Raw genomic sequence first — 72,089 nt, forward strand, 5'->3', positions numbered from 1 at the left:
AATAATTTGGAGGTAAGTGAATGACGATTCACTAATTCTTCACCTTGAAAACATAACCTTAAGTTTTATTGATAATTCCTAGATTTTGAGATTCATTGAACTTTTCAATGGCATGTTTAAATATCGATATGCCACTCTAGTTTGTGAATGGGATGCTGAGGATCACAAAGCGGGTGTGAATAACCATGCAAATCTACACGGTGCCTTCATTGTTACAATCACCCATTCGATGTGCCGTAAACCACACACGCTCCATCGAACTATGATAAACAATGAATCACCCTTTGTCACTTTTTCTAAGAAAAAATTAGTGTGCCGGTAAACCACACACGCTCCACTAACTTCTTAGCAAGGGTGAAAAGTGCAATTTCATGGGATTGCATCAATTCACTTTTCCTAAAGTAGCTAAGATTGGTAATTTTATAAAATAGTTTAGTTACTTTATAGATTCATTATACTTATTAATGAGGAGAGAGAGAGGTGTCTTATCCTACCCATTCGGCTAACGACCCTCCACCAGTCAAGCAAGCGGTGGGTGTGAGTGTACACCCATTAAGCGTCATTTTATAGGCAGCAACCTTATAGCCACTTTATAGACCAACTTCGTGAATGAGGCCTACTAACATAAGACTAACATTTTAATTTTACTTATACATTTATTAAGCTCTTAATAATATAATAGTATAGGGTTGAATTTTAAACTTGTAAAATTCTAGGGGTTGAAATTTAAATTCTTCTAAAGGAAACTATTAATCACCAAATTCAAATTTCAAAACTATCGGGATAAATATTTAACTTTTCAAAACAATATGGATCAAATAACAAATAATTCAAATTAAACAATTAATTTCATAATTATCTATATTTGACCTAATTCAATTTTAGTCATTAGATAATTACCAAATAATCTTAAATAGTCCATATTTATCATATAAATAATTAATATTCAGAAGATTTAAAATTATCTATTATTATGTCAAGGATAATCATTAAATTAGGTTAAAATTCGGATTTATACTTAATAAAACGATTTAGGTATCAATCCAAGACAAAAACAGCAACAAAATCCCGAATTATCCTCTGTCTGACGCTGGGACTCGTCGAGTCAAGCTTTGGACTCGCCGAGTTGAAGCTACTCGCCGAGTCCACAATGGGACTCGCTGAGTTCATCAGGAAGAAGGCCAAAAATCGAAATTTTCAAGTAAGAAGCAATAAACCAATGCATCAGTTTAATAGAAATCAATCAAAGCTCTGATACCACTGATGGGTTTGAGCCATAAGAACTTTCCTATGTGCACATGCAAACCCTAATTGCTGGATCTAGGTTTCTCTAATTGAACATGCAATATATCCAAGACTTTCATGGCTAGATCTAATGTAAATTAACAATCAAAACATATGAAAAACAGATCTAGAATTGTACCTTGAGTTACTTGCTTGAAACCTTCTTCTTCTTTGGATTTTAGAGTCACAATTATCACTCCTCTAATGGATTACAAACACCAACTAGCAAGAAGATGATTTGAGAGAGGTAAGGAAGAGGGAAATTGGCTCTAGGGTTACTCCAATAACAAAGGTGTCGATTTCCACAACCCCAAGGGTCTATTTATACTGTGAGCTGCTAGGGTTTCACCCTAAAACACTAATTGGATGACTTACCCTCAAAGCAATCCAATATCCCTCCTAGATAAGCCTTGGATGAGTTCTAGGTGATCCACATCCCTAAAATCGTCTAACCCATATCCATAAGGATTCTTAGCTCAAAATACAACTATCACACATTTGACAGTTTATACCCCTTTCTTCAATTAATCTCTTTAAGTCACCAAATTAATTCCTAGTTAACTTATGACTTATATTAATCAAATTAATATTATTATTCCTTTAACATATTATTCTCATAATACATTAATAATAATATCTCTTATCTCTATATAAATCACCCTGTTAAGTTGCTATGGTGAACGTAACCCAAAAGGACCATGCACAATCGGGTCAAGTACTTACCAAATATAGTTACAGCCTTAGACACTAATCCAACATTTTTGACCAGAATTGGATTAAGATCATTTTCATAAATTGTTTTGTATCATAACATCTGTTTTTTCTGATATGGTAGTGACTAGCCTCATCTAATCAAAAGATAAATTGTCAAATTCTAAGATAATTACTATTTTATATGATAAACTAATTATTTATATTATTTGATTTGAAATTATCTTGCATATTAATTGAATTAGGTCAAATTGGTAAAAGCTAAAATTATATGATTATTTTATTAGTTAAAATTTGAACTAAATGGCTTTGAAGAGTTACAAAACTTGGCATAACGTTTTGGAATTCAATTGGTCTTGAAGAATTACAATACTTGCCATCACGTTTTGGAATCCAAAAGATTTTGAAGAGTTTCAAAACTTGCCCACTTTGGATTTTAAAATTTAATTAAAAGCTTTAATTTTGAAATATTAAATTCTAAAACCCTAGTAATTTGTCACACCCCCGAACAGTCATACGAATGACGAAAACGTTCGTATGACGGTTCGGGGGTATGACAGATTGGTATCAGAGCTATTTTTTAAAGTGAATTAGTATACCGAACCTTAAAAGGTGTACAACTATAAACACTAAGGGGCTGAAGTGCTCTAAACTAAAAGTATACTTTTAAAATATAAGTATTTTACAAAAAGTATACAAGTATACCTACATACTAGTATCATAAGTAGAACAAAACAAAATTATTTGGATGTTGGACACTGCGGTTATACCTGGGAAGTTATGTAATCATATCTAGGGTCAATATAGCCTAATCAACAATATTTATTAGAGACATGACCAACATGTTCTTGGGAGTGACGGTGGTGTTGCAGCAAGCCTAAAATTTACCAAATATATACAACAAGGTATTAATAGAACAAAACAGACAACTTAAAATACTATAGGAATATTTTAGCCAGAGCCAACTACATTGTAGAAGATTTGTTCCAAGTGTTGCTACTCATTCTTTCTTAGCGATAGTTTACTTGTATCAGTAACTTTTCCTTGTTTATCGTTTAGTAGAACACTTTATCTATCAGATGGAGATATATCTTGTTTCATATCTATTGATTCAAAAGTCTTAGGGGCTTACCAACATCTTCTTCCTGATATAGAACAAGATGCCTCCAAAGAAAAGACCCAACAGTAAGAACAACAATCCTCTAACAGATCCAGCTCCACCACCTCCTTAGTTCGATCCTGCTATTAACTAGGCAGCAGTCATGGTTGTTGTGGCTGCCACAATGTCACAGATAAATTCTGGCGGCTCTAGAGGGTCGGGAAATGGTGCTCAACCCCACAACCTCGATGGAAACCAGGGACACCAGAAGGAGTGTTCTTATAAAGAACTTATGAACGCAAAATCTAAATCCTTCGACGGTAATGGAGGTGTTATTTCCCTAACTTGGGTGGATTGATAAGATCAAATTGATCTTCGAGATCTACGTGTGTTTCGAAGAAAAAAAATGTGAAGTTCGCAGCTTGCAACTTCACCGACAAAGCACTGACCTGGTGGAATAGTTGGGTCAAATCCCTAACCCTTCCAGTGGCAAACGCCATGGGTTGGGAAAGTTTGAAGGAACTTATGCTCGCAGAGTACTGTCCAAGCAACGAAATGCAGAAATTGGAGCACGAGCTTTGGAACCTGAAGATGAAAGGTTCTGACATTGCTGCATACACAGCTAGATTATGTGATCTGCCTCTCCTCTGTCGGGGAATGGTCACCCTAGAAAGTAAGAAAATTGAGAGGTACATACGGGGATTGACACACTCAACACAAGGGAATGTTTTGGCTGCTAGGCCAACCACTTTTGACAGCGCTAAGTGCCTGGCGCAGAGTCTCATAGATCACAGAGTTGATCTTGATGAAGTGACAGCCGCGCTTGAACCAGCAAAGGTGAGTGGTGGGAAAAGAAAGTTCGAGAAGCAGCGAAAGGGTCAGCCTTCGCAAGAGCCTTCAAAGAAATAGGAAACGGTGGCAGTCCACGCCACTACTACTCCTGCTGATGTTTCGACAACTCAAGCACCTACCAGCGGATATACTGGTACCCTACCTCGGTGCAACAAGTGCAATTATTATCATAATCCTGGCCCATGACGTGAAATGCTCTGTAACAACTGTGGCAAGAAGGGACATACCCACTCGTTTTTGCAAAACACCATTCCAACCAACCAATCAGGCCTCTGGAGCAGGCATGGGTCAAGCCTGTTATAGTTGTGGAGAAGTCGGACACTATAAGAGAAACTGCCCCAAGGCAGCAATAAATGGCAGCACGGGGAGAGTGCTAGCGATGGGTGAGGAGGAGGCAGTCGTAGAGCCCATAATCGTTACGGGTACGATCCTCCTCGACAACTCTTATGCATGCATTCTTTTCGATTTTCGTGCGGAGACAAGTTTTGTTAGTCATGCATTCATGCATCTCCTCAAACATAAACCTCAACCCTTAATCGAAACATTTACTGTTGAGATGGCTTATGGAGAAAAAGAGAACACTGACAATATATTCATCGGCTGTACCCTTACCCTAAACAATCATTCCTTTCCAATCAATCTTATGTTGGTTTCCATAAAGAGCTTCGATGTCATCATCGGCATGGATTGGTTGATCCCTAATCATGCTGATATCCTTTGTTACGAAAAAGCTATCCATCTCAATCTTCCTTCTAGTGAAACCCTCATGATTTTTGGCGTTAAACTCAGCTCGAACCTCCGTATCATTTCGCGTATTAAAGCCCAAAATTTTTTGTGAAAGGAGTGTCATGCATTCCTAGCCCATGTGGTTAATGAGAAACAGGAATTTATAGACCTCGAAAGCATCCCCGAAGTCTGCAACTTTCCTGATGTCTTTCCCGAAGAGCTTTCGGGAATTCCTCCAGAGCGCCAAGTCGAGTTTCGCATCGACATAATCCCCGGAGATACACCCGTAGCTAAATCCGTATACTGCCTAACGCCAGTAGAAATGCAAGATTTATCTAGCCAGCTTAATGAGCTCCTCAACAAAGGATTCATCAGACCGAGTTCCTCACCCTAGGGAGCCCCGATTTTATTTGTGAAAAAGAATGATGGATCTCTTCGGATGTGTATCGACTATCGCGAACTGAAAAAACTCACTGTAAAAAACTGTTACCCTATTCCTCGAATCGACGACCTTTTCGACCAACTTCAAGGAGCCAACTCCTTCTCCAAAATAGACCTAAGATTAGGGTACCATCAGCTGCGATTCCACGAGAGTGATGTTCCTAAGACAGCATTTTGGACTCGATATGGTCACTACGCGTTCGTAGTAATGCCCTTTGGCCTAACCAACACACTGGTGGTATTGATGGACCTAAGGAATCGGGTGTACCGTTCTTTCCTGGACAAATTCGTAATTGTGTTCATCGATGATATACTTGTCTATTCTAGAAGCGAGGAAGATCACAAACATCACTTCAGATTGGTGTTGTAAACTCTAAGGTCAGAGAAGCTATAAACAAAATTCTCCAAGTGCGAATTCTGGGTTCGAAAAGCAACCTTCCTAGGTCACATGGTAAGTGAGGAGGGCATACACATGGACCCTTCTAAAATCAAAGCGATAGAGAACTGGTCACCACAGAAGATGCCCACAGAAATCCGTCAATTCTTGGGTCTCGCTGGCTATTATCGCAGGTTTATCCAAAATTTCTCCAGAATTGCCAAACCCTTAACCACTCTGACTCAGAAAGGTGTACCCTTTTATTGGAGTGAAAAGCAAGACACTGTGTTCCAAACATTGAAGTAGGCCCTATGCAGCACACATATCCTATCTCTGCCCGAAGGGATAGAGGACTTCATTGTTTACTGTGATGCATCCAGTCAGGGCCTAGGTTGTGTGCTCATGCAGCGGCGAATGGTTATTGCATATGCCTCAAGACAGCTGAAAGCACACAAAGTCAATTATACAACTCACGATATGGAGTTGGGAGCAGTGGTCTTCGCATTGAAAATATGGAGACATTATCTCTACGGAACCAAGTGCACTATCTTCACTAACCATAAAATTATTCAACATATTTTCGAACAGAAGGAGCTGAACATGAGACAACGGCGATGCGTAGAGTTACTCAACGATTACGAGAGCAAAATATGCTACCCACCTGGTAAGGCCAATGTGGTGGCAGATGCCCTTAGCCGGAAGGAGTACTCATGTCATAGGGTGAAGGCACTGACGATGACCATCCATTCCCACCTATCCGCACAGATCAAAGAGGCTCAGCTGGAAGCCCTAAAACCAGAGAACGTGGCGGATGAAGCCTTGAAAGGAATGGAGAAATACGCTACCATCCCGGTAAGCCCAATGTGGTGGCAGATGCCCTTAACCAGATCTGGACCCCAATGTTCGGTGGTTATATAGAGGTTGTCATGAACGAAGCTCACAGAACTAAATACTCCGTTCACTCAGGTTCGGACAAGATGTTACTTGATCTTAAGAAGCTGTATTTGTGGCCAAACATGAAAGCGGAGATCGCTACCTTCGTTGGCAAGTGCTTGACTTGCACCAAGGTGAAGGTTGAATACCAGAAGCCCTCAGGTCTGCTCCAGCAGATGAAAAGACCTAAGTGGAAGTGGGAGAGGATTTCCATAGATTTCATCACTAAATTACCCAAAATCTCCGAGTGGGTACGATACCATCTGGGTAATAGTCGACCGATTGACAAAATCCGCTCACCTCCTATCGATAAAGGTAACTTTCAAAATGGAAATATCTACTCGGATCTATATCCAAGATATAGTCCGTGTGTACGGTGTGCCTATTTCCATTATCTTCAATCGAGATATCAGGTTCACTTCGAGGTTTTGGCAATCACTGCAGAAAGCTCTTGGAACTAAGCTAGACATGAGTACAACTTACCATCCTCAGAAAGATGGAGAGAGTGAGTGAACCATTTAGAATTTGGAAGACATTTTGAGGGCATGCGTCATAGACTTTGGTAAGTCATGAGACACCCATTTTCCCTTGGTTGAGTTCTCTTACAACAACAGTTATCATACCAGCATCAAGGCTGCACCTTTTGAAGCCCTTGATGGCCGCAAGTGCAGATCCCCTTTCTGCTGGGCTAAGGTGGGTGACACGCAGTTAACCAAGGGGCAAGTCCCTGACAGCATTCTCACAGGCCCAGAGATTATCCGTGATACCACATAAAATATCATACAAATCATAGAATGACAAAAAGCTTCAAGAGACAGACAAAAGAGCTACGCCGATAAACAATGAAAACCCTTTGAGTTCCATGTTGGAGACCGTGTTCTATTGCAGGTCTCACCCTGGAAAGGCGTGATACGCTTTGGAAAGCGTTAAATCCGAGATACATAGGACCGTTCAAGATCCTTGCTAGGATTGGTCCTGCAGCGTACAAACTTCATTTACCTCAAGAACTTAGCAACATCCATCCCGTCTTCAACGTCACGAATCATAAAAAGTGTTTATCCAATGAGACCCTTATGATCCCTCTCGAAGAGATTGAAATCAATGAGAACCTAAACTTCATAGAAGAACCAGTCGAAATCATGGACCGAGAGATCAAACGAACAAAACAAAGTCGCATCCTGATAGTGAAGGTTCGATGGAATGCCAAGCGGGGACCTGAATTCACTTGGGTGCACGAAGATCAGATGAAATAGAAATATTTGTATCTCTTTCCAAGTCCATTATTTGTATTCTATGTTCGAATTTCGGGTTGAAATTCCCTCTAACGGGGGGATGATGTGACAACTCGAAATTCCTCCCGTTATTTTTAATCAATCTTCGTTAATAAAATTTGAACTTTATTGATTTTCCCGTTAAACTTATTGGGTTAGAAAATAAACTAATGTTATAGTTATAATTATATAAGAGTCGGAAAACCAAAAATCGCACGAAAAACCCGCATTTTTCTCAAAAAACAACATGTCTACGGCCAGGACGAGTATACGCCGTAAACTCGTGTACAGCAGTAAACCTGTTTGCGGTCGGTGCCAGGTGGACCCCACCACCGACCATGCCCTCAAGCCTATAAATATAGGACCACCACCCTCATTTGAACCTTCTTGGATGAAAATACTCTCTTTCTCTCTCTAACTCTCTTGACCGTAAACACCTAAAGCCCCTCATTTTATCTGAAAAACACCAGAAATCGTCATTTGGGGTCGTTTGGAAGCATCTGGGACACGTTTTTTCGAAATCAAGCACCCTTGTTCTTGAGTTTACGGTCGTAATCCCTTCAAAACTTCAAAGGCCGTAAACCCTTCAAAAGACAGTTAATGGCCGTAAACCCAGTTCTCGGCTGTAAACCCTGTTCACGGCCACGGACCCAGTTCACGGCCGTAAATCCCCAATTTACAGCTATAAACAGCTCTTAAGTGGTGAAAAGCATGTTCCCTCGATTTAACCAAGTCCCGGTAACATTCGTTAACCGAAAACAAGAGTTATCTAACACTTTATCTAACGAAATCGCTAATTTAGATACAAACATGTATTAATTGATATTAGGATTCCGTTAAGTGCCACGTGCATCGACTCGAGGATCTTCCACTTCAATCCTTTGCACCCAAAAAATTGTGAGTTCATACCTCTACGCTTTTACGATTTTTAAACTTATTCGCGGGGGGGGGGGGGGGGGGGGGGGGGAATACAAGCCAAACACAAAAGTTTTCAACAAGTCAAACTTATGCAATTATACAAATCAACGGTTTTTCATAAAGTATTTAGATACTTAATCCCCTTTGTATTACGCGGAACATAAGGGACATTTTCTAAACTTAATTGCATAGTTTTCCGAACATTTCATGAACATAACATTACCGTCAAACTATAATGGGTATAGTTTGGTGATTTCATTACCAGTTTTACACATACAAACTACATACACGGTTTAATATCATTCTTCAATAGTTTTATTTTAATTAATAAGACTACCTACATACTATACTGGAGGGTATTCCAAGAATACAACATTTTGTTTTATTTTAAGTAATAAAACTACTTTACATACCGGTGGTAGCCAGGGTTTTCAAACTGATCATACTTTACATACAGTTACAAACAAACATGATAGAAAATATTGGATTTTCTGAAAAAGCAATCAAACATTCAGTGACTAGTTTTCAAAGCGAAACATGCTTTACATATAAGTGAAATAAAACATTTATACAAATTCAGTGACTAGTTTTCAAAACAAAAACATGCTTATGAACTTACAAGCTTTATGCTGATATGATTTCAAAACCGCTAGTATTCTCAGGACAATAGTAGACAGGTACACTAGCCAGCTTTTGGGGAAGACGGAGCATTTTGGAGTCTCGTATTTTACTTTTGTCATATACTAATGTATACAAATTATGTTTTGCAAATAGATGTAAATATTCATATGCAATGTAATGGTTGTGTTTACTTTGGTTACTATAATTCAATTGTTGTGATACTACATATGACGTCATCCACCTCCGAACGTTTCCGCCGTTTGTATGACGGTTCGGGGGTGTGACATAATTTGAAAAGGTTCAAAAATGCACTTCTTGGTTTTGTAACTTAAAATTTAATTAAGTAGCCTTAATTTTGAAATCTTAGATTTAGAACCTTGATATTTTGAATAGTTAAAATTACAACCTTATGGTTTTATTAAATTAATTAAGTGGTTAATTAAAAGACAAAATTAATAAATCCATAATGATATGGTTTAAGTTTAATTAAATTAAAAGTCGAATTTATTAATAGATTAAACCACTTACTATTTTGAATGTGTAAAATACACCCTTATACTAAATAAAATTAAAAGTCTAATATATTATATATGTATAAGTTAGAAGTTAGTCTTACCGTTAGTAGATCTCATTCACGAAAATGGTCTATAATGGGTGTTTAAGGAAGCAGCCTATACAATTACCACCATTGGGTATACACTCTTACCCACCGCACCCTTGACTAGTGGAGGGTCATTAGCCGAATGGGTAAGATAGGACACAAACATCCATTATAAGTATAATAAAATACCAAGTAACTAAGTGTTTTATAAATTCCTAATCTTAGCTACTTAGGAGAAAAGGTTAATTTGGTGCTAGTCCATGAAATTGCACATTGTACCTTGTTGGTCGTTAGTGGAGCATGTGTGGTTAATCGGTACACTAATATGGGATTGATGAAGGATGGAAATGGGTAGCTCGTAGTTTGTTATAGATCAATGGAGCGTGTATGGTAAACCGACACATTGATTAGGTGATAAATGACTTTAAGAGTACCAAGTTAATTTGCATGGTTATTCACACCCTGTTTGTGATCATCGGTATCTCAGTCACAAACTTAAAGGGCATAATCGAGATTAAACATGCCATTGAAAAGTTTAATGAATCTCAAAAGATCTAGGAGTTTCATATAAAAACCTAATTCATTTAAAAATCATTTTCATGGTGGAATAGGTAAATCGTCATTTACCTACCGACAAATAGTTTGTAATTGGAATACGCATCCCTCTTCCGAATTGTAAATTATTGTGTTGGGTCCTAGCCTTGATATTTCATTTGGGTGTTATATTAAGGACTAAATCAACTAACTTGAATTTCTCCCTTTTAGATGTATGGTTCTGACAACTATGGTCTTCCTTATCCTTTTGGAAAAGGCTTTCCATTCGAAAATGATATTCCACATGACGATCAAGGTGAAAGATCAATCTCGTCTTCGTGCTTTGGTGGAACTTCTCTTCCTCCACCTTCTCCAATTACTATCCCTGGCCTACGTGTTCTTCGACTTGAAAAGTTCAAGGTCACTCAAGCCCTATTGGCAAACAAACACCAAGATGGAAGGTCCGTATGTGCTCACATCTTAGAGTTGAAGTTGCATATTGACAGGCTGAGAATGTTTGGTGTCGTTTTCCTAAGGAAGTTAGCCAGTGACTTGGTTCTTCAGTCACTCCCTGAGTCATATAGTCAGTTTGTTATAGACTACTATATGACAAAACACGACGTGACACTTAATGATCTAACATATTTACTAATTGCTATTGAATTAACAATGATTTGGTGCACTGGTGAAGTGAATTTGACTGAAAGATCAATCTCCCAAACTTCCTTGGATATTAACAATGGCAACATTGGAAGTCCATAAAAGTATTATGTTCCTAATAGAAAAGGATTTGCCTAGGTCAAACCATTTAACCAAATGGTAAAGAGAAAGGTTGAATATGAGATAGTCTCATGTACCATTCCGAAAGATTCTGTTTGTTTCTATTGCCAAGAGAAGGGGCATTGGATGCGAAGCTACTATTTCTACCTAGAAGATCGTAAGGATGGTAAAATCAAACTGTATGACTCTACTTCAGGTAAATCCACTATCTAACTATATTAACTTCCTAATTATAGATTCGTAATACATGATATGATAAGATTGCATTTTGATATTTTGTAGAATCAAAGAAAAGAAAGGAAGATTAAAGGAAGAGTAAGCTATGTCTCGTTGCGAAGATATGAATTTCGATCGCATGGTTCGATGATCAGATTTTTGAGATGCTGCTTAGATTAGTTAGAAATATTTAGCAGCATAGTTTTCATTAGAATTTGCATTGTAAGGACAATTTTTCTGCATTTTATAAATAAAGGAAAATTTGATTTTATCTTATTTTATAATTCCTTGTAATGAAATTTGTGAAAAATTATTGTTTGTATGTTTCCATTAATAGCGATAGTTTGATTCATAGTTATATCGATTATGGTAGTGTCGTAATTTTTCTAACTAAGGAAAGATTCTCATCGCTCAAGTTTCAATTGGATAGAAACTTGAAATCACGTGACTTGTATTGTGTAATGAATAAGAATCTTCATCTTTGGGAAATTACGAATAATTCCTTATTTGCATATGAATGTAAGTCAAGTGAAAGATGAGAGGATCTAGTACACATTATTGTGCACTGGTCAGATCCACCACAAATAATGATAAAGGGTATTCGTCATGATTTACTAATGGCTCAGTAAATATGGTTATACTTACATGACTACGTGTAATTCTAATACCTTGAAAAGTTTCAATGTATAGCAGAACGAATATGAAGAATCAATTAGGTAAAAATATAGAAGTTTCTCCAGACTAAAAGGAAAGGGGAATACTTGAGTATCATGTTTTATGATCATCTTAATGATTATGAAACCATATCATGATTGATCCTCTAAGGACACCATAGTACATTTGTGTGGCTAAGAAGAGGAATCATGAAGTGTTGAAATGGTTAAATCAATTAAGGTGAGTCACACTTCGATCCAAAATCGAGTCTTAGAGTCATACTCCAAGATTGTGACTTGAGTGACATATGTTAAGCAGGTTTATAACACCTCATACAATGTGGAGTAGAAATGTTTCTTGTTCTTGCACATTTGTAATTGGTAGTTGTAATGTCTTAGATAAGACAAAGACAACTGAGACCAATTATATGAAGTGTCATTCTCTACAAGAATATACACTACTCTTGAATATTTGAATATTTGTTTGTCAAGAAATGTTTCTTGAATATTTGTTTATAATTGGTAGTTGTAATGTTTTGGATAAGACAAAGACCAACTGAAATATTCGATTGTGTAGTGAAGTACATACAATATAGCCACTAAAATTGTTCTTAACTTCGTATTAAAACATAATACTTTATTATAATGCAAATAAACAATTTTAAAGATAGATTAGGTGACCACGAGTAGAACAAGAAAAGGAGACCTTCATCTTGGAGCCAATTCAAAGTCATATAATTGAGCTAGATCTTGAAATGCGTAAGAGCAGAAATTTTAGTAAGTCCTTTCTGATGGTAGTGGCTCGAAAATTCTTTTTGTGTTGTTTCTCTATACTTGGCTGGATTATCTTCCGAAAGTAACTCCTTGATTGGTCCCAACACCTTTCCTGTATCAGTCAGGTAACTTATAAAGAACGATGCCATCGATATCCTTGGACCAACCTTGTTTGCCATCACTTTGTGTCGTGAACTTACAAAGTTGTCATTTGTAACTAGCTATAAAATTTCAAGGAATGCTATATATTAGTACACTGGACACTTAACGATTTAAGGACAATAAACTATATTGGAGAGGGAGAGAGAGAGAGAGAGAGAGAGAGAGAGAGAGAGAGATGCCTGTAAAAGATCTCCAGCATTCACTACAAAGGCTCCCGGTATAGTTGGAACATCGGTCCATTCGTTCTGATAAAAGACCTTAAGGCCACCGATATGATCTTGTTGAAGAATGGTGATGAAACCAGCATCGGCGTGTTCAAGGGTGCCAATCGTTAGCTCAGATTGTGGGCAAGGAGGATAGTAATGGTTGCCAATAGAAAGCCCTTCTGCACATCCCAGATCTAAAAGGTAATTTGAGTCCAACCCTAGAGCCTCCGACATCAATTCGAGAACAGCACGTCCGAGTTTCATTACATGGTTTGAATACTCCAACAAAATATCTCTGCAAGTGTACATATATCCCAATCAAACAAAAAATACATATCATGCCAAAATCCATGTGTGGATATGAATTTGAAATATGCTCAAAATGGATCCTTAAAAAATTTCAAGACTGATGGACTGTTTGGCTACATATGGTTTGGCCGTTTAAATAAAGCTTATACACTATTTGTTTACGGTTAATCATTACTTTTTATATACTTGTAGAGGTATTAAACATTGAAAATGTAGAAGAAACAAACGACAAGTTGAATATATGTCAATTATTATCGACTAAAATTTATAAAAAAAGAAATTACAAATACAAGATGTGAAGCGATCATATTCTTAAATGCTTGGACCGCTATCTCGGACTTTGTTAATTAATGCCATCGTTGTCAACAATAATGATTAATAGTTTAGTTGACAAAAATTAAGAATAAACCAAAGGTCACCTAGGGTTTTATTTATTAGGAATATAGTTGAAAAAATAATTATAATCAAAATTAGCCGTCCAGGCAATGGTAACCAATAATTTATCAAAGTACAAATATTGCTACATAACCCAAAATTTAACTCTTTTTTTTACGTTTTAAATTATTTTCATAAAAGTTAGTATAATGTTTTTTGCAATTAATGACTACTTTCAAAGGATTTTGAAGAAATAACATACCCAAAAAATGTGGTTGAGATCAGAAAAACTCGACTTTACAGGTCTTTTATAAAAGCGTTACTTTGATCCATTGAATGATGAAACTTTTTTATTGAAATAAAATATATTAAAAGTCAAAACCTGCATTGAGGAGGCAACTCGTTTGGCTGAGGAGGATTAGGATACATGGTGCACAAGAAAGTGTCTCGCCAGTTTGTCACCGGAGCAGAATACAAGTCGAAATTGCTGTTGTACACCACCCTCGTTTTCCCACTGCTGTCTCTTGTATACCACTGCTTCTTCACCTCATTATCCTGTTCAAAAAACCCTAAAACTCCTTTTTTCATCTCCTCCATTACGCTAATCGGAACTCCATGATTCACCATTTGAAAGAAACCCCAACTCCCCAATGCCTCCTTGATTTCCTTCACCACCTCCTTTCGCCGGATCTGATCTTCCTTGATTCCTTCAAGGTTGATGACCGGAAGACTGTGCTCCGGTGGCGACTTTTGGTCGGAGTTTGGGTTTTCAGGTGAAGGTAGACGGAAGATCCGAGGCACCTCAGTTATGCCAGCATCGACAAGTCCTTTGACACCGGATTTGGTTTCATCAAATGCGATAAGCTCAGCTTTCCTGTCGTAGTCAAGTGTGCATACAGACAGATTATCATCGATAGCGACCGCCTTTTCTTTCAAGGTATCAACAGCATCGGTCTTTTCTGTCAAGTTATCGACAACGTCGGTCTTTCCTGTCAATTTATTGGCAACCATTTTTCCTGTGTTCTTTTGAAGGCTACACTGCGTCAATAAATACCAGAAGATGTGAACCGATTAATGATAGAGATACCATGCAGAGTATATATGTAACAATTAAGAACAAATATTTCAACGTTAAGTGTGAATGCAAATGTGAAAATGAAATTAGTAATTAAGTGCTAAGAGATCATTCAAGTTGTGGGAATGAGATATCTTACACGAAGGGTCAGGTGTGGGAGGTGAAATACGAAGGTGAAGGCAGCGATTGAGACTAGAGGAAGTGACGAAGTGAGATTTTTGAAGAGTGAGATTGATATTGAGGAGAGGTAAGCATTTTTTATAGTTGCGGGTGATTTTTCCCAAGTGCAAAAACAAGAAATCTCAATGATTTTTTTCTCTCAACATGGCTTAAGCGTTGATAGTTTTTTTGATATAAAACAAGTTAGGTGGTGCATAAGAATGCGGAGCCAGCCATGGTTTATCTTGGATGCATTTAACTCAATTAACTTAAATGGATTGTCACGTATATAATTCATTCATTATATAATTTTGTATATTACATTCTACACTCCATTAAATTCAATATAATTTGATGGATTGTCAAATCATTTATGTAAGTGTGAAAGGAGAGAAAATGTAGAGTTCAACAGGGATTCAACTCTCCATTCCATTGAGTGCCATGTTATTCGACCACAATAAGAATTTTAAGTTTAATGAGATTATACTCCTCATTAAACTACCATTGAAGATAGCCTTATAGTATCTAAAAACAAATTCTTTTAATTTGTTTTATTTTATTTATTATTATTATTCTTTTTGAACAGCATAATTTCATTAATTAACCAACAAAAACAAGACTAGCTTGAAACATGCATCGCTTCAATTTCTTCAAGAAAATCATAAAAATAGTTATGTCTTGATATGATTTTTTTATATAAATAATATATATCTGGTAACAAACCGAGTTTTCTTTAGAACAAAGAAGATAAATTTAACTAAAACACAACCTCTAGCAATCGGCAAAAACAGGTAGGTGCACAAAAGTGCAAGAAGAAACAAGAACTACATATATAACTGAAAAACAACCTCAACTAGTCCTAGAATAAATGATCGATAAACAATAGGAGCATGGATGAAAACGACTCAAGTAGCGCTATAAAAGGAACAAAGAAGCTTGGTGTATGACTAACCTAACCACCAAAATTAGACAAAACTGTAAGATTGACGCTTGTGGTATTCAAAAAACCGTAGATAAAGTTTAAAAAGTTTCCAACTCACATGGGAAGAAGGTCTAAAATTAAGAATATTCTATGGTTTTGATCCCTTGACATTTTTACCATTTTTAATTTCCTTTCATCATTTTTTTTTGTTAATGGTGTGTTAATTTAAAAATAAAAGAAAAAGAAAAAAGGGCCCACCCCACCTCAATGATCTCTCTCTCTCTCTCTCTCTCTCTCTCTCTCTCTCTCTCTCTCTCTCTCTCTCTCTCTCTCTCTCTCTCTCTCTCTCTCTCCTCCCCAAATTGCAAAAAAAATAAATAAATAAAAAAACAAAAAAAAAGCTATAATCGATCAAATTCAAAAAAAAAACATTTGATCTGAAAATGAGTTTTATTCATCACATTGCCCAAAACCACGTTCTTCCCCATAAAAGTGTATGCCATCAGATATTGTTGATGAATAGCTTGTAGTTACCTCATCCTCCACATCTTCCCATGTACTAACATTCCAAACTGAAGAATGTAAGATCACATGTTCCATTTCAGATATTTTGATGAACAAATGTAATGGTTTCAAGGTTTCAAGGTCAGAACAATATGAGGGATTTCAAGGCACGACTTTTGGGTTTTTAAGGTTTGTTTTCAGGGGTTTCAAGGTCTAATTTAAGAGAAAATTGTAAGCCTAGAATCGAGATGATGCACATATATATAATGAACACAAATATCTTTTAATCGAATTGGGTTTCGAAGAAGACAATGATGATTCGCACTAATGAACATATGAAGAATAATACACACACACACACACACACACACACACATATATATATATATATATATATATATATATATATATATAATGAAGAACATCGATGAACATATCGATTTTTGATATCTGATTTGAAATGATAAACTGAAAATGGAGACCGTGTGTTGGTTTCCTCCGATGATTATAAGAATTCAAATTTGTAATGTTTCAAAACTTCATTGAAATAATCTGGATGATTAATCGAGACCGATAATGTTGTAATGTCATGGGAAGTAGATGCTCTCTTTGATGAATATGAAGAATACAAAGATATGTGATGGTTTTTGGGTTGAGAGAGATCATCAGTAATGTGTATGTGTGTGTGAGATATATATATATATATATATATATATATATATATATATATATATATATATAAAGAGTTTGTGGTGGGGTGGGGTAGGGTAGGGGTAGGGTTTAAATTGTTTTTAATATTAATAAAATAAGAAAGAAATGTAAAAAGGAAAATAAAAGAGCATAATAGTATTTTTAAGTGTTTCAGGGACTAAAACTATGAAAATTATTAATTTATACCTTTCATGCAAGTTAAAAACTTTTTACACCATATCCATAGTTTTCTACAAACCATAGGGACCAATTTTGTAGTTTAGTCACCAAAATTATAACAAGAGTACAAATCTATAAACTTGATTTATGACTCATTTAGGCTTCGATCTTTATGGCTAAATCCTTGATTTAATGAAACTTTATCAAAGTAGTGGACAACAGGAGACCTAAAAAAATTGCATGGAACTGTTACCAAATAGCCTATACTTTAAATGTATTGCAAACACACTACAAGAAAAGGAGGCATTAGCAGGGACAAAAATCGCCACTAAAGGTGGATTTGTCATCGGTAAAATCAATAGTGGCGACACGTCGCCACTAAAAAGTAGCCGGTACTGCCCTGTTACTATTGCTCAAAATGTCACCCCTAAAGATATTTATCGCTGGTAATACCCTTCGTCATCGCTAATAACCTTGTAGTCGGTAATACCCTTTGTCGCCGATAATAGTGTCACCAGTAATAATATTTTCAAATTTAAAAAAAAAAATCAACACCTTTCAGGTGCAAAAAAACCGATACATGACGACATTAAATGCAGAAAAAATTACATAATAACATCCAAATAGGTACCAAATAGTGTTATAATTTCATCAAATACCAAAATAAACAACAAAATTATTATAATTCCTACAAGTACCAAAGTGTCACAAGTCTAACATACAAAAAACAAAATAATTATCTAACGAACCATCATCTGTGTTCCCTTTGTTTCCTCCTGATTGAAAAACCACATAAAGTTCCTCCCTAAACGTCAAGTCGTTAACATTACACAAAGGTTTTCCAACTAGATAATAAATAACAACATATATAAACTTATAAGTTAAACTATCAAACATAAAGAAAAACTACCAACGCACATTGCTATTTCTTACACTTACATATAAGAAATTCCAAAAGTATATTTTTATTTCTTGTACTCGGGACATAAACACAATTACCAAATCAGCATGCATTTATTGATGCCAAAGTACATTGGAATATTTAAACTAAGGACAAAAAACCAAAGTACATTGATATTTCTTGTACTAAAAGCATAAACACAATTACCAAATCAATATGCATTTATTGATCATTATATAGATATATGAGACTTTCAAATTAAATAGCCTTGTTACACTCGAATCATGGTAAGTTTCCCCTTTCTACCCTTACCTTTATAATCTTCGCAACTTTGGCCCTTACATGGGGCATACCTGGATGATACTCTAGGCATCAGGGGCATTCACTACAAGAAAAAGGGGTATCAGAGACAGATATTCAGTCTTTGATGGTTAATAATCAGTCTCTAATGAGTATCGGGGACTGATTTTGCTAGTCCTAAGCTAGTCCTAGAAACCTAGTTCTAGATAGTGTTTTGTTTTTAATATCTAGGACTGAAAATCATTCCTTAATATGTAAAGTATCAAAGACAGATAATCAGTCTGTGATAGTATCAAATTCAGTCTTAAATGTGTTTTCTTTAAGTCCACGATTTCATATAAGATTAGTACCTGATAATAACTCTTGGGGACTAAAAATCAGTCTTAAATACTATATCATTCAGTCTTCAATACGCTTTATTAAAATCCTTACTCAAGTCATATCAGTCCCGGATAGTATCTATTTAAGACTAAATATCAGTCTTAAGTATTATCATCTTCTGTCTCTAACCTGGTTTTTATTGACTAAATATCAGTCTCATATACACTTTCATTCAGTCCCTAACCCAATTTTTTAGTTACTGAATGTCAATTTCAGATACATTTTCATTCAGCACCTAACCAGATTTTTCAGTAACTGAATGTCAGTCTTAGATAGAATTTCATTTAGTCCTAACCTGGATTTTTAATGAATGAATATCAGTCTCAGATACAATACCATTTGCTCCCTAACCCGATTTTCCAGTGACTGAATATTAATCTCAAATATAATGCCATTCAGTCCCCAACCTGCTATAGTTTCTAACCAAAGTTTAGAATTAAGCTAACATTTATAGTGACTAATATAAACAATGCGCTTGTTAATACACCAAATGAACTAGTACTAGATAAATAAACTATAATTTAGACATCATATCCAAATTTAAAACAACAAACAACAATGTCTAAGAAACTAGTAAATAACTAAACCATACGTGAAAGAAGTTCCAAATTTTAATGAACGGTCATGAATGTGACGCTTGCTATGATAGATTTGTTATGTCATTGTATGCATGGGATTCATCTTCATTGGGTGGATATAATATGTTTTGAGAATCCGGGAACTTCGAGATAATAAATTGGAACATTTTTTCACATTTTTCCTCACTTTGTTTGACTTTCTCTTCGTTTATTCGAACCTCCTCCTCAAGTGCAACAATCTTACTTTTCATATCTTCTTCGTCTTTTGAGGCTGATTGAGATGTTTCTGCGCTTGGTAAGAGATTTATATAGTTTTTCCTCATAACAGGTCCACTTGAAGCCTCCCATCCAGATAATAATGTTTTATGTTTGGGACAAATAGTTTTAATGACTTTTTTCTCTATGCCGTATTCCATTTCTTGAGTAATGCTTGTTCCCGCCAAAACTGATTTGGCGCATTCTTCCTCCTTGAGTTGGAGAATATTTTCCTAATACAACATAAAAACATATTATAATAGCTTATAACACTAATATGAATATATTACAACTAAAAATCAATATTATTCAAGAAATCATTCTTACGTATTGAATGTGTGACACATCATTTATCTGTTCCTTTATAGGATGAAAATCCAACTTATGATATAAAGCGATTGGGTTGGGGGGGGGGGGGGGGGGGGCATCTCAGTCTCTTTATTTGTCTGCAATAATAAAGATTAATATAAGTAAATGTAACGCCGTTAAAAACATATAAGTAAATGTAAAAATTAATTTTTCATGAATATATTAATTCAAATATGAATTAATTCGATAGTTTACCATTGCAAATTTGTGATTTGCTATGGATCGTGAGCCTCCTCTACTTGGAATAACAAGTTTTCCCCGATTATGTTTCATTTGTTCAGCATATTGCTACAAAATTTGAATCGTACGTGGTTAATAATATATAAATAAGAGTGAATTACATAAAAGGTGTGTGTGTGCAAGATTGAGAGAATTTTGTTGCAGGTGTATGTTTTTGTGTAGTTGATAGCGCATGTTTTATAATACTACAATACATAGAATAAGAATTCTAAGATGAAATTATAAGGTTTATAGAATTTAATAATTAACTTCGCTTAATCCGATTCCCAATAATTGCACAAATAACCCCAATCTTCTTCGCTACGACAATCTGGCTTCATTTTAGATCTTGCTAATTGTGGATCTGTCATTCCTCCATTTTTCTTCCAATAATCTTTGAAAATATTTCGTGTGCGTTTTCATTGCCTCTGCATTTGTTCATCTACATAGTCCATCTGAACTTTATCTTCGTGCGGTAATTCAAAATTTTCCTACATTTAATACATAAATTAAAGTTGAACATTTTTAATAAAATTTTAGTAATAATTAATTATATTTATGAAGTTTAAATTTTGACAAAAAATGAATAGATTGAGGAAAATGATATATAACTTACACGTAATCTGTTAATCATTTCTTCTTTATTTTCTTCTGCTACTTTCTCCCATGTATGGAATATTATTTGACAAAAGCTCTGCATCACAATTCCAATCTCCGTTGCAAAAGATATTGTTGAATCCCCAATGAATTTATTTGTATAGGTATCTCTTGTCAATGTAATTCGAGCATCAGGTTGATTTTCCAAAATATGTGAAGCCTTTTTATTAATATTAGGGCCTCGCCTCCACCTTTGTGGTTGATCTACACGACAAAAATTATACATCATCTTATGCATAATTTGTAATATCATAAATAAAAGAATAAATTATCTACTATTTACTTGGAACCACTTCTTCTATGGCTAATGAAGCCCGTTGAGTATTTTCTCTAGAACCACTCCCTCCTGTTGTTGTAGTCACATAAGCGTGTAAATGGACAAGCATAAGTGTAGTTAAAAAACATGGATGGTCTACTAAACATGTATTACAAATACACAAAACATTGTTTGAGTGGTCAAACTAAGGGTGCACTAAAATATAAATGTTGTATAAAAAATAAAATAAAAGGATTTCGGGGAGTTAATTCGCTTAATTCAGAGATTGTCACAAGAAAGAAATAAACACATAAATCACAGCAGGCCAGATACATAAAAACAAGATACAAAGGCAGAATAGGTGAAGAACAAAATAGGGAAAAAAATTTCTAGGAAAATTTTCTTGTACTCCAAGCTTTTTTGAGAAAAACATGAATAAAACTTAATTAAAACATCATAGATACATATCCTATTCATACTAAACCAAAAAAATCCTAATCTAACACAAAAACTAAAAATAGGATGTTTTTTCCTAAAATACCCCTGGGTCAAACCTATCCTATATTTTGATTATTCCAATAGATGCAAAAGAAGACATAGCAATGGCTTTTATAAAATAAAAAAGAAAATGATATTGTAATCTTCTTCACAAAATTGTGTTAAGCATGGGTGTATATGCATGGTTTGATGATATTTACCTGTAGTGCCTGATTTGGGAAAAGAATTTGTATTTTGGCAAACTACTGGTTCAGTTGTGTTAGAGATAGTTCCTTCAGCAACATGCAACATTGATGTTGATTGAGGGTTTTTTCTCAGACCACTTCCTCCTGCAGAAATTAGAAAGTAATTTGCCGAACCCGAATAACCAGAAAATAGAATTACCCAACCGAATAACACCCATACATTGTGTAAGTTGTTTATAAGGTTCTAAAAGGTAGATTGTCAAAAATTTCAGATTTAAAGTTAAAAAAAAAATCAGGTCAAAAAAACAGAAATCCGAAATCCATTACATTTAAAATTTTCTTTAACTCATTTTTTAGTAAACAGTAAAAACATATAATGTTTACCTGTTGCATCAACGGATGCCATAACACATTTATGTCAACAAAGCATACACAATTTTGGATCGAGTTCACCTTCACTTCCTTCACCTGATGATGTGACTGAAATTTGTCGAGGTTCTTTCCTTACACGCTTAGTACCTCCGAGATTAACAATCGTCATCATCACTAGAATTATCCACATTTTATCTGCAAAGGACATGATTTATATACAAGTTAGTCATGAGTACAATTACTTATAATCATCGTCTAAAAGTTTTAAATATTAACAAATTAAAAACACACGAATGAAGTAGAAATATAGTACAATTATCCATAATCATAGTAAATAAATTTTAAAAATGTAAAAAATTACAAAACATAGCAACAAAGTAGAAAAAGAGTACAATTATTCATATTCATCGTCTGACTCATCAAATAGGGCTACATTTGTTTCATTGCTATCATCTAAACCTTCTAAATCTTCAGGTAATTCCTCATTAATTTCTTTGGGGATAGTATCATAATCAATAAAATCATCTAAATCGTCTTCAAAAGCTTGAACATCAACAATTTCCACAAACTCTTCTTCACCATCTTCTATATGAAACTCGAAATTTTCACAATCTGATGCTTGAAAGGGGGTTGTGTCCGACGATGTTCCTACATGTTCAAACATATTTTGTACATCCTCATTATCTGGAAGATCCCATATAATCCTATGTGTTCTTTTTTCTATGATTTTCCGGCCCGAGTAACGCGTGGGATCGTTTATATAGAAAACTTGTTTTGCTTGATTCGCCAACACAAAAGGATCTTCGTCATAAGCTGTTTTGGTTGTATCTATAGATATGAAATGAGTTTCAAACATCATGTGCTTCCTTTTATGGTCGGTATCAAACCAAATGCATTTAAATAAAATAACTCGGTATCCTTTTATGAGTGAAAATTCAAGGACTTCATCAACATATCCATAATAATCTTCATCAACACCATTGTGAATTCCTACAGTTGTGACTCCGCATTTTTGAGTCCTCCTATGATCATCTTGTGACTTAACCAGAAATTTAACTCCATTCACTATGTATCCACTATGTGATATAACTCGATTATTTGGATCACGAGATAGTGCATATAACTCTTCGTTGATTGCCAATGAATTTTACTCATACATTGTTCCTATCTGTTCACCATTTCAAAAAAAGTATGGGTAGGTTCATTGTTCTGACATGAGAAAATGCTATAAATTATGTTATAGTAACATTACCCGTGATGAAAACCAAGATGGAAATGTAGATTGTTGTAATTCACCCAAATATGGGGATCCTTAATGTTGTTTTTTCAAGAAATTCAAGTGCTCACTGTCAAGTGTGACTAAGATTTAAATACCTTGAGATACAAAAAAGTCAATTCACTATGAAAGAGAAAATGTACTTACTTTAGGTACGATTCAACTTGTGAACAACTAGTTAAGATAAACCAATGTGCTTTCTTTATTGAAATGTTTGAAAGCCTAACAGTTTCTCGCTTCCCAATTCCTCGACCATTTAATCTAAAAATATCTAATTTATAGTCTCGAACATCACTGGTAGTTTCATCGTCATATCTACCTTGCTTATCTAATCTCGAATCAACATCACGTAAATAGTGTGAACAAAATATCAAGGCTTCTTCAACAACATAACCTTTTGCAATAGAACCTTCAGGTCTTGCTTTGTTTCTAACACATTTCTTTAAATGGTCGAGATACCTTTCAATGGGATACATCCACCTTGGTTGTACAGGTCCTCCTAAAATAGCCTCTTCAGGTAGATGAACGCACAAGTGCATCATAACTGTAAAAAAATGAGGAAGGCAATATGCGTTCAAGCTTGAAAAGAATCTGAACTATCTCTTCTTGCAAAGTTTCCAAGTCCCTAACAAGTAATGTGGCTGATGTTAGAATCTTGAAAAATTGAGACAAATTTGTCAATGTATCATGTATACGCCCACGAATAACAATAGGGAGTATACGTAACATGAAAACATGATAATCATGTGATTTAAGTCCATATATCTTACTTTGCTCGAGAATAACATTTTTACCCAAGTTTGCGGCATATCCATCAGGAAAACGCACAGACTTAACTAGAGAGCAAAATTGTTTCCTCTCTAATGGAGTTAAGACATATAGAGCATGGGGTTTAATCCAATGATCATTTTTCTTCACCAAGTGAAGATTCTTGCGTATTTCATATCTTGAAGATCTCGGTGAGCTAGGTCAGTGTCTTTTGTCCTATTTTCTATGTTTAATAAAGTTCCCAAGAAGTTCTCACCCACATTTTTTATAACATGCACGACATCAATGTTATGACGCATTAACAACTTACACCAGTATGGTAGTTCAAAGAATATGATTTTTTTTTGTACCAATTTAACTCATGTTCGTTCCTTCTACGTTTTTGGCCAATGTGAGACTGTTTTTTTCCATGTAGAAAGTGAGGGACATTTTCTAATTGGCACAAGCAATCTTCTCCACTGATATGTTTGGGTGCAATCATAGACTCTTTTTTTCCTATTAAAATCTCATGCATTCCTCCAAGGATGATCAGAGGGAAGAAATCGCCTATGACCTATGTATTCTATTTTCTTTGGTATACGAATACTAGATGCATCTTCCATTGATTTGTTCATTATAGGCTTTTACTTCTATATATCTTATCACAACATATTATTTTGAAAAATTAACAATTTATACAAGTTTTAGGGCAACTGTATCTGATGGAACTATTGTTATAGTGTTAGGTGATGCATAAAATGGCTATATTGTAAATGTTATGAGGAAGGAAAATGAGGAGGTTGTGAGGTTGCCACCTAGAATCTCCATTAAATTGAAATCTCATCAGGTATAGATGCTTCTTTTTTTATTGATAATAACAATATGTAACTATTAATAGCAACATATTTAGATATTTTACTAATAATAGTGATATGTAACAAATAAAGTACAACACACATATTGTAAATATCAATTACATGGCTAATTTGGACATTTTAAATATGAAGAACTAAAGTAACCCTATACAAAATATCAATTTCTATACTATATACTATATGTAATCTATACATATCTATGTATAACATATATTCTTCAAGTTCAATATGTAATAAATTTATTTCATCTGTGCCTTACGGGCTCTCACATGCCACATTGGTTAATGTCTTTTCTTTGATAACATCTGCTCAGTGGACAGAATCTCATGACACAAAGTTCAATTTTCTTTTACCTAGTACACTAGCTCGCAAACCAATGACATACAGGATTTTGACATGATGTTATAGGATGAAGTTGGTTGTTTTGGTCTAGGTTATATAGTTAAGGAAAACCTCTTAATAACAATGTATAATGAAATCCTCTTATATCAATGTATTACAATATTTGGACATAATGTTATTGGATGAAATTGATTGTTTTGGAATATATTTGTTTTTATTATGTGTAAATGAGTATCGTAAATGCACATCATAAATATATATTGTAAATGCTCACTGAAGTTTATGACACGCAAATACGTGTCATCTTCATTTATGACATGGGCTTTAATGATACGTAATGTGTGTCACACCCCCGAACCAGACATGGGAAACGTCAGGGGGCTCGTGTGACTAACAATTGAAATATCATCACAATGAATATACATGAAACATAACACATTGATCACCAACATTACATATTACAACCACCATTGTTCACATCAAGTACATTGTTAAAGATTACATAAATTCCAAGTATTAATAGTACATTACATGCTGTTACACAAAATATATCCATACACACTTGAAAATCTTTCTGCTTAACAATTACCTGAAAATACAAGTTATTTTGAAAACGGTGAACATATATGATGTTGGTGAGTTCATAAGTATGTTTGATTGAAAATCTTTGTATCTTTTGTAAAACCCAGAAAATCGATATTTTCTGTGAAATGTATGAAAATGATGTGAAAATCAAGTATAAATGCATGTGTGAATTTCATAGCAGTAACATATATGATTACAGTTAAAATTTCTTTGTACTATAAGTAAGTTATAATTGAATAATGGTATTCTCCCAGAAAATCCGATATTTTCTGATTTATAATAATGTCGAGGTTCTTATATCATTAGTTAAGTTGTTTTGTATTGACACAATCGAAGGATTGATCTCCAAAATGTTGAATTGGTATTGGATCTCGATATGAACCGTTATAACCATGCATGATAATGACTAGGTTGCCTGTCTTGACGTTTTTTAAATGCCGATATTTGCTTAAGGTTTTGTTGCCCTAGACTGGCCTAGTCTAGCTGTAGCGAACAACTAAGGTGTGGGGGGTCACCCCGTATAGATCTATACACAAACTCCCGCTCTCCCTCTAGGAAACTCTGGTTATAACTATAGGCTACGATTGTACACTCAGAGGTGCCAATCGACAAGTGTCACTATCTTCTCAACCTTTCATATTTGTTATGTTTTTCACCATGATTAATGTTTACGTGAATGTTGTATGTTTTCAAATCCAAAGGTATGTATATAAGTATACGAAGTTAAATAATTATGTAAAGGTATAGCTACTAACATGTGAATTTCTGTCCAAGCCTAATTAGCATGTAAATGGACCACAAATGTCTAATAGCATGTAAGAGGGTAATTTAGGCCCAATAGGCATGTAAGTGGAACACTAATGCCCAACAAACATGTGATGCATAGCTCAGGCCCAAATTAACATGTAAATGGGTCGCAAGGCCCAATAAACATATCATAGAAAATATTGGGCTCAATATACACTTGAATGGGCACTTAAGGCCCATTGATCATGTAATGTGAATATTAGGCCCAATAAAATTTGTTATCGATGTATTTTGTTCATTCATTATTATTTTGTTGTTTGCTTTAGCTCGATGTTTACCGAATTGAATATTAAAAAGTCATATTTTTGCAAAAACGACGTTCTTGGCCGATAAGCCTCAAATTTTCAATTAAGGTCCAACTTTTGTAAAAATAACACTTTAGTCGATAATTTATAAAAATTTGGAATTTCGTCCCAAATGTTTAGAAATTTACGGATCTATTCCAAAAATTTATATTTTGACATTTATGGCCCAATTTGGCAGAAAATTTCATTTTCAGCCCCTTATTTGTAAAAATGACACTTTTGGCCCAATTTTTATAAAACTTACATTTTTGGTCAAATTTACCAACAAATGTTATTTTCACCCCTAAATTTGGTTTATTTACATTTATGACTCAAACTTTAGTCAAATAACATTTTTAACCCCAAAACTTTAATTTTTTCGCAAATTTGGGCCCAAAATCGCGAGGCCCAAATATTAAGCCCATTAAGCTAAAATCTTCATTTTTGGCGCTTTAGAAAGCTTGTTTATCCTAGAAATCCATTTTTATACCAGTGGGACCTGTTTGATCCTTTAAAAACTGTAATTGTCACTTTTTGCCCTTATCTTTTGTTTTCTTGACAATTTGGACCCTTAACAAGGTTTTTGCTTTAAATTTTTATATCTTAAGCATATAAACACTTTCAACTTGATAATATGATGTTTAAGATGTCTTAGTTCATGGATCTTTACTCAATGTTACTTAAGATGTCGGTCTTTGTTATGATCTAACACATTTAAAAAAAAAATAAACTAAGAAGTCACACAAGGCATGCATATAACACATAGATCTACACATATTACTTGTATTTTCCCCCAAAAATCATGTAAAAACTGAAAACAAGGGGGTATGAACTCACCTTTGCTTGATGTTTCGGTTTTTAAAGAAGAGATGAAGAGATTTTTGGTCCTAGCAAGCTTTCTTGAGTAGATCTCGAACTTAGGAGGTTTCTAGGAGTATGGTAACCAAAAACTTGCTTTGATGGAGTGATCTAACATGAGAATGAAGTTATATCACTTGGATATGTAAAGAATTACCAAGAAAATGATGATTTTTGGTGGAAATCTTCTTGCTCAACCCTAGATCTTCGAAAATTTGAAAGGAAAGGAAGGAGTGTTCTTGTGAGTGTTTGAGAGAGTTTGATATGTGTATGTGTGCTTACCTTCGCCCGAGAGGAAGAAAAAAAGAGAGGGAAGAGAGTTTAAGATGTGATAGGTGCATAGATGTATGGGATTGGGTATTTGTTTAAAGGGTAATTTGCATGGATTACCTCCATGCATTAGTGAGGTGGCATGGCTTGGATAATTAGCCATTTCTCTTTTTTTTTACTTGGACCGAAAATGGGCTAAAGAGAAGGGAGGTAGATTAGCCTGGCCCATTTCTAGCATTGGTCCGAAATTATGAGGCCTAATAATTACTTTTCGGCCCATCGGGCCTTTAGGGTAGTTCACGACCCAAAATGGCATAAAAGAATGAATTTATGGCTTATTAGGGTTAATTAGATTAATTATGGCCTAATAAGGCCCATTAGGGTTAGAATGAATCATTCTAGGCCCGAATGGTCCAAAATGTTATAGATTTGTGAATTGGGTCCATTTAGAATCCAAATAGGGTTCCCAAGCCCAAAATAGTTGAATTGAATGCTTATTGGTCCATTAGGCCCAATAAGGAAATCCTAGTCCAATATGGACTAAACCGAGATTCTTAGGTTTTTTAGACTCTTTGTTGAACATGAGAGGTGAATTTAAATGAGCATTGGGTGATATTTACTTAGGTATGTGTTTTACAATAGTTGAATGATTACACGAGAATATAATTTCTAGCTAAAATGCCAGTTGCTATAATGTGTCCTAAACACGCGTCGTAAGGTTACGACACACAAATGCATGTCATCTCCCTTTATGACAGGGCCTTCCTTGACAAGGAATGCATGTTGTAAATGCGCTTCGTAACTTCACATCGAAAATGCATGTCGTAAATAGACGACGCGCAAAAATGTGTCGTCTTTCGTTATGATAGGGCCTTCCTTTACACGCATTTGCATGTCGTCTGAACGTTTTATGACACACATTGCGTGTCGTAAAAGAGTGGTTTTATAGTAGTGCTTAAGTGCAATCGAGAGATTTAAATATGAACTTAATATAGATTTGAAGTTCACAATAAACAATTGAATATAGATTCATTTTTAGTAGACAATTCTAGAATTTCGGAAGAATTTAGTAATTATTAATTATAGTTTCGTTGGGACCTTTATATTTACATAGGATTTTAAAAAAATTATTATTTTATCGATTGTGGTCTAAGTTTGTATTGGTCCCAAGTTGGAACCGAACGAATTATTAATATTTTCGAGGTTATTAATTTATTGAGTATTAAATTATAGAGTTTCTACAGTACAATTTATGTAACTCTACAATAAACATATTGTAGGAAATGGAGCCATAACTCCATTTTTGCAAACAAAAAAGAAAACCATCCCATTTTCGCAAAGGGAATTGGAAACAGCCATATTCTTAGAAAATAAAAAAACTTGTTGGAACATTAGTCCATTGGTTCTGATAAATGACCTTAAGGCCACCAATACGATATTTTTGAAGAATCGTAATGAAACCACCATCGGTGTATTCAAGGGTGCCAATCGTTAGCTCAAATTGTGGGCAAGGAGAGTAGTAATGGCTTGCAATTTAAAACCCTTCCCCTCATCCCATATTTAAATGATGATTTGGGTCGAGCCCTAAAGCCTAGACATCAATTCTAGTGCATCACATCCGAGTTTCCTTACTTGGTTCAAGTACTCCAACAAAATATCTTTGGAAGCATATAAAAAATCATCCTTTATATTATTTGTTATATATTTAGAAGTGGAATATTTATTGATTATTATTGTCTAACCAGATCTGAAGAATCATGTTCTTAAAATCTTGGTCCGATATCTAAGATTTCGTTTAGGACCGTCCTTATAATAATAATAATAATAATAATAATAATAATAATAATAATAATAATGTTTGATAATAGTTTAGTTGACTAAAACTAAAAATAAACAATGCTACCTAGAGATTTATATATAGTAAAACCTCTATAAATTAATAATATTGGGACTGATATATTTTATTAATTTAGCAAGATATTATTATATCGATAAATTAATAAATTAATAAATTATTAAATTAAAGAGTTCAATATTTATTCCCCATAAAAGATTAATATTTTAGATGTCATCAACTTGCTCGTCCCGATTTGGAGAAATGTGAAGCAAGAGTCCATTGCAAATTGTTTTCGACACTATAAAATATGTTCGGCTAATCCAACCAACTCAAATTATTTAAACGATGTAAATTTTGGAGAAGGCATTCGTGAGCTTGAGAACGAGAATGCATTATCGGCACAAAATGGACGTGAATGAGTTGTCGGATTATCCAGGTGAAAATAATGAATGTCAAGAGGTTCTACACATTGAAGACATTATCGCGGATGTCGTTCAAAATTCGGTTGATGATGATTCAGTATCTTTAGAACCGATCATTCGGAAAGAAGTACTGCAAGCGGCAACAACTCCTCACAACTTTTTATTGCAATATGAGAATATAGTGCTTCAACTCATAAGTGCAATCAAGAGATTTAAAGATGAGCTCAATATAGATTTGATGTTCACAAAAAAAAATGACTATAGATTCATTTTTTACTAGATAATTGTAGAATTTTGGAATATTTTAATAATTATTAATTTATAGTTTCATTGAGACTCATATATTTACATTGAGATTTCAAAAAAAAACTATTATTTTATTATTTTATCGATTATGGTCTAATTTTGTACTTGACCCAAGTTAAAACCGAACAAATTATTAATTTTATCGAGGTTATTAATTTATGGAGTATTAACTTATAGAGGTTCTACTTACAATTTATGTAACTCTACAGTAAACATATTGAAGAAAATGGAGCCACAACCTCATTTTTGCAAACAAAAAGAAAACCACCTCATTTTTGCAAAGGAAATTGGAAACAATCATATTCTTAAAAAAATAAAAAAACTCATTAGAACATCGGCCCATTGGTACTGATAAACGACCTTAAGACAACCAATATGATCTTTTCGGAGAATCATAATGAAACCACCATCAGTGTGTTTAAGGGTGCTAATCGTTAGCTCAGATTGTGGGCAAGGAGAATAGTAATGACCGGAAATATAAAGCTCTTCCCCACATCCCACATTTAAAAGATGATTTGTGTCGAGCCCTAAAGCCTAGACATCAATTCTAGTACATCACATCTGAGTTTCTTAACTTGGTTCGAGTACCCAACAAAATATCTTTGGAAGTGTATAAAAAATCATCCTTTATATTATCTATTATATATTTAGAAGTGGAATATTTATTGATTGTTATTGTTTGAAATTAAAATAATAAATAAATAAAGAGAAATTAAATTGCTTCCTATTTTTTATGGTTACAAATGTTCCTACCCAATAAAATTATGATAAGTGTTATCATTCCATATTTTTTTAACTAACTCATTAAGGTTATATTAGGAATATATAAAATATAATTAAATTGAATGGTGATTTGTTATAATTTTAGTGAGTAGGAATAATTGTAGGCATAAAATATATGAGATAATTTAATTTCTCATAAATAAATAAACTAGAAAGACCTGAAGAATCATGTTCCTAAAATCTTGGTTTGATATCTAGGATTTCGTTTAAAATCATTCTGATAATAATAATAATGTTTAATATTAGTTTAGTAGACTAAAACTAAAAACAAACTCAGGTAATCTATAGTTTTATTTATTAGAAAGATGGTTGAAAAATAATTATTATCAAAAGATGGCGAGCAAAATATTAATCAAAGTACAAATGTTGTTAAATAACCATAAATATACGTTTTTTTTTTCGTTACATTTTTAAAGCTGTCTTATTTATAAAATTTATATAATTAATTTTTCTGCAATTATGACTATTCTTAGAGGATTTTGAAGAATTAACACCCAAAAAAAATATCGACGAATCCAAGAAAACTCGACTTTAAAGTTTAAACGTCTTTTTATAAAAACGTTATTTTAAGGTGTTTATATATATATATATATATATATATATATATATATATATATATATATATATATATATATATATATATATATATATATATATATATATATATATATATATGAGAAAAAAAAAGGTTAAGAATGGGGGAATCATTCTCAGCCAATCATTTAATTAGCATCTTAACTTAAAATATACGGTAGCAAACTTGTAAATATGATATGATATCCTTCAATCATAGATATGTAACTGTGAATAATTTGATAACAATTCAAATTCATTACTACTCGATCGTTCATCATCCAAATTTCTTATCCAACATTCAACGATTATCCAGATTTCTTCAATTAAATCATCGGTCAACATCATCTAGTGTTAATCAATCATCCATCTTCGGCAAAAACACATTCATCAACATCATTCAACAGTAGACCAAAAAAAAATCGTTTTTGGTTCTTTCAATCCAACCTTCAAATATGCTTGAATACGATAATATCTTCAACATCTATGATTAATTTTACTCCTAGTGTCATTAGATCAATATCATCGATAATCAATAGCAGTTTCAATTCATATCATTCATTCAACATCGATCATTAAACAAAACTTCGAAATTAAGGTTAGAAAAACATCAAATCATTTTTTTTTTGAAAAATTTCATATAATTCTCTATCAATCTACTATTTTATAAGTTTATAATAGTCAAAGTATCATGTTTTTAGCATTTTTAAGAAAGTTTACTTGTATGCACTCCAACTGTTTGATGAAATGCATAAAGTAAATTACCTCGTTATATTCACATATGAATATGTTTTCGCACCTTAATCAGTATATGAGTATTAAAAAACAAAACAAATATACAATTTTATATGTTATTCATATGTGAAGAACATATAAAAATTATATATATTTGTGATTATATCTTGTAATATGCATATGTTAATATCCTGTGTAATATTCATATGTGAATAAACTGTGTAATATTCACATATGAATATATATCATTTAATATTCATACGTGAATATATCATCTAACACTTACAAGTGAAAATATTATGTAATATTCACAAGTGAATGCATCGTTTAATATTTAAATATGAATATCCTATATCATACATTCACAAGTGTATATATTTTATATTATTCATATGTGAATATACTGTGTAATATTCATGAATGAATATATATCATGCAATATTTAGATGTGACTAGAATGTGTAATATTCACAAGTAAATATACCATATAATATTCACATGTGAATCTACCATATAATATTCATATGTGAATATAATATGTAATATTCATTTGTGAATATACCATGTAATATCACATGTAAATATACAATATAAACAACATATATCATATAATATTCACATATGATTATACATTCATATGTGAATATACCATGTGATAATTAGAATGTGATAAATCGCTATTATTATGAACTAAAACTATATTTTTAACATTTTTTATGTGTATTCAGATGTTTTTCAGGCATCGTTATAACTCAATAAAAGAATAATATTTCAATCAATGGTTGGTTCATATCTCGATGATTGACGATTGGTTGACGTAATTGAGAATATATCATTGACGAAGACAATATATTTTTATATTCACGTGTAAATGTTATACAATTTAATATATTCTTCATTTTGATCATATTAAATTCAAATGCAAATGATATTCATTAACCAATACAATGTTGTTTGTCTTAGTATAATGTTGATTTTACATGTAATATAATATTGTTACATTATACAAAAAAAACTATGTACAAACCAATTCTTATAGTGTATTATTTATTTTTATATATAAAGGTTGTATTTACAAAATAAATAAATCAACATGTATATTTTATTCAAATAAATAAAAATAACATATTACAATAACGATGTTTTTACTAGTGAGCTTAAAGTTAGTAACATCATTAGTAAATATGCCGTAATGATTTCTAAACTTTAATAATATTCATGTATGAATAATGATGATGTCATCACTAGTAGGAATGAAAAGTTAGTGACATCGTCAAAACAATTTGCCGCAATGAAGTTTAGCCTCAGAATTGAACGAAATTCGCATATTTGATGTAAAATGGTGCGATTTACAAAACCCACAGCATCACCGTGACGTACGGTGTTTTTCGGCCATTCGGGACTGTTTAGGGCATCAAAATGATGTTTTTCTATTTTTATAATTTTCTGAAGAAAAAAAAAGTTATCATTTATTCACAAATGAATATAACATTAATAAGAATATATATGCTTATATAATTATTTTATTAACCTAAAAAGATTAGTTGTATGTGAATGAATATATATTCTTATGAAATATTTTTTTGTCTTTAATTTTATATATTTTATAGTCCTCGGTTTTGTTGATAGTTTTATTTATTTGTGAATAATACATATATATTCACATTTAATTATTACATATATATATATATATATATATATATATATATATATATATATATATATTCATTTGTGAATGTTACATATGTTTACATGCGGATATAATTCTTATATGTTATTCAGATATGAATTACAAACTTGCTTAGGACCTCAAAATGATGTATTACCTGTATTCATTCGTGAATATTACATATATTCACATATCAATATATTTTTTTATATATTATTCACATATCAATTACATACTTACTCTGTGTTTTTAAAAGATATACATTAATTCTCGTATAAAGGCATATTCACTTGTGAATATTACGTGATATCTTTAGTTTATGCATTTCATCGAACAGTTGGCGTGCAAATAAATTAACTTAAATAACTATGATAAAAAATTCACATTTGAAGCTAATAATTACAAAACAAATCAAATCTTATCAAAATCGATTAGTAATCAATAGGTTTATATCAAAAATTGTGAAAAAAATGTACGAAAAACGAAGTTTTTCAAACTTGAAAAACGATTTTTTAAAAAAATCTTCAAATATATGGTTATGTTGATGAACTTTCAATTGCTACTTGTTGTTTGATATTGACGAAGGTTCCTTTGATGAAGTTTCGATGATTGGTGATCACTAAATGATGTGACATCGATAAATGTGGATTATTTTAACGATTTTGCTTGATGTCAACGAAACTGGATAAGATTGAATCACGAGTTACACTTAATAGTACAAATAAATGTTTTAATGATGAATCACAACATTTTGATGAATAAATGAAGATTTTGGATGAAGAGTTGATGTTTTTATGAAGTGTCGATGTCTTTTTTATGAAGAACATTGATTTTGATAGCGAACAAGTAGTAGAACGTATGATGTTGATGAAGAACATATGATGATGATGAAGAACACAAAGGAATAATCGAGATGAATGAATAACAGATGGTGTTGATGGAGAACAGATAAACGATCCAGAAGAAATGATATCTGTGATTGAAGGTTAATATATCATATTAATAAATTTGTCACCGTCTATTTTGTGCTAATATGCTCATTAAATGATTGGCTAAGAATGATTCCCCCATTCTCTACCTTTTTTTTATTTTTTCTCAATTGAACTTACCTATATATATATATATATATATATATATATATATATATATATATATATATATATATATATATATATATATTCAGGTTAATTTGAGACCATGTTAATTTTGTGAAAGACCAAATCTAAGAATAATTTTAAAATGCAAAATAAAAGGAAAAATCCAAAACTTCTTTTTTCTAATTATTATTTTTGGAATTTGAATTACCTAAAAATAAAAAATAACAAAAAAACAAAAAAAAATTACATTTTTTTTTGAAAAATACGTGAAATATTTTAATAGAGTATTACACTGTAAATATTCTAAGGTGATTTTTAGAATGTTAGAATATTATACAAGAGTTCTCAGATATGTAGAATATTATATTTTTTCTATTAGAATATGTAAAAAAATGTATTTTTTTAATGTTTTTTTGGTTTTTTTTTGGAAAATATAAATTTTGAAACTAATATTTAAAAATTTTTTGTTCAAAAATTTTCAATTATTTTGTATTTTAAAAATGTTTTTTGTTTTATCTATCAAATGAATGACTAGAATTGCGTCTTACGGTCTCATAAAATTATGCCGTCTCACATGAACATATATATATATATATATATATATATATATATATATATATATATATATATATATATATATATATATATATATATATATATATATATATATATATATATTTGTGCAATTCTGAGGCGACAATTATTACTGTTTTAATGAATGGTTTTTTATTCAAAAAATATTATTTGACCGTTTCAATGGCTACAAATTTATAAAATTTATATAATTAATTTTTTTCATTTATGACTATTCTCAGAGGATTTTGAAGAAATAACACCCAAAAAATATCAACGGATCGAAGAAAACTCGACTTTAAAGTTTAAACCTCTTTTTATAAAAACGTTAGTTTAAGGTGTTATATATATATATATATATATATATATATATATATATATATATATATATATATATATATATATATATATATATATATATATATATATATATATATATATTCAGGTTAATTTGAGACCATGTTAATTTTGTGAGATTGTGAGATCAAATCTAAAAATAATTTTAAAATGCAAAATAAAAGAAAAAAATTCAAAAATTCTTTTTTTAATTATTATTTTTGGAACTTGAATTACCTAAAAAAATAAAAAATAAAAAAAATTACTGTTTTTTTTTTTTTTTTTTAAATACGTGAAATATTTTAATAGAATATCACACTTTAAATATTCTAATGTGATTTCTAGAATCTTAGAATATTATACTAGATTTCTAAGATATATATGTAACGCCTATGTTTCTTGGCTTGCTATTTTTTAACAATGTAATAGTCTAGGTTAACCTTTGTAACCCAATTCAAAATAATAAGAACGTATTATTTGAGTATTATGTGTTTCGTGGTTAATTACGTAATTATGTGATATGATTAATTAAGAATAAAATGAGCGTTAAAATTTAAATGTAAAATAAACTCGATATCTTTTGATAATGTTGTAGTAATTGAAACTAGGTTTCCGAATATATATAGAACGCCCAAATCTGACTTCGTATGAGGAAGTTATGATTTTCTGAAGTTTCGACTTGGCAGTATGCAGCCCGAATACTCGATTTGAGATCGAGCAGTTTTTAGCCGAAACAATCTAAACGAGAATCGAAGATCTCATTGTTAGTAGCGAAACGATGAAAAGTTAGGCGAGAACGAACGTAGGACGAAGAGGTTATGAATTTATAACGAAGTTTTTCTGTCCCGGCCTCCTAAAAATAAATAATAAAAATAAAGTCAAAATTAGCCGACGGAGTCTAAACGAAGGTTGTAGAGCGTAGTCTCACCTACGCGTGGATATAAAGAACGTTGAAAACGGAATTCGTATGAAGAAGATATGAATTTTCAAAGTTTATTAAATAATTAATATTTAAATTTATCTATTATATCCGATATTATCTGAAGGGGAGTCACCGGACTCAACCGAAGTACGCCCAGCGTACAGCGAAGCGTGACGTAGCCCAGCACTCGAGTACCTCCGATGACGCAAGCGCTGACAATCCAAGGCGTACGCCCCGCATAGTCCCCTACGCCCAGCGTACGCGCGAGGGTCCAACCTCCTATAAAAGGGGATACGATGGCAGCCTTAATCCTTTACAAACTCTTCCTTTTTCTCTCATCTTTTACCTCGTTTAGCGTTGTGTTTATACCCCAAAGCCCCGGTAATATTCCCGAGCCCCGAAGCAAGTCCTGAAGCCCCGAAGATCCCGAGAAGTGCGATTCCCGAGCCGAAGCTCTGCCTTTGAGGAACCCGGTTTTGTGAAGATCTTCCAGATCTACGGAGAAATACTACTTCTACAGGTCGTAGTGCTGCCCGATCATCTTCTGATCAAGTGAGTGTGTAGTTACCTTCTTCTAACGCATAATTATGAAGTATTTTATACGAAATACATGTTATGTGTATATTTGGTTGTTATAAGCGTGAATGTATATTCACTTTCTTCTATCTAATAGATCCAATTTACTCTCTATGAAATATGTGTTATGTGTGTGTGCGTCATCTGTTATGCGGAATATGTATTGATTGAACATGCTATATAGGTTTTAAACTATGTATAAAAATATATATTTTTTTATCTACTAATATGTTGGGTAGAACATGGGTAGATAGTTGATGTGTGATAAACAGATGAGAGGCCTCAATGTTGTTGTTGTTGACCTAGTTATTCAACGGAGTATGGATAACGACCACAGACTCCTTCTAGACAGTCTTGTGGAATGCTAGCAGGTTCATAACCTGTAGGTGTTGTGAATGATGTTTTCACAGGTTTACTCTATCCCCCTCATGATTGCCTTTAGGATATCTATTGTTGAGGAATCCCCTTAGCAGTAATGTCCGTACCGATGAAAATCCTAGATTAGGTCCCTTGAGATAGATGTTGTTTTAGGGACGTAAAGTGAGGTTAACGGGAATGGGTAATCGAGTTATTGTTGGTTGGTGAAATTAAATATAATTTATTTATTGTGGGTTGAAAACCCTATATCCTCACCAGGCTCCCAAGCCTGACCCAGTTAGTCTTATTTGTATTAAAGGAAGTGGCGCAAGGGCATAAGATGGATGAATCATCGAGTTGTTTTGTTTACAAGTCTGTATATGTATATATTTGTTGAATGACTTGTAATGTTATCGTTTATGCTTTATGGTCTGTATCGGAACATGACATCCCGAGTTTTGATTATATAATGAAAATTCATCTCTTGATGAAATGCTTTGATAAATATTATTTTATCATATTTTGTTTTTGGGAACAAATTCCGCAACTCTTTTAAATCAAAAGGATTTACTCTGAAATTATTTTAAAAGCATAAATGAAACCGGTCTTTTCTGGCCTTGATTTTGGGGATGTCACAGTTGGTATCAGAGCATTAGTTTAAGCAAAATAGGAATTTGTAGGATTTCTAGACTTAAACTTAGAATGCTAAGTGGAAATTTGGGTTGAGTGTCTGTTGGATTTTAGCCACAAGCACTAGTAAATTTTAGGAAGTTGCCTAAAATGCTTTTACGTGCTAAATGTTATATGTTGCCATATATGATATTATTTGTTCGGATCTACGGTTTTTTGCCAACCGGATATGAAGGTTTATGTGTTTAGGATTCTAAGCATATGTCTATGATATTAGAACTAGCATGTAATCATTTCGGGGTGATAAGGATGATTTGAATATCTATCGTGAATGAAGATCTAAATTTCACCTTATTCGGTGTATAGATCAAAATGGTGAGAACAAGAAGCAGTGTTGGAAATGCAAACGAGAACAAGAATCAACCGCCTGTAATTCAACAAGTAGCTGTTGAAGCTGCTGCACCAGAACAGGAATCAATCGCATGGAAATAGGGACGAACCTATAATACCTAACGTGGAACCCAAACCGATTCCCGAACGATCGGAGGAAGGGAATAATAGTCACATTGTAAGTTAAATTGGGACTCAAGAAGAACGAAGGAACAATCCGGAAAGGAGAAACAACAACGATGGGCGAATGTGCAAGAATTTCTTGGGCGCCAAACCACCAAGTCTTTCTAGGAGCCCAAAGCCTGTTGAGATAATGGATTGGATCTCTGAAATGGAGATGGTATTTGAAAGTTGCGACTGTAGCAACAAACAGAAGACCGTCTTTGCAGTTAGGCAACTGAAGACTGGAGTCTTAAGCTGGTGGAAGTTGTTGGCAGATACTATGCCACGAGAAGAAGCCTTGAAAATATCGTGGGAGGAGTTCTTGGAACAACTAAGGGTGCAATATTGTTCAGAGATAGATCTGATTGATCTGAACAATGAGTTCCAAAACTTGAAGAAGGGAAGGACGAGCATAGATGACTATGCTACTGCGTTCACTGAGAAAATGAAGTTATTTCCGTACCTAGTGCCAACGGAACTCTCCAAGATTGAGAGGTTTGCTAATGGACTGCCTGCTGACTTTGGTCCGACAGTCAAGATGGTAACTACTCTGAAAATAGTTTTTCAGGTAGCTAAGAACGTGGAGGCCCAACAGAAGGAAAAGGGTATGGAAAGGATAGATGTTGGTAAAAAGAGGAAGTTCGATGGATCTTCAGGATCCAGCAAGAAAAGTAAATTCTCGATATCGGGTTCAAGAGGAAGTGGAGGAAAAGTAGAGGCGAATTGGTGCGACATGTGCAAGAAGAAGCATCATGGGAAATATGATGGGGAAGTGGTCACATGCTTCAAATGTGGAAAGCCAGGGCATTATGCCAACGATTGCACCCTCACCAAGAAAGTTTGTTATGGTTGCGGTGAGGAGGGGCGCATCTTAAGGGATTGTCCGAAAAAGAAGGAAGTAGCTAGACCCAACATTCCACCAAAGCCGAAGGTGAGAGCATTCCAGATGACACTAGAAGCTGCTAAAGATGAAGCTGATGTCGCTTCAGGTACCTTTTTCGTTAACAAATTGCCTGCCCAAATTTTATTTGATTATGGAGCCAACTACTCCTTTATTTCGCATGAATTTGGTAGAAAACTAGCTTTGCCAGTTGATAGACTAGATAATGCCTTATTAGTCGAAGTTGCTAGTGGCAAGTTTGTACCTGTTAGCCATCATATGAAAAACATCTTAATTGACTTGAATGGGAATAAATTCCACAAGGATTATTGCCTATTGAACTAAACGGTTTCGACATCGTGCTTGGAATGGATTGGCTTAGCGCCAATGACGCCGAGATATTGTGCAAGAAGAAGATAGTCAAAGTAAACCCACCTGGGAAAGAGTCGTTTATGGTGTATGGAGATAAACGCAGAGTAAATTCTAGAATCATTTCATTGATGAAAGCCAGAAAGTGTTTGGCTAAAGGATGTACATGGTATCTAGCATTCGTGATCGATGCTAAGAAGGAGAAAAAGGCGATGCAAAGCATTCATGTCGTATGTGATTATCCGGAAGTATTTCCCGAAGATCTTCCTGGACTACCGCCTGATAGACAAGTGGAGTTTAGAATAGACTTGTTACTAGGGACGACGCCAATAGCAAAAGCACCTTATCGATTAGCACCGACGGAAATGAAGGAGCTGATGATGCAACTTCAGGAGTTATTGGACAAAGGTTTCATTAGACGTAGTTCATCACCCTAGGGAGCTCTGGTGTTATTCGTAAAGAAGAAAGATGGAAGTATGAGAATGTGCATCGATTATAGAGAGTCGAATAAGGCAACGATAAAGAATAAATATCCGTTTCCGAGGATTGATGACCTGTTCGATCAACTACAAGGTTCAAGTTATTTTTCAAAGATCGAGCTAAGGTCAGGATATCATCAGATAAAGGTAAAAGAGCAGGATATCGAGAAGACTGCATTCAGAATGTGATATGGACACTACAAGTTCTTGGTTATGTCGTTTGGACTAACCAATGCTCCAGCAGCATTCATGGATTTAATGAACAGGGTTTGTAATCAGTACCTAGATAAATCTGTGATAGTTTTCATAGATGACATTCTGATTTATTCGAAAAGCCAAGAGGAGCATGGCAGACACTTGCGAGAAGTGTTAGAAGTCTTGAAAAAGGAGAAGCTGTATGCAAAGTTCTCCAAATGTGATTTTTGGATTCGCGAAGTCCAATTTTTGGGACACGTGGTCAACCAAGAAGGGATAACGGTTGATCCAGCGAAGATCGAAGCTGTGATGAAGTGGGAACAACCGAAAAGTCCCACGGAGATCCAAAGCTTTTTAGGATTAGCCGGATATTACCGAAGGTTTATCAAAGGCTTTTCTTCGATCGCTAGTCCATTAACAGCTTTGACCCACAAAGGAGCTACTTATGCTTGGAGTGATAAGCATAAAGAAGCGTTCGAGAAGCTAAAGAAGAAACTATGCGAGACACCGATACTTTCTCTACCCGATGGAGTTGAAGACTTAGTTGTTTATAGCGATGCGTCTGGGGTTGGATTGGGTTGTGTTCTGACCCAAAGAGATAAGATGATCGCATATGCGTCTCGACAATTGAAAGAGCATGAAAGGAACTACCCGACTCATGATTTGGAGTTGGCAGCGGTAGTTTTCGCCTTGAAAATATGGAGGCATTACCTTTATGGCACAAAGTGCAAACTTTTCACTGATCATAAGAGTCTCCAATATCTCTTTAATCAGAAGGAATTGAATATGAGGCAACAACGTTGGCTAGATTACTTAAGGACTACGACTGTGAGATACTTTACCACCCTGGTAAATCAAATGTTGTTGCTGATGCTCTCATTCGGAAAGTCAATCTTGAAAGAAAAAGGCCAAGAGTGTTGAGAATTGAAGTTGTCTCGACTATTTTGGAAAGTATAAAGAAAGCTCAAAGCGAAGCTTCTGAGAAGAATGACCGAAAGGAGGAACGTTTGGGCAAAACGTTGGTGTTCGGTATAAACAGTCATGGACTGAAGGTGTTCCAAGATCGGATTTAGATACCTAAGACAAAAGAAGTCAGAGATCTTCTGATGGAAGAAGCTCACAAGACCATGTACTCAATTCATCCCGGTAGCACTAAAATGTATAGGGACCTGAAACCCTACTACTGGTGGCCGACGATGAAGCTTGATGTTGCAAAGTATGTGGCTGAGTGTGTGACTTGTGCAAGAGTCAAGACACAACATCAGAAACCGTACGGGAGTTTAGAACCATTGCTTGTGCCTATGGGTAAGTGGGAAGACATTGTTATGGATTTTGTCACTAAACTGCCCAGAACAAAGAATGGTCACGACATGATTTGGGTGGTCGTTGATCGATTCACTAAGAGTGCGCATTTCATAGCAGCCAAGGAGAAATGGTCTATGGAAAAGCTTGCGAATTCTTATGTGAAGGAAATTGTGAGGCTTCACGGTGTTCTGTTAATGATTGTATCGGATCGTGATAGCTGTTTCACCTCGAGATTTTGGAAAAGTCTACATGAGGAATTGGGTACCAAGTTGTGTTTAAGTACAGCTTACCATCTGTAGACTGATGGTCAGAGCGAACGAACAATACAAACACTTTAAGATATGCTGAGAGCATGTACCTTAGAATTCCAAGGTAACTGCAATGAACATTTACCTTTAGTATAATTTTCCTACAATAATAGTTTCCACTCGAGCATTAAGATGGCACCTTATCAAGCTTTGTACGAACATATGTGTCGTACACCGTCTTGTTGGGTTGAGGCTAGGGAAAAGCAGTTTATGGGACCAGAGATAGTCCATCAAACTGCTGAAAAGTTGAAAATAATTAGGGAAAGAATGTTAGCAACTCAGGATCGTCAAAAGAGCTATGCTGACAACAAGCGAAGACCGATGACTTTTGAAGTTGGAGATTCGGTTTTGCTTAAAATCTCGCCGTGGAAGGGACTTATAAGATTTGGTAAAAGGGGAAAATTAAGTCCGAGGTTTATTGGACCGTTTACAGTTCTTCAGAGGATTGGGAACCAAACTTACAATCTCGAACTACCAGAAGAACTGAATGGAATTCATAACACTTTTCATGTGTTTTATTTAAGGAAGTTCACGGGAGAAGTTCCCGACATGATTCCACTTTCAGAGTTAAGAATCGATGAGAACAAAAGGTTGATTGAAGAACCAGAGGCAATCGTTGACCGAAAGACTAAGAAGTTGCAACGTAAGATGGCTGAGTCAGTGCTTGTCCGATGGAAACACACGAATGGGCCGAATCTCAACTGGGAGACGGAGAGTGACATGATGGGTCGCTATCCGCATTTGTTTGTTGATGTGTGATTCCGGGGACGGTATCATTCTAAGGTGAAGAGAATTGTAACGCCTGTGTTTCTGGGCTTGCTATTTTTTAGCAATGTAATAGTCTAGATTAACCTTTGTAACCCAATTCGAAATAATAAGAACGTATTATTTGAGTATTATGTGTTTCGTGCTTAATTGCGTAATTATGTGATATGATTAACTAAGAATAAAATGAGCGTCAAAATCTAAATGTAAAATAAACTCGATATCTTTGGATAATGTTGTAGTAGTTGAAACGAGGTTTCCGAATATATATATATATATATATAGAACGCCCAAATCTGACTTCGTACGAGGAAATTATGATTTTCTGAAGTTTCGACTTGGCAGTATGCAGCCCGAATACTCGATTTGAGATCGAGAAGTTTTTAGCCGAAACAATCTAAACGAGAATCGAAGATCTCGTTGTTAGTAGCGAAACGATGAAAAGTTAGGCGAGAACGGACGTCGGACGAAGAAGTTATGAATTTATAACGAAGTTTTTCTATCCCGGCCTCGTAAAAATAAATAATAAAAATAAAGTCAAAATTAGTCGACGGAGTCTAAACTAAGGTTGTAGAGCGTAGTCTCACCTACGCGTGGATATAAAGAACGTCGAAAACCGAGTTCGTATGAAGAAGATATGAATTCTCAAAGTTTATTAAATAATTAATATTTAAATTTATTTATTATATCCGATATTATCCGAAGGGGAGTCATCGGACTCATCCGAAGTACGCCCAGCGTACAACGAAGCGTGACGAAGCCCAGCACTCGAGTACCACTGATGACGAAAGCATGGACGATCTGAGGCGTACACCCCGCATAGCCCCATACGGCCAACGTACGCGCGAGGGTCCAGCCTCCTATAAAAGGGGATACGAAGGCAACCTTAATCCTTTACAAACTCTTCCTTTTTCTCTCATCTTTTACCTCGTCTAGCGTTCCGTTTATACCTCGAAGCCCTGGTAATATTCCCGAACCTCGAAGCAAGTCCTGAAGCCCCGAAGATCCCGAGAAGTGCAATTCCCTAGCCGAAGCTCTACCCGCGAGGAACCCGGTTTCGTGAAGATCTTCCAGATCTACGGAGAAATACTACTTCTACAAGTCGTAGTGCTGCCCGATCATCTTCTAATCAAGTGAGTGTGTAGTTACCTTCTTCTAACGCATAATTATGAAGTATTATATACAAAATACGTGTTATGTGTATATTTGGTTGTTAATGCGTGAATGTATATTCACTTTCTTCTATCTAATAGATCCGATTTATTCTCTATGAAATATGTGTTATGCGTGTGTGCCTCATCTATTATGCGGAATATGTATTGATTGAACATGCTATACAGGTTTTAAACTATGTATAAATATCTATATATATATATATATATATATATATATATATATATATATATATATATATATATTTATCTACTAATATGTTGGGTAGAACATGAGTAGATAGTTGATGTGTAATAAACAGATGAGAGGTCTCGATGTTGTTGTTGTTGACCTAGTTATTCAGCGGAATATGGATAACGACCACAGACTCCTTCTAGACAGTCTTGTGGAACGCTAGCAGGTTCATAACCTGTAGGTGTTGTGAATGATGTGTTGACCGGTGTGCTCTATCCCCCCATGGTTGCCTTTAAGATATCTATTGTTGAGGAAACCCCTTAGCAATAATGTCCGTCCCGATGAAAATCCTAGATTAGGTCCCTTGAGATAGTTGTTGTTTTAGGGTCATAAAGTGAGGATAATGGGAATTAGTAATCGGGTTATTGTTGGTTGGTGAAATTAAATATAATTTATTTATTGTGGGTTGAAAACCCTATATGCTCACCAGGCTCTCAAGCCTGACCCAGTCAGTTTTATATGTATTAAAGGAAGTGGCGCAGGGGCATAAGATGGATGAATCATCGAGTTGTTTTGTTAACAAGTCTGTATATGTATACATTTGTTGAATGACTTGTAATGTTATCGTTTATGCTTTATGGTCTGTATCGGAACATGACATCCCGAGTTTTGATTATATAATGAAAATGCACCTCTTGATGAAATGTTTTGATAAATATTATTTTATCATATTTTGTTTTTGGGAACAAATTCCGCAACTCTTTTAAATCAAAAGGATTTACTCTGAAATTATTTTAAAAGCATAAATGAAATCGGTCTTTTCTGGCCTTGATTTTAGGGATGTCACAATGTAGAATATTCTTTTTATTCTATTAGAAAATGTAAAAAAAAGTATTTTTTTTATATATTTTTTGTTGTATTTTTTTTTGGAAAATATAAATTTCGAAAATAATATTTGAAAAATTTTTGTTAAAAAATTTTCAATTATTTTTTATTTTAGAAATATTTTTTGTTTTATCTATTAAATGAATGATTATAATTGCATCTCACGGTCTCATAAAATTAGGTCGTCTAACATTAATATATATATATATATATATATATATATATATATATATATATATATATATATATATATATATATATATATATACATATTCGTGCAATGCAGAGGCAACAATTATTAATGTTTTAATGAATGGTTTTTTAATTTAAAAAATATTACTTGACTGTCTCAATAGCTATAAATTTTCAGGATAACATGTTAGAAAATTTTCATGCACAACCGTTAGGCAAACATCGTGCCTATGTTTAAAAAACATTATTGTTGTTTCTTTCCATAAATATTTTCATTAATTATGTTATACTATAATTAGTTTTTGTTTATAAAAAGATAAGTGATTTTTAAATAACAGATTTTTACATTAAGTTATCAAGTATGTACCTCTTCAATTTCATATATATATATATATATATATATATATATATATATATATATATATATATATATATATATATATATATATATATATATATCCCAATTGCATGGTATAACGTATTATATGAGTGAAAAATTATATATACTAATACTTACTTTAATCACTTGTACTTTTGATAACCATAATGACTGGAAGTTTTTTTTTTTTTATTGAAATATATATTAAATGTCAAAACCTGCAAGGATGTGGCAACTCTACTAGTTGTGGAGGATTAAGAGCCATGGTCCAAAAGAAGGAGTCTCGCTAGTTAGTAACTGAATGAAAATAGAAGTCGAAAATGTTGTACATCACCCTCGTCTTCCTATTGCTGTCTCTTGTATACCAATGCTGCTTTACCTCATTCTCCTGTTCAATAAACCCCAAAACTCCCTTTTTCATCTCCTCTATTACGCTAATAGGAACTCTATGATTCACCATTTCAAAGAACCGCCAACTTCCGAATGCATTATGGATTTCCTTCACCACCTCCTTTTGCAGGATTAGATCACCATCAATTTCTACATGGTTGATACCAGAAAGACTATGTTCTGTTGGCCTGTAACGACCAAAAATTTCAACAAAATTTAACTTTTCAAAAACAACCCATTTTAATCACGTTATTACAAAAAGGTTTTCAATACATTTATTATCAGAGTATTCCCAGGTCCTTATCATAAAACATAAACACGAGGAGCGGTACGATCACGCCTTTGCCTTGCCACAGTCTCCTGAAGAACCTGAAAAACATTAAACCACAACTGTAAGCCCGAATGCTTAGTGAGATACCCCCAAAATACCAACCACATATACCACACACATAACATGCTATATCATATCGAATCCCAGAACAGCCATGCATATCGGGTCTACTGTGTCACTGGTCTGCCGCACCGGCCAACAGTCCACCTGGTCCACCCTCCGCGTCTAGCCATATACATCGAGTCTGCAGGGTGGTTGTTCCGCCCGCACCGGGCCTTCAGTCAGCCTGGTCGACTCTCCGAGCCTTGGCACGTCTGGTCCGTCCTCGTGGGGCCTACAACCTATTCGGACTGCTCGTTGGGCCTTCGGAATAACCGGTTCGCCTTAGGTATGTTGACCTACAACACAAAGCAGGTCCCGCCTCAACCCAACCCCAATCAAACAACCATGTGCACATAAACATACAATCATATAACAATTCATATTCAATCAAACTGATCTAGTAGATCACGTAACACAACATACTCTAAGCAGGATACCGACCTAACCGGTCACTAGCATAGCATCATCCTATATACCAGGATACGACCTTAACCAGGTCTCTAACGAATACCATCCTAACTACCAGGACGCAAACATAGTAAAACAGCAACATAACAACAATACCCGTATTACAATCCGATAAAGGGCCGACCTTGGTGCCTTAGACCCTCTTGATATAGTAAGGATAACTCACCTCGCAACTGCTGACTGGAAAGATAAGATCGAGATGCTCCGACCACTGACACGATCTCCACCACTAGCTAGCACCAACACTGAACTCAAACAAAAGCCAACAATTACCAAAATTCCCTTAGAAGTCAACTGGTCAACTCTTGGTCAAAGTCAAAGCCAAAGTCAACCTTCTGGCTGACTCTACTCGCCGAGTCAGCCCGCTGACTCACCGAGTCCCCTAATACTGAAAAGGACCCCCTTCCAACTCACTGAGTCATCCCTTGACTCACCGATTCTTAGCTTAGCCAGGAAAGGCTAAGACCTCAAGAACATACTCGCCGAGTCCCAGAACAGACTCGCCGAGTCCAAGGCTATCTTCAACCAACTCGCCGAGTTGTTCTTCAAACTCGTCGAGTTCTTGCCCGCCTTCAAGCAACTCGCAGAGTACACCCTTGTGACTCGCCAAGTACCACTTGTTCTTAACCTATACAGAAGCCTTTAAGGCCATGCAATTGATCCGAAACAAAGATCTACCCTTCTACAACCCTTCCATCACGTAAAGTGGAAAACTTTACGTGAATCCAAATGTCACACCGCCGAACCAGACGGCGGAAACGTCCGAGGGCTGTCGTGACTTAATTGAATACCATAACATTGAATATATATGAAACATAACATCGTTCATCACCATGCATTAATATAGTACAACTGGTAGAGTTTACACTGAGTACATTGTTTTAATATTACATTCCCAAAAATAAATTGTTCGATCATAGATAAACAAACTGCAAGCCATCAATGAATACATTTCCTTCGATTTACTTGTTACCTGAGAATACAAGTATTTTGAAAAACGTCAACATATGGAATGCTGGTGAGTTCATAAGTGGTATTTGAAAAAAAAACAACGTTTTGTATTCTTTTGAAAAACTACCAGAAAATCCGATATTTTCTGAAAAGAGTTTATGAAAAAGTTTGTGAAGATCCATAAGTATGCTTGTTTGTTTCTATAGTTGTAAAAAGTGTTCATTAAACTTATATACATTTCGAAACTGTATGTATAAAAAAAATACCCTAGGAAAACCCGATGTTTTCCTAACGCTTTGAATTCCATGTAGTTATTGTACCATCGCGGCATGTGAAGTCACTGATTCTCGGCGACGTCGGATTATTGCGCATGGTGAATTATTATAAACACGCGTTACACAAACGACCAGTTTACAATTATACTAACGATCCCGTAGGCGTCGTTCGTACTATTCACGTAACCCAACCGCCCTGACTTCGTGTAGCCCCACGACCGAGGAGAAGAGAGGGCACGAAGATCTCAATAATCCTATAGTCGGTCGAGGCTATAGTGAATGCGAAGAACCCTTGGCCCGACTCGCATTTGGTGAACTCTCGACTTTAATAGCAGTACCAAAGGACCCTTGGGGACCAATAGTATAAAAGCCAATAAAAGTCCTTTTACGCTGCGTTGGATCATGTAGGACCCAACAACTCGTAACGTTGAAGTCTTCGGGCCTAAAGATCAGGTCATTGGGCTAGCTAGGCCCAACAAACAAAATTTTACACTTTGGGGCCCAAAGATGGTGCGTCGACATCTGTGCACTCTCACGTGTGTATTGAATTCCCGAATATTACTTGTATGAATCGAGTGATCGTCGTGTTAGTAGTTTCGGGTTTGTTATTGATTCGAGACCGAATCAATTCGTTTGATAACGATTTTTGGTGTTGTTGTGTATTGAAATTCGTCGATAGTCGTAGTGCCATTATTTTATCACAATGGATGTATTGAATTAACATTGAAAATTTTCTGTTTACAACTCCTCTTTGTTTGGTAAATTTACTTTTTCAACCCTTGGAATAAATAAATTTCCGGTTTAGTCCTTAACCATTTTTCTTGTCATTTTAACACCAAAACTTATTGGAATTGACATTTTTCAGCATATTCTTAGTTGAAAACAGCTTTAGTCCCTGAAAATGCAGTTTTCTTGGATGTAGCCCCTCTTTTTCGCAATTTTTACATTTTTGGCCCAAATTGGAAAATTTTTACAACTTTGGTCCTCTTTAATTATGAAAAGCATTTTTAACCCTTGGAAAGGACTTAGAACACTAATAGTCCACTGTTTTACAGAAAAATACAGTTTTGGCCCTTCAAAACAGAAAATTTCGCATATTGGGCCCTATTGGGCCGAAAATGTCATTTTTAGCCCATTAAGCTTGGAATTTATATTTTCAACCCTCCAAAAGAGTATATTTCCAGAAACTACTTTATTGAAACTGTTTTGACTCTTCTCATCCATCAGAATTCGTAATATGTCATTTTGGGCCCTTTAACTTTATATTTTTAACATTTTATGTCCAAAAATTGAGTTTTTAGCCCAAAGAAGATGTTATTAAGCCATTTAGCTATTTTTCTTGGAATAATTTGTATGTAGAAATATATTTGATGCTAGTATTGTTTAACATTAAGTATATCTCGATTTTTAGGGGCTTATAGTTAGATCCAACATCATAAACACACAAAAACACACATATAAGCATAGAAATCATATAAGGCATACAAAACACATATAGATCTACACTTTCACTTGTATTCCCCCCCCCCCCCCCCCCCCCCACAAAACATAGAAAACCGAAAGATAGGGAGTATGAAGCTCACCTTAGGGTGTGGTTTCGGTTTTTGAAGAAAAGATAGTAGAAAGCTTGGTGATTTTTGGCCTTAACACCCTTTTCTTGAAGATCTCGAGTTTGAGGTGGTTCTAGGATGCAAGATCATGATTTTTGCATGGATTAGGAAGACATTTTTGATAAAACAAAGAATCTAAGTCATAGATCCAAGCATAACCTTACCTTAGATGAAGAGTTTGTAGAAATATCCTCTTGAAAGCCTCTTAATTTTCGAGATTTTTGAATGGTGAGGAAGGATGAGTTCTTGAGTATTCTAGAGAGAATTTGTGAGGTGTGTGTGTGTTTGAAATGGCCGAGAGCAAGAGAGAGAGAGGGAGAAATAGAACCTTGAGGTGATATGCATGGAAACATGGAATAGGTTGCATGGAGATCCAAAAGACAATAATGAGGTGTCAATTGCAAGTCAACTCTCTTCATCTCTTCATGGGTTTGGGCCTTGGGCCGTGAATTTGGAAGGAAAAGGGAAAAATTTGGGCTTTTATGCCCTCAAGCCCATGTAGAAGTTAAGTTGGATTATTTTTGTTCCAAAAAAAAATATAATATGATTTTTACACTTTGTTAGGCTAGTTTAGGTTAATCATGGTGCAAAACTTTTAGTTTATTCCATTTTAGGCCCAATATGGCCCAAAAGGTTGAAATAAATGTATGTGGGTCCAATTAGAGCCCATTTAAGGGTTCTAAGCCCATGATAGTCAAATTGGAAGCTTATTGGTCCATTGAGTCCAATAAGGAAGTCCTAGTCCAAAATTGACCTAAACAAGAACTTCTAGGGTTTCCAATTGCTTGTTGACTATTTGTAGTACTTGTATGAAGCATTTGATTGAAGTTTTTGAAGGCATCACACATGATCTTAAGTTTTTGGTTCAATGTTTTACTTAAGTATAGTGATTACAAGACACAAAATTTCTAGTTGTGACATCATCCCCCCGTTAGAGGGAATTTCGTCCCGAAATTCTGTTTGAAAGCTAGATTTGAGAATGCTAGAATAGGTGAGGGTACTTTTGCTTCATTTGGTCTTCACGTTCCCACGTGAATTCTGGTCCATGCTTTGCGTTCCACCGTACTTTCACGATCGGGATGCGACTTTGCTTAGTACGCTTCACCTCCCTGTCCATGATTTCAATTGGTTCTTCAACGAACAGGACATTCTCATTGATTTCAATCTCGTCAAGAGGAATGACGAGGGTTTCATCAGATAGGCACTTCTTCAGATTAGAGACATGAAACACGGGGTGTACACCGATTAGCTCTGCGGGTAGTTGCAGTCTGTAGGCTACCGGACCTATTCGGGCGACGATTTCGAAAGGTCCAATGTATCGTGGGTTCAACTTTCCCCGTTTTCCGAAATGTATAACCCCTTTCCAGGGTGAGACTTTCAACAGTACTCGATCCCCGACCTGAAATTCTAAGGGCTTTCGCCGTTTATCAGCGTAGCTCTTTTATCGGTCACGCGATGCTTGCAATCGTGCTCTGATTTGAATGATCTTTTCCATGGTTTCGCGAATGATCTCCGGTCCCGTTAGTGCTTTGTCTAACGTATGTGTTTTTGCTAGCTGGGTGTCACCTACTTCAGCCCAACATAACGGTGATCTACACTTACGCCCGTACAGTGCTTCGAAAGGAGCCACCTTGATGCTCGAGTGATAACTATTGTTATATGAGAACTCGATTAAAGGTAGGTGGGTATCCCAAGACTTCCCAAAGTCTATCACGCATGCGCGGAGCATGTCTTCGAGCGTTTGGATGGTTCGCTCGCTTTGACCATCCGTTTGTGGATGATAAGCGGTGCTCATGTCGAGGTTTGTTCCCATCGCCTTATGGAGTGATTGCCAAAATTATGACGTGAACCTACTGTCCCTATCCGAGATGATAGATACTGGTATTCCGTGGAGTATCACGATCTCTCGAATATACAGATGTGTCAATCTTTCCATCTTGTAGGATTCTTTTATAGGCAGGAAATGGGCAGACTTCGTCAGTCGGTCAACTATTACCCATATGGTGTCCAGTCCGTCCGACGTCCTGGGTAGCTTGGTCACGAAATCCATAGAAATCCCCTCCCATTTCCATTCCGGGATTACCGGTTGCTGTAACAATCTTGAGGGTTTCTGGTACTCCACCTTTACCTTGGCGCACGTAAGGCACTTACTAACGTAGGTCGCAATTTCCGCCTTCATGTTAGGCCACCAATAGTGTTGTTTAATGTCCAAGTACATCTTGTATGAACCGGGATGAATGGAGTATCGTGTCTTGTGGGCTTCTTTCATAACAACCTCCCTGAATCCTCCGATTTTTGGGAACCAAATTCGGTTCATGAAGTAGTATACTGCATTCTCCCTTGCCTCTAGATTCTTCTCCATCCCGCGTAAGGCCTCGCTTGCTCTATTTTCCGTCTTAATGGCCTCTGACTGGACTGTTGCAATTTGAGTGGCCAGATGGGATTGAATGGTTATCGAGAGAGTTTTCGTGCGGCGATTAGAGTACTCCTTCCGACTTAATGCGTCAGCTACCACGTTGGCCTTGCCTGGGTGGTACTTGATCTCACACTCGTAGTTATTTAGCAATTCAACCCATCTTCGTTGTCTCATGTTCAGCTCCTTCTGGTTCAAGATGTGTTGGAGACTCTTGTGGTCCGTGAAGATGGTGCACTTCGTACCGTACAGGTAGTGCCTCCAAATTTTCAGAGCGAAGACCACGGCTCCCAATTCTAGGTCATGGGTCGTATAATTTACTTCGTGCGTCTTTAGTTGGCGGGATGCGTATGCTATCACCCTTCCATGTTGCATGAGAACGCAACCTAAGCCCTGATTTGACGCGTCACAGTAGACTACAAAATCTTCCGTTCCTTCCGGTAGAGATAGTACAGGGGCGCTACAGAGAGCTTGCTCTAATGTCCGAAACGCAATCTCTTGTTTGTCTGTCCATTTGAATGGTACGCCCTTTTGCGTAAGAGAGGTAAGTGGCTTGGCGATCTTAGAGAAGTTTTGAATGAATCTCCTATAGTAGCCCGCTAGGCCTAAGAACTGACGAATTTATGTGGGCGTCGTCGGGGTTGCCCATCCTTCAACAGCTTTGACCTTAGAGGGATCCACATGTATTCCTTCTTGGCTAACTACGTGACCTAGGAAGTTCACACTCCGGAGCCAAAACTCACACTTGGAGAGTTTTGCGTATAGCTTCTCTGATCGCAGCGTTTCTAGGATTCGTCGGAGATGTTGGCCATGCTCTTCTTCGCTTCGGGAATAAATGAGGATGTCATCAATGAAGACAATGACAAAGTTGTCTAGGAATGGTCGACAGATCCGGTTCATCAGATCCATGAATGCAGCAGGTGCATTTGTTAGACCGAAGGGAATTACCACAAATTCATAATATCCGTAGCGGGTTCGGAAAGCAGTTTTTGGAATATCCTCTTCTCGGACTTTGAGTTGGTGGTATCCGGACCGTAGATCTATTTTTGAAAAATAACTAGCTCCTTGGAGCTGGTCGAATAGATCATCGATTCGTGGGAGTGGGTAGCGATTTTTAACAGTGAGTTTATTTAACTCTTTGTAGTCGATGCACATTCTAAAAGATCCGTCCTTCTTTTTGACAAAGAGTACTAGAGCTCCCCATGGCGAGTAACTAGGTCGGATAAATCCCTTGTCCAGAAGCTCACTGAGTTGGCTGGACAATTCCTGCATTTCAGCAGGAGCCAATCGATAGGGTGATTTAGCGAGAGAAGTTGCTCCTGGAATGAGGTCGATGCGAAACTCAACCTGTCTCTCTGGGGGTACTCCCGGAAGATCTTCAGGAAACACGTCTGGAAATTCACACGCTACCGGAATATCTTGAATGTTAATCTCTTCCTTGGTTTTATCCACTATGTGAGCCAGAAATGCCGAATCCTTCTTTCGTAGGTGCTTCTATGCCTTGATGCACGAGATGAGGCGAAGGTTCATGCTGGGTTTGTCTCCGTAAATTACTAGGGTTTCGTGATTTGGGAGATGAAGGCGAACGGCCTTCTCGTGGCACATAATTTCAGCATGGTGGGGGCTTAGTCAATCCATGCCGATGATCACATCGAAAATCCTAATTGATACTGGCATTAGGTCTATTCGAAAGACGTGTTGATTAAGGGTTAGGGTACATCCGATGTAGATTTCCCCAGTGGATTCAGTTTTTCCATTTGCCATTTCCACCGTATAGGTTTCATTTAGCCTTTGGGGCTGTTGTTTTAGTAAATGTTTAAACTTATTGCTTACGAAACTTCGCTCCGCTCCGGTGTCAAATAGGATGCATGCATAAGTGTGATTTAGGGGAAACGTACCGGTAACAACTGAGGGGTCCTGAATAGCCTCCCCCTGTCCCAGGTCAGCATCCTTCTTGTTCCTCCGTTTCCTGAATTGTTTTTGTGAGGGCAGTCTCGACGGAAATGCCCAGTCCTTCCACATCCATAGCAGGTGTGGCTAGGTCCTGCATTGCTGCCGCCGGTGATGATGTTGTTGTTGTTACGATGGTTGTTGTTGTTGTTTCCCTGATTTTGGTTCCAGGGAGGGTAAGTCCTGCAGTACCTTGCAGTGTGTCCCTTTCGGTTGCAACTGGTGCACTGAAAATCCTTGCATTCTCCATTGTGATGGAAACCGCACTTATTGCACTTGGGAAGATTACCGGAATAAGGTCTTGAAGCATTTGTAGCCGCTGAGGCTGGAGCATGTGGTGCGACTGGAGCCGGTGCGGTGACAGTGTTAACTGCCACTGTCTGCTGCTTTTTAGAGGTCTCGGGGCCCTGGCGCCCCTTCCTCTTATTGTTCTTTCCCTTCTTGTCATCACCTTCCTTTTTTTTCTCAGTCTCCACTGGCTTCTCGCCCTTCTTGTTGTTATGGTCATACAGCTTCTTTGCCAATCTTTTTGCACTGTCAAATGTTTCGGGGTTTGCAGCTATCACATTCCCTTGAATTGGTGCTGTTAGTCCCCAGATGAATCGCTCAATCTTCGTCCCTTCCGAGGTGATCATACTCGGGCACAATAGAGATAGTTCACTAAATCTCGATATGTAGGCATCAATATTCGCGTTCTGCACAGTGAGGTTCCACAGCTCCTGCTCCATCTTCTGTATCTCGCCTCGCGGGCAGTATTCAACCATTAACATTTCTTTCTTCTCCGCCCACGGCATAGAGTTGGCTACAGGGAGCGTCATGGCTTCTACATGTCCGTTCCACCAGGTGAGCACTTGATCGACAAGAGTGCAGGCCGCGAACTTTACTTTCATCTGCTCAGGACAATCGCATATCTCGAATACCGACTCCACCTTCTCGATCCATCGCTTTAGAGTGATCACCCCTCCAGTGCCGTTAAAATTTTGTGGTTTGGAGTTTGTGAAGTCCTTGTAGGTACATGTTTTGGTGGGTCCTTGATTCGTTCCATTGTTCGAACTTCCGGCTCCTTGTCCATTGACTCCTCCGTTGTTCCCTTGAGGAATCTGCGCCATTGCTGCAATGACCGCAGCAGATACAGCTGCCTGGAATGCGGCCGAGTCAACTTCGGGTGGAGTTGGTCCTGGGTTTCCGCGAGTAGGTCGGAGAGGCATCTTTCTGTCACGAAACGGAAAGATGTTGAGTGTATGTGGTTTCCGTGAGGTTGTGATCCTACTGACTAAGTGCATGGTACGAACTTAAACACTACTACCATTGACCATTCAATCATAATTTCTCTATACATAGAAATTTGTAATATCGTAACAAAACACGTAAAAGTTTATTAATATTATCCGCATTTGATACATGAAAATTTTGCTCGTAAGAGCACACATGAGTGACACTAGTTCGACAGCATAACGGCTCTATGAGTAGTGTAATCACTTAAACATAGAGTCGGGGTACATAGCATAGTTCCTAACGACCTACTAAGATAAGTCTATCCCTAACCGCGATGAGCTGCATCCGGATTATAACGGTGAAATCATATGCCGAAGTGCTGAGCCAACAGCTGAGCCATCTCAGTCATGTCTACAATGACCTCATCCCTCTCATGCTCTGCTTGCACTGCGCGTGCTTCCATGGCGAACAGTTGTTGCCGCAAGTCGGCAATCTCGGCTTCTGGGGAGCGATTCTCCCTCGCGAGATTCACTGGTGGGGTGTGGTGATCCTGTTGCACTTCGCTAACAGGAGATGCGACGTGATCCATGTCCGGGGCCTGATCCTCCTCCATGTCATCGTCGGTCTCCTCGAACTCGTAGTCGGTGTCCATGTACTCGTCAGGTTCGACGCCGTGGACTCCCTCTTGCTTCCCTTCTGGTTCGTCTTCGAATATCCCGTGTGCCACTAGGGCTTGGTGAAACTGAATGCCATGATGCTCTCCCTCCATGAAGACTGGGAGAAGGTATACGAATAAGCTATCACTTTCCTATGACTCTACCGCTATTGCACAAGCTAAACAGGCGTTCTCTTTTTGGTGGTAGAAGGGTATAGTTTTAGGTTCCCTAGGTATCATGATTTCATCGGGACATGTATTAGTTATACCTTGGAGGGAATGTAGTTGATCAGGCTACATCCACCCCTTGATACCACTAAGAACATTCCTGAATTTAACCGAGATACTAGTATTATTTTTGTTTGGTTCGGCGTTAGGTTCCTTGTTCCTACTGCAAGCAAAGATGTTTTATTATTGTATTATTACTTGTTTTGTTCAGAGTTAAGTTAGTCCCTCTTTTTGGTTTATAGTTTCATATCAATGTGTGGCCAGATATGCTAGTTCACTATAAACAAAGCTCTGATACCAACCTGTCACACCCCCGAACCAGACGGCGGAAACGTCCGAGGGCTGTCGTGACTTAATTGAATACCATAACATTGAATATATATGAAACATAACATCGTTCATCACCATGCATTAATATAGTACAACTGGTAGAGTTTACACTGAGTACATTGTTTTAATATTACATTCCCAAAAATAAATTTTTCGATCATAGATAAACAAACTGCAAGCCATCACTGAATACATTTCCTTCGGTTTACTTGTTACCTGAGAATACAAGTATTTTGAAAAACGTCAACATATGGAATATTGGTGACTTCATAAGTGGTATTTGAAAAAAAAACAACGTTTTGTATTGTTTTGAAAAACTACCAGAAAATCCGATATTTTCTGAAAAGAGTTTATGAAAAAGTTTGTGAAGATCCATAAGTATGCTTGTTTGTTTCTATAGTTGTAAAAAGTGTTCATTAAACTTATATACATTTCGAAACTGTATGTATAAAAAAAATACCCTAGGAAAACCCGATGTTTTCCTAAGGCTTTGAATTCCATGTAGTTATTGTACCATCGCGGCATGTGAAGTCATTGATTCCCGGCGACGTCGGATTATTGCGCATGGTGAATTATTATAAACACGCGTTACACAAACGACCAGTTTACAATTATACTAACGATCCCGTAGGCGTCGTTCGTACTATTCACGTAACCCAACCGCCCTGACTTCGTGTAGCCCCACGACCGAGGAGAAGAGAGGGCACGAAGATCTCAATAATCCTATAGTCGGTCGAGGCTATAGTGAATGCGAAGAACCCTTGGCCCGAATCGCATTTGGTGAACTCTCGACTTTAATAGCAGTACCAAAGGATCCTTGGGGACCAATAGTATAAAAGCCAATAAAAGTCCTTTTACGCTGCGTTAGATCATGTAGGACCCAACAACTCGTAAGGTTGAAGTCTTCGGGCCTAAAGATCAGGTCATTGGGCTAGCTAGGCCCAACAAACAAGATTTTACACTTTGGGGCCCAAAGATGGTGCGTCGACGTATGTGCACTCTCACGTGTGTATTGAATTCCCGAATATTACTTGTATGAATCGAGTGATCGTCGTGTTAGTAGTTTCGGGTTTGTTATTGATTCGAGACCGAATCAATTCTTTTGATAACGATTTTTGGTGTTGTTGTGTATTGAAATTCGTCGATAGTCGTAGTGACATTATTTGATCACAACGGATGTATTTAATTAACATTGAAAATTTTCTGTTTACAACTCCTCTTTGTTTGGTAAATTTACTTTTTCAACCCTTGGAATAAATAAATTTCCAGTTTAGTCCTTAACCATTTTTCTTGTCATTTTAACACCAAAACTTATTGCAATTGACATTTTTTAGCATATTCTTAGTTGAAAACAGCTTTAGTCCCTGAAAATGCAGTTTTCTCGGTTGTAGCCCCTCTTTTTCGCAATTTTTACATTTTTGGTCCAAATTGGAAATTTTTTACAACTTTGGTCCTCTTTAATTATGAAAAACATTTTTAACCCTTGGAAAGGTCTTAGAACACTAATAGTCCACTGTTTTACAAAAAAATACAGTTTTGGCCCTTTAAAACAGAAAATTACGCATATTGGGCCCTATTGGGCCGAAAATGTCATTTTTAGCCCATTAAGCTTGGAATTTATATTTTCAACCCTCCAAAAGACTATATTTCCAGAAAACACTTTATTGAAACTGTTTTGATGCTAGTATTGTTTAACATTAAGTATATCTCGATTTTTAGGGGCTTATAGTGAGATCCAACATCATAAACACACAAAAACACACATATAAGCATAGAAATCATACAAGGCATACAAACCATATATAGATCTACACTTTCACTTGTATCCCCCCCCACAAAACTTGTAAAACCGAAAGATAGGGAGTATGAAGCTCACCTTAGGATGTGGTTTCGGTTTTTGAAGAAAAGATGGAAGAAAGCTTGGTGATTTTTGGCCTTAGCACCCTTTTCTTGAAGATCTCGAGTTTGAGGTGGTTCTAGGATGCAAGATCACGATTTTTGCATGGATTAGGAAGAGATTTTTGATAAAACAAAGAATATAAGTCATAGATCAAAGCATAACCTTACCTTAGATGAAGAGTTTGTAGAAATATCCTCTTGAAAGCCTCTTAATTTTCAAGATTTTTGACTGGTGAGGAAGGATGAGTTCTTGAGTATTCTAGAGAGAATTTGTGAGGTGTGTGTGTGTGTGTTTGAAATGGTCGAGAGTAAGAGAGAGAAGGGGAGAAATAGACCCTTGAGGTGATATGCATGGAAACATGGAATAGGTTGCATGGAGATCCATAAGACAATAATGAGGTGTGAATTGCAAGTCAACTCTCTTCATCTCTTCTTGGGTTTCGGCCTTGGGCCGAGAATTTGGAAGGAAAAGGGAAAATTTTGGGCTTTTATGCCCTCAAGCCCATGTAGAAGTTAAGTTGGATGATTTTTGTTCCAAAAAAAATATAATATGATTTTCACACTTTGTTAGGCTAGTTTAGGTTAATCATGGTGCAAAACTTTTAGTTTATTCCATTTTAGGCCCAATATGGCCCAAAAGGTTGAAATAAATGTATGTGGGTCCAATTAGAGCCCATTTAAGGGTTCTAAGCCCATGATAGTCAAATTGGAAGCTTATTCGTCCATTGAGTCCAATAAGGAAGTCCTAGTCCAAAATTGACCTAAACAAGAACTTCTAGGGTTTCCAATTGCTTGTTGACTATTTGTAGTACTTGTATGAAGCATTTGATTGAAGTTTTTGAAGGCATCACACATGATCTTAAGTTTTTGGTTCAATGTTTTACTTAAGTATAATGATTACAAGACACAAAATTTCTAGTTGTGATACGAAAGAGATCTAGGAATTTTACACTCTAGGGATAGGGTTTGGGACAATATGGCTTCACCAATCACTCAATAACAGGGACTTTAATGCACTCTAGACCTTCTCCATTCTAGATCTAAGGTAGTAACCTCAGATCTAACCTTCAAACTCTATATACCATAAGCCAAACTTTCCATACAACCCAAAAATGATGAATCTACATGAATAGCAGCCCAAAAACGAGATAATACCTCAAAGAGAAGTCCCCAACAGCAAGGATTCCGAATCTAAGCAAAGCCCCTTGCTCCAAGCCTCCTAACTCTCCAAGATCTTCCTCCAACTTTCTTCTTGAAGGCTCAAATGCACTCAAATCCTTCACAATCACATATCTAGGGTTTTCTGGACTTCAAGGAAAGGTAAGGAAGCTGGGGAGAGGGTCTAATGTCCTTTATATAGGGCTCATCCGCCGAAATTAGTGTTTTCTTCGCACAATGCCTACTCGCCGAGTCCAGCTTTGGACTCGCCGAGTTGGCCACTTAACACGCGACTTGAGTCGCGACCCTACTCACCGAGTCCACCCATGGACTCGCCGAGTTGCCCTTCAAATTTTACACTTTGAACCCCGAACTTGCACTCCTGGACTCGGGATGTTACAATTCTCCCCCACTTAAATTAGGCTTCATCCTCGAAACTTGCGGCAACACAACTCCAGCACTACTTCCGCAATGCACCTCCTGGCATTAACCAGACCAGATTCCTCAAAACACAACCATCAAAACCCGAATCCAACTTTTTCTTTCCTTGTGGTGTTCTGACCGCCTCTTCAAGCCGGCCATCGATCTCATCCTATGATAACCACAGTTAACCGCTGAGTACCACTCCCTAATACTTCATTCGCTCCAAGTTGACAGGATGATACATCACTTAATCTCATAGCAACTCTCATGAGTTCCCCTCCGCAATCTCTTACCCCGTGCTGAACGGGCTCTAGCACCGTCGGGTTGGAAAACCTGATACACTAACAATACCTCCAAACATCCCCCAGGATGAATTACCACTACATACACAACTCCTTCACCAAAATCAAACTGGGAAACCAAAACTCCATCCCTTCATCCCTTACGAGCCTCTTGACCTTACACCCTCAGAATTTCCATCCATGACCTCGGCAGACATCCAAACCGGATGTGATTCCATATCACCGCCGCACACACTGCGCAATAACCATAATTGAAACACTTCAGTCATAACATCGTACTACTAATTTCACTTTCGTGACTTACACTCTCTCACGGAGCTACATTCCTTTCCTTTTCCTTACCAAGGAGATCCACATGGCCGCCTTGACACTACCACAAGTGCCACGGTGCGCACCCAACACTATACCATTTCCTTATGGCATAACCGCTATCCCATGCACCATACATACTCTGAATCCACTTGCGAAGGCTCTCAAGTCCATGCACTACCTCCACTAATCGTGATCAATATCCGGGGCCAGACCTTTGAACACTAACATATCGCGACATACTCAATCCATTTCCTCGCACCGATCTAACAACACATGCAGAGTCTTCAGCATGACTAGACCGCCTTACCAGGCCTTCAGCCAACTGGACCACTCTCATAACCTTCAGCAGACCTGGACCGCCCTCCAGGGCCTTCAGTCTAGCTGGACCGTTCTCCGAGCCTTCGGTCTGACTGGCACGCCGACCGGCCTTCAGGCTATCCGGACCGCTCAACTAGCACTTCAACATTCCGAGTTACTCCTTCGGGAAAACTCCTCCCATGCAAACTGTTCTAGCCCTCTAGGGGTTCCGAACTCTACCTCCATCCCATATACTCAGTCCCAGACTGATCCTAGGCCTTCCACAATCAATCGCTCTTGGTCTGCATCCCGCCTCGTACGCCTGCCACTTACTCATACCAGCCTATTCCTTTGGATGACCGAGACACTACTGAATCCCATGCAGCTAAACAACCTTTCATACTCATCGATCTTTCCCGGAGAATTCTCCAATTCTCCCCCACTTAGAGCACTGACTATCAACCACCAGTCGCCATTAGCGACCTTCCTCAACAACCTTCCCGACACAAACACTTACACGCGAACCGATTCCCACTAACACGAGCAACCTTCACAAATCCCACATCAACACTGATCACCCCGGACTCGAAAGAAACTCGATCTTTAGCTAAGCACTCCGCAGACTGTAGATGCTACCCAACATCCAGACCAACACCCGATTCCCACGAACAACCCTCATGAATGATAACCAACAAAATTTCTAACACTAAGCCCATAACCATGCCATAACCTTCAAAATCAAAGAATACAATACCGAAGACCACGCAACGAGACTAGCAGATAAACAATACTCCACAATAATCATAAAATAATAAGACAACAAGAAGAAACATACCCGCAGCTGCATCCGGCACTGCCCTGACCTCCTCCGCTGTAAGCTGAAAAGCACGACCCTGAGCCCTTGGGGGCTCCGCTCCACCCTGACCTCCACCCGTGATCCTCAACGTGGCCGGTGCTGGAGTCTACACCGATCCTGCAGTAAGCTGTGGACAGTTGACCCTCAAGTGCCCAACCTGATGACAATGATAACAGATCCTCAAATCCCGACTCGGGACTGCCTGTCGACAATCCCTCGCATAGTGCCCCTCCCTTCCGCACTTGCGACATGCACCATCGGACCAACAAACTCCGGTGTGACCCTTCCCACACTTCCCACAAGTGTGGCTTCTCTGATCTCCCAATCTAGAATCGACGGTCTTAGACCGTTTTGGCACCGGCTGCGACTGCACCGGAGCCTGCCTCTGCTCTCGCAACTGCAACTCAATCTCCAACTCACGCCGCCTGGCGGCCTCCTGCAACTCTAACAAGGTCTCGCACCTCTGCGTAGACACGAATTGTCTGATATCCCTCTTGAGCATACTCAGATATCGGGACATCTGAGCCTGCTCCAAAGCAAACTCGGGGCAAAACATCGCCCTCTTAGTGAACATCCTGGTGATCTCCGTCACCAACTCCGAATCTTGCTTCAACTCAAGGAACTGCTGAGCCAATCTCTCCCTCTCAACCCGTGGAACATAATGAGTGCTAAACATCTCTCAGAACTGATCCCATCAAACCGCAGCCCTCTGAGCATCCGAATATGACCCCGTGGTCAATCTCCACCAATCCTTCGCCCCAAGCCTCAATAGGTTTAGAGCACACCTCACCCTCTGGTCAGTAGGGCATGAACATGTGAAGAAACACCCTTCCACGTCTGAAAACCATCTCATAGCAACAAACGGGTCCTGAACTCCATCAAAGGTAGGGGGCTTCGTATTATCGAAGTCCCGATACTGGAAACCTCTACCAGCTCCTTCCCCTGCCGCTGCTCCAGCCGCTGTAGCCGCCGCGACAGCCGTCTCTGTGAGAGCTGCATAACGCTCATCAAAATACTCCACCATGGCGGTCTTGATTGACCCAAACAGTTCAGGCAGCTCGGCCCGGAACAACGCAACAACCTCATCATGAAGGATCTCACGTATCCTAGCATCCAACTCGCTTGTGCTCATCTGACCAACAACCTTGGGCAGTGCAGACCCGCCCTGATCTCCCTCTCCTGCTCCCGATCCCAACCCGAATCCGCTCCCATCATGCCTCGTGACTACCATACTGAAAAACATCACAAAATCTCAGACACTTCCCAATAACCCGGGAACCAACTCCCAACCTAACTGTAGAGGCCATGGTTTCCCTGATACACGTATGGGTCCTGTGCTTTCAGTAGTACGGGCCCATACTACCTTCCACACCTACCCATATTTGTATGAAGTACTACCACAACACCCTAGTGACAAATATACATAGCAAGCGCTCAATCCTCACTCCTAGAGGAACACTGAAAATCTCATATAGAAGGAAACCCTAGGCTAGCAGGCATCATAAAACAGGCAACATTATCATGATACCCTGAAGATCCCTAGCCTAGTACTAGCATGTTGTTCTATCAAAGCTCGAAAACAAATATCATGTATGGCATTTTGGGGTTACTTACTGGCTCCGGCTGATCGTACCTCCGCGTCCTCCTTTTACTTTATTTGAAACCCATTTTAAATTCTCTTTAAAAAAAACTCTCCCTGATTTGAGACTGGATTCACACGAATGTTCCTCCAATTCACTCAAACCAAGGCTCTGATACCAACTTGTAACGACCAAAAATTTCAACAAAATTTAACTTTTAAAAAACAACCCATTTTAATCACGTTATTACAAAAAGGTTTTCAATACATTTATTATCAGAGTATTCCCAGGTCCATATCATAAAACATAAACACGAGGAGCGGTAGGATCACGCCTTTGCCTTGCCACGGTCTCCTGGAGAACCTGAAAAACATTAAACCACAATTGTAAGCCCGAAAGCTTACAAAGATACCCCCAAAATACCAACCACATATACCACACACATAACATGCTATATCATATCGAATCACAGAACAGCCATGCATATCGGGTCCACTATGTGACTGATCTGCCAAACCGGCCAACAATCCACCTGGTCCACCCTTCGCGTCTAGCCATATACACCGAGTCTGCAGGGTGGTTGGTCCGCCTGCACCGGGCCTTCAATCCACCTGGTCCACTCTCTGAGTCTACAGTATGACTGGTCCGCCCGCACCGAGCCTTCAGTCAGTTTGGTCCACTCTCCGAGCCTCGGCACGTTTGGTCCGGCCTCTAGGGGCCTACAGCCTATCCGGACCACTCGATGGGCCTTCGGAATAACCGGTCCACCCTGGGTATGTTGGCCTACAACACAAAGCAGGTCCCACCTCAACCCAACTCCAGTCAAACAACCATATGCACATAAACATACAATCATATAACAATTCATATTCAATCAAACCGATCTAGCAGATCACGTAACACAACATACTCTAAGTAGGATACCGACCTAACCGGTCACTAGCATAGCATCATCCTATATACCAGGATACCGACCTTAACCAGGTCTCTAACGAATACCATCCTAACTACCAGGATGCAAACATAGTAAAACAGCAACATAACAACAATACTCGGATTACAATCCGATAAAGGACCAGCCTTGGTGCCTTAGACCCTGTTGATATAGTGAGGATAACTCACCTCGCAACTGCTGACTGGAAAGATAAGATCGAGATGCTCCGACCACTGACACGATCTCCACCACTGGCTAGCACCAACACTGAAATCAAACAAAATCCAACAATTACCAAAATTCCCTTAGAAGTCAACTGGTCAACTCTTGGTCAAAGTCAAAGCCAAAGTCAACCTTCTGGCTGACTCTACTCGCCGAGTCAGCCCGCTGACTCGCTGAGACCCCCAATACTAAAAAGGACCCCCTTCCAACTCACTGAGTCACCCCTTGACTCACCGATTCTTATCTTAACCAGGAAAGGCTAAGACCTCAAGAACAGACTTGCCGAGTCCAAGGCTATCTTCAACCAACTCGCCGAGTTGTTCTTCAAACTCGTCGAGTTCTTGCCCGCCTTTAAGCAACTCGCCGAGTACACCCTTCTGACTCGCCGAGTACCACTTGTTCTTAACCCATACAGAAGCCTTTCAGGCCATGCATTTGATCCAAAATGTAGATCTACCCTTCTACAACCCTTCCATCACGTAAAGTGGCAAACTTTACGTGAATCCAAAGAGATCTAGGCATTTTACACTCTAGGGATAGGGTTTGGGACAAGATGGCTTCATCAATCACTCAATAACAGGGACTTTAATGCACTCTAGACCTTCTCCATTCCCGATCTAAGGTAGCAACCTCAGATCTAACCTTCAAACTCTGTATACCACAAGCCAAACTTTCCATACAACCCAAAAATGATGAATCTACATGAATAGCAGGCCAAAAATGAGATAATACCTCAAAGAGAAGCCCCCAACAACAAGGAATCCAAATCTAAGAAATGCCCCTTGCTCCAAGCCTCCTAACACTCCAAGATCTTCCTCCAACTTTCTTCTCCAAGGCTCAAATACACTCAAATCCTTCACAATCACGTTTCTAGGGTTTTCTGGACTTCAAGGGAAGGTAAGGAAGCTGGGGAGAGGGTATAATGTCCTTTATGTAGGGCTCATCCCCCGAAATTAGGGTTTTCTTCGCACATCGCCTACTCGTCGAGTCCAGCTTTGGACTCACCGAGTTGGCCACTTAACACGCGATCTGAGTCGCGACCCTACTCGCCGAGTCCACCCATGGACTCGCTGAGTTGCCCTTCAAATTTTACACTTTGAACCCCGGACTCGCACTCCTGGACTCGGGATGTTACATGGCGACTTTTGTTCAAAGTTTTGGTTTTCAGGTGAAGGTAATCCAAAGATTTTGCAAGATTTTAGTCGAAGTTTTGGTCGCTATTGAATTAATTTGTTTATCTTTTGTTTATCTTAGAGTTTTTAAGCAACAAACTCTATAATGTGTTTGTGAACAATAGGTCACCAAAAGATTAAAGATTGTACGATTTGAAAATAAAGCTCACTATATCTTGAAAATTTTAATTTATTATATATATTTGTATCGATAAATTATAGGTTCGCGTGACTTCTCTAATACTTTAGAAACTATAGTTATTATTAGTTGTTTCTGACTTCTGGTGGCCTATAATATAAAACACTTCAAAATAACTTCCTTATACTCGTATTCTTTATACGAGGGAGGAACAACCGTGCACATAACCAAATATACCAAAGTCCAACAGTTAAATTCACCTTTACAATACTTGGAATTTTTGAAGCCGCTAAAGCGTTCAACGTTTGTCATTACATTTGATTGCGTAGTGAATTAGGTACGATATAGCCACTAATTTTTTTTCTCAACTTCTTATTAAAACATAATACTTTTATTGTAATTCAAAGAAACAATTTTAAAGATAGATTAGGTGACCACGAGTCGAACGAGAAAAGGAGAACTTCATCTTGGAGCCAATTTAAGTCATATAATTGAGCTAGATCTTGAAATGCATAAGAGCGGAAATTTTAGTAAGTCCTTTCTGATGGTAGTGACTCGAAAATTCTTTTTCTGTTGTTTCTCTATACTTGGCTGGATTATCTTCAGAAAGCAACTCCTTGATTGGTCCCAATACCTTTCCTGTATCAGTCAGGTATCTCATAAAGAACGATGCCATCGATATCCTTGGACCAGCCTTGTTTGCCATCACTTTGTGTCGTGAACTTACAAAGTTGTCATTTGTAACTAGCTATAAAATTTCAAGGAATGCTATATATTAGTACAATATACGCTTAACGATTTAAGGACAATAAACTATATTGGAGAGAGAGAGAGAGAGAGAGAGAGAGAGAGAGAGAGAGAGAGAGAGAGAGAGATGCCTGTAAAAGATCTCCAGCATTCACTACAAAGGCTCCTGGTATAGTTGGAACATCAGTCCATTCGTTTTGATAAAAGACCTTAAGGCCACCGATATGATCTTGTTGAAGAATGGTAATGAACCCGGCATCGGTGTGTTCAAGGGTGCCAATCGTTAGCTCAGGTTGTGGGCAAGGAGGATAGTAATGGTTGCCAATAGAAAGCCCTTCTGCACATCCCAAATCTAAAAGGTAATTCGAGTCCAGCCCCAGAGCCTCCGACATCAATTCGAGAACAGCACGTCCGAGTTTCATTACATGGTTTGAGTACTCCAACAAAATATCTCTGCAAGTGTATGTATATCCCAATCAAACAAAAAATACATATCATGCCAAAATCTATCTGTAGATATGAATTTGGAACGATCCTGAAAAAATACTCAAAATGGGTCCTTAAAAAATTTCACGCTCGTTGATCGGGTCAGATCAAGGCTTCAAGACTGAGGATCTATTTGGGTCGATATGGTTTGGTCGTTTAGTTAAAGCTTACACACTAGTATTTGTGTATATTAGTCTTTACCACTTATACATGTAGAAGTATTAAACATTCAAACTGTACAAGAAACAATCGCCATTAATTACAAGTTTATTTGAAATAATAATGAAAAACATCATTTATATTATCTATTATATAATTATATATTTACAAGTTGAATATATGTTAATTATTATATAAAAAATGATGTCACAAAGACCAGATCTAAGGCGATCATGTTCTCAAAACTTGGACTGATATTTTGGACTTCATTTAATGCCATCGTTATCAATAATAATGATGAATAGTTTAGTTGACAAAAATTAAAAATAAACCACAGGTCACCTACGGTTTTATTTATTAGGGTTTATTTATAATTAATCAAAATTAAGTAGCCTTCAGGGCAATGGTTAACAATAATTTATCAAAGTACACATGTTTACATAACCCTAAATTTAACTTTTTCTTTTTACATTAATTTTAACAAATTTGAAATCATAATAATTTTTTTTCTTTTTACATTTCTAAAAACATTCTAGATTATTTTATTCATAAAAACTATATAATGTTTTTTGTAATTAATTAATGACTATTTTCAAAGGATTTTGAAGAAATAACATACCAAAAAAATGTGGGCGACTTAAACTCGACTTTACATGTCCTTTGTAAAAGCGTTACTTTGATCCATTGCATGATGATACTATTTTACTGAAATAAAATATATTAAAAGTCAATACCTGCATTGAGGAGGCAACTCGTCTGGCTGAGGAGGATTAGGATACATGGTGCACAAGAAAGAGTCTCGCCAGTTTGTCACCGGAGCAGAATACAAGTCGAAATTGCTGTTGTAAACCACCCTCGTTTTCCCACTGCTGTCTCTTGTATACCACTGCTTCTTCACCTCATTATCCTGTTCAAAAAACCCTAAAACTCCTTTTTTCATCTCCTCCATTACGCTAATCGGAACTTCATGATTCACCATTTGAAAGAACCCCCAACTCCCCAAAGCCTCCTTGATTTCCTTCACCACCTCCTTTCGCCGGATCGGATCTTCCTTGATTCCTTCAAGGTTGATGACCGGAAGACTGTGCTCTGGTGGCGACTTTTGATCGGAGTTTGGGTTTTCAGGTGAAGGTAGACGGAAGATCCGAGGCACCTCTGTTATGCCAGCATCTACAAGTCCTTTGACACCAGATTTGGTTTCATCAAATGCTATAAGCTCAGCTTTCCTGTCGTAGTCAAGTGTGCATGCAGACAGATTATCATCGATAGCGACCACCTTTTCTTTCAAGGTATCGACAACTTCCGTCTTTCCTTTCAAGTTATCGACAACTTCGGTCTTTTCTGTCAATTTATTGGCAACCATTTTTCCTGTGTTGTTTTGGAGGCTACACTGCGTCAATAAATACCAGAATATACAAACCGATTAATGATAGAGATACCATGCAGAGTATATATATAACAATTAACAACAAATATTTCAACGTTAAGTGTGACTACAAATGTGAAAATGAAATTATTAATTAAGTGCTAAGAGATCATTCATATTATGGGAACGAGATTTTACACGAAGAGTCAGGCGTCGGAGGTGATACACGAAGGTGAATGCAGCAGCGATCGAGACAAGAAGAAATGGAGAAGTGAGATTTTTGAAGAGTGAGATTGAGTTTGAGGAGAGGTAAGCATTTTATAGTTGCGAGGAGCTTGTTTTAGTGATTTGTGCATGTGCGAAAACTAGAAATCTCAATGAATTTTTTTATTTTTTTTCCAACATGGGTCTAGCAGGCAAGTAAGCGTAGTAGACAGTTTTTTTTTTTTTAATATAAAACAAGAGTTAGGTGCCGCATATGAATGCGGAGCCAGCCAAAGCTTATAGTACTAAAACTGTTCTAGAAACAATTTTTTTTTTTATTATTTTGTTTATTTATTTATTTAGTTTTGAACAGCACATTTTCATTAACAAACGAAAACTAGACTAGCTAGTAACATGCATCGCTTCAATTTTTTTCAAGAAAATCATAAAAATAGTTACGTCGTAATATGATTTTTGTATATATAAATAATATATATTTGGTAACGAACCATGTTTTCTTTAGAACAAAGAAGATAAAATTAACTAAAACACAACCTGCAGCAATCGGGCAAAAATAAAAAGATAGTTTTACAGGTGGACAAATGGTCAAGAAGAAACAAGAACTACATATATAAATGAAAAACAACCTGAACCAGTCCTAGAATAAATGATCGATAAACAGTAGGGGCATCGACGAAAACGACTGAAGCTTGGTTTGACATAGGGCAGCACTATAAGAGGAATAAAGCAGCAGCAGAGTAACACAACTTACTATTGCCTATCCACTAGAAGCTTGGTGTATGAGTAACGAATGACGAAAATTAGACAAAACTTCAAGAGTCGCCTGTGTGGTGTTAAAAAAAATGTGGATAAAATTTAAAAAGTTTCCAACATGCATGGTTCAAAATCAGAATTTTTTCTTAGTTTTGGTTTCTAGTAAACTTTAAATGACATTTTTGTTATGAAATATTAGTTTGTGAATAACTATTGGATTCTCTATTTCTCCCATAATTCCCCATCATTATTTAGCATTAGTAACAACCATTTCAATGTGTTTTATGAATGTAATAATACACCATCATAATGTGCATTCATATTATAGTTCATCTTTCATCTTATTTAGATAGTATAAATAGTGAGCCATATGTATTAGGCACTTGAAGTATAAATAGTGAGCCATATGTATTAGGCACTTGATGATTTCATCACAAGTATTGAAATAAAAGTTCTTTCTACTCTCATGTCTTTCTTTACTTTATAATTTATCTTGTTATTTGATCATATTTTATAACACGTTATCAGCACGACTCTACCGTAGAGCTAACTCCTTATTGTTCTTGTCATTTTCAGGTATGTATTTTTTATAATTTTACATGTCAATGCTTGCAACTTATTTTATGGAATTTCTTAACTAACAATTCTTAACATACAAGTCTTTATTTTGATTTCTATTGTCATTATGGAAAACCATGCTAGAGAAAACTTTCTCTAGTTTTCATACTACTAACATGCTCCTGCAGTAGCAATATCATGAGAAATGTTTAAAATAAATATGAATTAATCTCATGTCTTCTTGTAGCTAAACAAAACAATGAGTTATTGATGAAAATTTATCTATCAATCCCGACCGGTTCTAGTACATTCCCTGAAGTGAATGTAACGCATATAATCATAATAGTCATGAGTCTAACTGAGGTCGTGGAATTGATGAAAAATGATCAATCAATCCCGACCGGTTCTAGTACATTCCCTGAAGTGAATGCAACTCATATAATCATAATAGTCATGAGTCTAACCGAGGTCGTGGAGGTTATCATAATTATCATAAAAATAACAAGATTACAAGTAACCACCAGAACTTGGAAAACAACAAAAATCCACATCCTAATGATAAAAGTGGTAAAGGCAAAAAAAAAAAAAATGAAAATGTTTATCACTAATGTGGAATGACCGATCATTGGTCTTGTACATGCCGCTTACCAAAGCATTTTGTTGATCTTTATCAAGCTTCTCTAAAATATAAAGAAAAATATCGAAACAATTTTTTTTCAAAGTG

General features: G+C 36.5%; 2 protein-coding genes across 4 annotated transcripts; both read right to left on the bottom strand.

Moving 5' to 3' along the window:
* Positions 1-12,564: 12,564 nt before the first annotated feature.
* On the bottom strand, positions 12,565-15,238 carry LOC145037630 (1-aminocyclopropane-1-carboxylate oxidase homolog 1-like). Of its 2 annotated transcripts, none has more exons than XM_078986330.1 (4): positions 15,057-15,238; positions 14,225-14,875; positions 13,132-13,453; positions 12,565-13,011 (listed from the first exon to the last, which is right to left on the bottom strand). In XM_078986330.1, exons 2-4 carry the CDS (start codon positions 14,851-14,853, stop codon positions 12,760-12,762), a joined length of 1,203 nt encoding a protein of 400 aa, XP_078842456.1. In that variant the 5' UTR covers positions 14,854-14,875; positions 15,057-15,238; the 3' UTR covers positions 12,565-12,759. The 2 variants fall into 2 exon arrangements, with proteins under 2 accessions (XP_078842456.1, XP_078842455.1); XM_078986329.1 differs by having other exon boundaries at positions 14,225-14,880; positions 15,057-15,237.
* A 52,065-nt stretch (positions 15,239-67,303) lies between these two features.
* LOC145037631 (1-aminocyclopropane-1-carboxylate oxidase homolog 1-like) lies at positions 67,304-70,127 on the bottom strand. Of its 2 annotated transcripts, none has more exons than XM_078986331.1 (4): positions 70,028-70,127; positions 69,198-69,853; positions 67,950-68,271; positions 67,304-67,819 (listed from the first exon to the last, which is right to left on the bottom strand). In XM_078986331.1, exons 2-4 carry the CDS (start codon positions 69,824-69,826, stop codon positions 67,568-67,570), a joined length of 1,203 nt encoding a protein of 400 aa, XP_078842457.1. In that variant the 5' UTR covers positions 69,827-69,853; positions 70,028-70,127; the 3' UTR covers positions 67,304-67,567. The 2 variants fall into 2 exon arrangements, with proteins under 2 accessions (XP_078842457.1, XP_078842458.1); XM_078986332.1 differs by having other exon boundaries at positions 69,198-69,848; positions 70,028-70,116.
* Positions 70,128-72,089: the final 1,962 nt, after the last annotated feature.

Source organism: Lactuca saligna, chromosome 3, assembly GCF_052625555.1.
Source record: "Lactuca saligna cultivar CGN05327 chromosome 3, ASM5262555v1, whole genome shotgun sequence".
NCBI classification, from domain to species: domain Eukaryota; kingdom Viridiplantae; phylum Streptophyta; class Magnoliopsida; order Asterales; family Asteraceae; genus Lactuca; species Lactuca saligna.

Coding starts and splice junctions, on each gene's coding strand:
- LOC145037630 (XM_078986330.1), bottom strand. CDS start 14,853: ATGGTTGCCAATAAATTGACAGGAAAGACCGACGTTGTCGATAACTTG. Junction 13,454..14,224: donor GAGTTGCCTCCTCAATGCAG/GTTTTGACTTTT, acceptor GTACACTTGCAG/AGATATTTTGTTGGAGTATT. Junction 13,012..13,131: donor ATGCTGGAGATCTTTTACAG/GCATCTCTCTCT, acceptor GAAATTTTATAG/CTAGTTACAAATGACAACTT.
- LOC145037631 (XM_078986331.1), bottom strand. CDS start 69,826: ATGGTTGCCAATAAATTGACAGAAAAGACCGAAGTTGTCGATAACTTG. Junction 68,272..69,197: donor GAGTTGCCTCCTCAATGCAG/GTATTGACTTTT, acceptor ATACACTTGCAG/AGATATTTTGTTGGAGTACT. Junction 67,820..67,949: donor ATGCTGGAGATCTTTTACAG/GCATCTCTCTCT, acceptor GAAATTTTATAG/CTAGTTACAAATGACAACTT.